General features: G+C 35.1%; 6 protein-coding genes and 1 pseudogene across 6 annotated transcripts; 3 read left to right on the plus strand and 4 right to left on the minus strand.

Annotated features, from left to right (window-relative positions):
• Nucleotides 1-12,116: 12,116 nt before the first annotated feature.
• On the plus strand, nucleotides 12,117-16,694 carry LOC133781387 (alpha-humulene synthase). Its single transcript, XM_062220359.1, has 7 exons — nucleotides 12,117-12,298; nucleotides 12,483-12,759; nucleotides 13,859-14,240; nucleotides 14,553-14,771; nucleotides 15,219-15,357; nucleotides 15,480-15,731; nucleotides 16,378-16,694. The coding sequence occupies exons 1-7, from the start codon at nucleotides 12,167-12,169 to the stop codon at nucleotides 16,666-16,668; spliced, it is 1,692 nt and encodes a 563-aa protein (XP_062076343.1). The 5' UTR covers nucleotides 12,117-12,166; the 3' UTR covers nucleotides 16,669-16,694.
• Nucleotides 16,695-18,888: 2,194 nt separating this feature from the next.
• On the minus strand, nucleotides 18,889-22,827 carry LOC133781389 (uncharacterized). The gene is made up of 2 exons (XM_062220361.1): nucleotides 22,772-22,827; nucleotides 18,889-20,183 (listed from the first exon to the last, which is right to left on the minus strand). Exon 2 carries the CDS (start codon nucleotides 20,064-20,066, stop codon nucleotides 18,957-18,959), a length of 1,110 nt encoding a protein of 369 aa, XP_062076345.1. The 5' UTR covers nucleotides 20,067-20,183; nucleotides 22,772-22,827; the 3' UTR covers nucleotides 18,889-18,956.
• Nucleotides 22,828-26,110: 3,283 nt separating this feature from the next.
• Nucleotides 26,111-27,155, minus strand: LOC133783688 (uncharacterized). Its single transcript, XM_062223339.1, has 3 exons — nucleotides 26,749-27,155; nucleotides 26,531-26,637; nucleotides 26,111-26,423 (listed from the first exon to the last, which is right to left on the minus strand). The coding sequence occupies exons 1-3, from the start codon at nucleotides 27,121-27,123 to the stop codon at nucleotides 26,156-26,158; spliced, it is 750 nt and encodes a 249-aa protein (XP_062079323.1). The 5' UTR covers nucleotides 27,124-27,155; the 3' UTR covers nucleotides 26,111-26,155.
• Nucleotides 27,156-28,978: 1,823 nt separating this feature from the next.
• Nucleotides 28,979-31,880, plus strand: LOC133781390 (alpha-humulene synthase-like). The gene is made up of 5 exons (XM_062220362.1): nucleotides 28,979-29,391; nucleotides 29,738-29,956; nucleotides 30,390-30,528; nucleotides 30,666-30,917; nucleotides 31,562-31,880. The coding sequence occupies exons 1-5, from the start codon at nucleotides 28,994-28,996 to the stop codon at nucleotides 31,850-31,852; spliced, it is 1,299 nt and encodes a 432-aa protein (XP_062076346.1). The 5' UTR covers nucleotides 28,979-28,993; the 3' UTR covers nucleotides 31,853-31,880.
• A 15,358-nt stretch (nucleotides 31,881-47,238) lies between these two features.
• Nucleotides 47,239-48,348, minus strand: LOC133783628 (uncharacterized). Its single transcript, XM_062223276.1, has one exon. It carries the CDS (start codon nucleotides 48,346-48,348, stop codon nucleotides 47,239-47,241), a length of 1,110 nt encoding a protein of 369 aa, XP_062079260.1.
• A 5,689-nt stretch (nucleotides 48,349-54,037) lies between these two features.
• On the minus strand, nucleotides 54,038-69,153 carry LOC133783629 (uncharacterized). Its single transcript, XM_062223278.1, has 17 exons — nucleotides 68,840-69,153; nucleotides 67,943-68,467; nucleotides 66,729-67,874; nucleotides 66,320-66,647; nucleotides 65,966-66,221; nucleotides 65,652-65,868; nucleotides 65,168-65,517; nucleotides 64,659-65,081; nucleotides 63,186-64,371; nucleotides 62,673-63,020; nucleotides 62,459-62,539; nucleotides 61,090-62,254; nucleotides 58,209-58,620; nucleotides 57,770-58,086; nucleotides 57,387-57,536; nucleotides 54,980-57,336; nucleotides 54,038-54,868 (listed from the first exon to the last, which is right to left on the minus strand). Exons 1-17 carry the CDS (start codon nucleotides 68,969-68,971, stop codon nucleotides 54,641-54,643), a joined length of 9,621 nt encoding a protein of 3,206 aa, XP_062079262.1. The 5' UTR covers nucleotides 68,972-69,153; the 3' UTR covers nucleotides 54,038-54,640.
• A 2,894-nt stretch (nucleotides 69,154-72,047) lies between these two features.
• Nucleotides 72,048-72,089, plus strand: part of LOC133783630 (disease resistance-like protein DSC1) — a 7,112-nt pseudogene continuing 7,070 nt past the window's right edge.

Consider the following 72,089-nt stretch of genomic DNA (forward strand, 5'->3'; position numbering starts at 1 on the left):
TTTATTTCAATTAATAAAAAATAATTATAAAATAAAACCAAATTTGTAGCAAAAGAAAGAGTAGTGGTTTAAAGAGGAGGAGCATATGATGATGCACTACAAAAAAGGAGCCTATACTGACAACATTGAAAAATGTTGTCAATATATGTGTTTTCAGAAAAGTGCCTAATGTTCGAGGTTATTTTTTTGGGTTATACCTTTACCGACAACATAACTTCTACCGTCAACATATTGATGGTAGAATGGTAGAAGTTGTCGAGATTATTAAAACACAGAGGACCCCCTTCTTCTTCTTCCCTCAAGATGTGAGAAACACCCACTCTCTCTCGCTAAAATCCCCCCATTTTTTTCCTTTGCCTTCTCTCTAAAAAATCTCTAAACTCTCACTAAAAAATCAACCCAAAATAGTAACTCACATCTCAGATTGGGGAGGATTGGTATCACATTTCAAGGTTTGTTTTAATTTTTTGTATGAATTTTAAATTTTTTTGTATCAATTTGAATTCGAAATTGAGTCGTGACTTTGTTTGTTTGTAGGTATTTTATTGTCCTTTGGTGTTTACAAAAGACAAAGGACATCTTTATTGGTAATAATTTTTTGTTTTTTTTTTTGGTTTCTCCATTTTTTGTTTACTTTTTTTCCTCCATAATTTTGGGTGTAGACGCTGTAGGTACGACTTCGACACCTCCCCGGCAGCGTCTCCAGCGTTGTCTCCGCCCCTCCATAGCTGGTGGTTCCGTGTGCTAGCTTCCACAACCCCTAGGTATATATATATATTATTATTATTTTGCTGAATATATATTTATTTTGTTAATTAAATAAAAATCAGATTTTAGTTTAGTTAGAATATGAGTGTTAATTTGAGTGTTAATATTTGAGTGATAATTTTTTAGATTTGGTTAAATAATGTGAGTGTTGATTTTTGGGAGATAAAGTAACAAGAAATGTCAATATTAGGGGTGGACGCATTAGAGGTGGATTAATCTAATAAGAGGGATATTAGCAGCGGACCCAGCAGTCTGCCGCTAATAAATTGTTATTTATTTATTTTTATTTCAAAAATCATTTGCGACACAATAGAAACTATCCACCGCTAATAAAGAAGAGGGAAAGTGCATGAATTTTCCTGGGCTTCTATTTGGATAGGTATTAGCGGCGGACCCACACATTATTAGTGGCGGACTGCCCGCGGCTAATAATGTGTAATTATGAATGCTTTTTTTTAATACCGGTGGGAACCCATTATTAGCAGCGAGAGTCCAATGCAAATAATGGGTAATTTTGACCATTTTTTTATTACGGGCGGAAAAGCATTATTAGCGGCGAACACTCGCTGCTAATAATCTCCTATATAAATGCCTACCGCGCCCCTTTCTTTTGTTTTCCCATTTCTTCGTCTCTCTATCTTCTCCAGCCGCGACCCTCCGCCCCTTACCCGAGCCCCTCCACAACCAAGACATCTCATGGGTAAATGCTTCTATTTGAGTTGAAACGGAGCCTTAAGTCCACCTTTTAAAATTTTCAACTTTTCGATGGCAAGTTTTGCAATTTTTTCACTAATATTCGTACATCTCTCAGTATTTTGGTTGTATCTCTCTCTACACCCCTTGAAATTGCTGGAAATTTTATACGTAGAAGCCTAAGACATAGGGCTACAACTTTCGTGCCCATTACCCTCGTTGTTTCCTTAATATTCATTTTCAAAATATTTTTCGAATTCATATTATAGAAATTGAATTTTTCTGAAATGGGTATCTCTATAGTAAATTGGAGATTTCACTAATTTTGTCGTAAAGTATTACACTCGTGTGCTACTCGTTCGATATTTTTCCCCACGGCATCTCATGGGTAAATGCTTCTATTTGAGTTCAAACGAATCCTTAAGTCCACATTTTAATAATGAAATTACGCAACCATTTTTTAAAAATAAAAATAAACATTAATCTTGAATATTAATTAAATAGTTTAAGTAATAAATTCTAAAGTAACTAAATAACTTTTAACCTAATATTAGAAATTTTGTGAAAATGAATAAAACATTTCAATAATCTTAGCACTACAACAATTTTCACTTTTAATGACTATCTATGATGACTTACACCAATTTGTAAGACATTAAAATTAATAAGGGATATTTAAAGTCTAAGTGTGCAAGTCATCAAAAGTTATTGTTTATGACTAAGTGTGTAAGTCATTAAAAGTAGTGGGAGACGTTATTTATAATTAATTAAAAATCGAAATAAAATAATTAAATATATATAAATCTGACAATTTTAGGCTTCTAACGTCTCCCCAGGGAAGACGTGTACACTTCCAACGTCTCCCCTGGGAAGACGTGCACACTTCCAACGTCTCCCCTGGGAAGACGTCCGATGTGGCACGTCTTCCCAGGGGAGACGTTGGAAGTGTGCACGTCTTCCCAGGGGAGACGTTGGAGGCTTCCCTTTTATATAACCTCCTCACTCTTCTTCTTCCCCGAGCACACGAACCAGAGGCGGAAAGAGGCGATTTCAAGGCGATTTTGGGCGATTTTGGCTTCCGTTTTTGGTTGATTTTCATCAACAAAAATTACTTTTAGGTATGTTTTTAAGATTTAATTACTGTATAATAGTAAGAATAATGTTTTTTATTTATTTTCTTTAAATATAGTGGGTTAATGATGGGATTTTAGGGTATTTGTGAATAGTGCGGTTTTGGGTAATTTTAGGATATTAGAAATATTTATTTAAAGTTTGAAAAATAATTTAGTGAAAATTTGACATTAAGAATTGTGATATTGATATTATACCACATTATTTACTGTTTTTTAATTTTTTTTACTATTTAATCCGAAAATTGTAGATTTTTTAATTAATTTTTTAGGTTGATTAAGTATTAATATATATATATATCTAAAATAAGGAAAATAATTTAATTTTAATTTACATACTAAATTGCATGTATAGATATAAGTAATTCAAATATTTATGTTTATGATTTTTTTAATTTATATTATTATTTAATTAAAAAATTATATATATTTGTATAAATATATTTTAAATATTTTATTAACATTGAAGTAGGTTGATTATATATATTATGTTTTTTTATTTATTTAGTAATATTATATTTATTAATTAATTTAATTTTGTAGGTTGTGGTTTTAACTAGAGAGATTTTTGCCTCAAAATTTCTATTTCAATAACACATTTGAGGTTTTTAAGTTTCTAAAATTGCAAGAATAAGTTATTGTTAATCCAATTATTTAGTGATATTTGTTTAGTAATTTCTTATTTATTAATTAATTCAATTTTGTTGGTTGTGAATTTAATAGCAAAGTGCATTGCAAAGTGAAGTAAATTTTCTAGCTAGGACTATTAATTGCAAGAGGTACGTACATTATCTTATCTCTCGTTTTAGTATTATTAAATTTTTGTTAGAGGAGTTTGAATATCTTAAATATTCATCCATAGTGAAGTAGGTTCTGAGATTAAAATTGTGTGTTGCGGTGATATTGAGAACTGTGTGTTTTAGTGAAGTAGGTTCTGGAAAATTTGTTTGTGTGCTGTGGAGCTATAAGGAAGAAACTTATTGTGTGATGTTTGAATTGTTTGACTTGTTGTTAACAGATGGTTAGATCAATATTATAGGGGAAATGCTGTCCGATTTTGTCTAGAATTATGTATTCTAATATTATATTTGAATTGTGTTGTGCTTATTTGATTGGATTTGATAAGATTGACTGATGGCTAGGTTGCTAATATAGAAGAAATGCTGCCCAATTTTTCATACACTCGACCATGTGCTTATGTAGTTTTTATTGTTTAATTTTTCATAGACATAGGAGAAGATATGGATAGAAAATGGATGTCAGCGAATAGGTTATCCGTGGAATATAAAAACGGGGTCGATTTATTCTTAAGATTTTGTTCGGAGAATGTGAAAGACCTAAAATTTACTCGTTGCCCATGTATTAAGTGTGGAAATGTAAGGAAAATGGATCTTAGTAAGATCAAACAACACTTATTTTTCAATGGAATCGACAAAAGTTACACGGTTTGGTATATGCATGGGGAGAGAATGCATGTCGCGCCAACTCCACCAAGTAGACCCAATGAAGTAAGGAGGAATATAATAGAGGAGAATTGCGATGCATTAGATGATATGATTGATGACGCACATTATGGATCCAGAGTAGACCCAGATAAGTTTGAGACACTACTTAATGATGCTGAGAAACCGATTTACCCCGGGTGTAAAAAATTTACAAAGTTATCCGCACTCCTTAGGTTGTACAATTTGAAAGCTAAACACGGTTGGAGTGATAAAGGAATGACTGATCTACTTTGTTTTTTGAATGATTTGTTGCCGGAGTGTAATGAAATGCCAACTTCATTTTATGAAGCAAAGAAAACATTATGCTCATTAGGCATGCAATATGAAAAAATTCATGCATGTCCTAATGATTGCATGTTATATCGGAATGACTTTGCAGATGAAAAAATGTGTCCTACTTGTGGTGAGTCACGATGGCAAAAGAAAAGAAATGGTGAGGATGTCAAGGAAGGAGTACCCGCCAAGGTCCTGTGGTACCTTCCTCCTATTCCTCGTTTCATCCGGTTGTTTAGAAATGTTGAACATGCTAAAGATTTATCGTGGCATGCTAATGAGAGAATAAATGATGGTAAATTAAGGCATCCAGCTGACACCCTAGCTTGGAAGAGGGTTGATTTGAAGTGGCCTTGTTTTGGAAATGAATCTCGTAATATTCGTCTGGGTCTTTCGACTGACGGGATTAATCCACACACTTCTCTTAGTAGTAAGTATAGTTGTTGGCCTGTTATGCTTGTCATTTACAATCTACCCCCATGGTTGTGCATGAAGAGAAAATTTACCTTGTTGACATTGTTGATATCAGGACCTAAACAACCTGGCAATGACATCGACGTATATTTGTCGCCTCTTATCGATGATTTGAAAACTTTGTGGGATGAAGGGGTTAAGGTTTATGATGCGTACAGGCAAGAAGAATTTAATCTTAGAGCTGTATTGTTGTGGACTATCAATGACTTTCCTGCTTATGGAAATTTATCCGGGTTTAGTGTAAAAGGATATAAGGCTTGTCCCGTTTGTGAAGAAAAAACATGTTCTGAATACTTAAAGCACTCCCGAAAAGTATGTTATATGGGTCATAGGAAGTTCTTGATTAGTACGCATAAATATCGAACTTGGAAAAAGGCATTCAACGGCAAACAAGAGTTTGAGGAGGCTCCTCAACCTTTAAATGGGAGTGAAGTACTTGAGAAGATGTCTAAAATCATGTTTAAGTTAGGTAAGCCTAAAGTTCGTACACCTACAAAGCGGAAGGGTCGTGGGAAGGCTAAGGTTGTGGAAGAGCCCAAAAGTTGTTATAAAAATAAATCTATTTTTTTCGAGCTTGAATATTGGCAATTCTTACTTGTACGCCATAATTTAGATGTTATGCACATAGAGAAAAATGTATGTGATAGTTTGATTGGAACTTTGTTGAATATTCCTGGGAAAACTAAGGACGGAACTAAGGCTAGACAAGACTTGGCTGCAATGGGTATACGTAAAGGATTAACTCCGAAAATAGATAAGAGACGAACATACTTGCCTCCTGCTGCTTACACCCTCACTAAAGATGAAAGGAAGGAAGTTTGTTCCTGTCTATTTAATGTAAAAGTTCCAGATGGCTATTCATCAAATATAAGGTCATTGGTAGACATGAAAAGTTGTACTCTGAGTGGTATGAAATCTCATGATTGTCATATTCTAATGCAACACTTGCTACCAGTGGCAATTCGTTCTGTCTTACCTCAAAAAGTTCGAGATATTATCACAAGGTTATGTTTATTTTTCAAGTCATTGTGTTGTAAGGTGATTGATCATATTAAGTTACCTAAGTTACATGATGAAATTGCAGAGGTCTTGTGTGAGCTGGAGAAATACTTCCCACCTTCCTTTTTTGATATAATGATTCATCTTACAGTTCACTTGGTTAGAGAATTGAGATATTGTGGTCCCGTTTATTTAAGATGGATGTATCCATTTGAACGATATATGAAGATTCTTAAGGGGTATGTCAGAAATAGAAGTCGCCCAGAAGGGTGCATTGTGGAATGTTATATTGCTGAAGAGGCAGTTGAATTTTGTTCTGAATACATGGCTGGTGTACAGAGGATTGGGGTAAATGAAGTTAATAATGCTGAGATTCAGAGTCGTCGGGGTAGTGTTGTTTGCGCAGTGAGTCAGGATGAACTAGATGAAGCACATCGTCTAGTATTGCAAAATATTAATGAAATCCAGCCTTATATCGAGTAAGTTTATCTTCATATATATAATGCATATGCAATGTAAATATGTGATAACTTTCACAATTAGTTCATTAACAGCATATGTAATTTTGAAGGGAACATTTTAACTGGATCAAGACAAAATTTCCATCAAAGTCAAGGAACTCCAAATGGTTACAAGACGAACATTATCGTACATTTAATAGTTGGATAGAAAATAAGGTATATTATGTTGATTTTTTGATTTTATTTTTATTATATAGTAATGTATGTTGTTTGACTAGTTTTATTTTTAATAGGTTGTCAATGAATTGAAAAACACATCAAATAATGTGTCAGACATTGTTAAGTGGATCTCTCGAGGCCCTTCTCATAGAGTCATCAAGTTTTCTTCATATGTAATCGATGGTACACAATTCAATACTAGGGAGCGTGATACCAATAGAACCACACAAAATAGTGGTGTTAGTCTTGTCACTAGAACTATGCAAATATCCAGTACGAAAGACAAAAATCCTGTTCAAAGTGATATGACTTTCTATGGAGTAATTAAAGAAATTTGGGAGTTAGATTATATCACAACTCGCATACCTGTTTTCTTTTGTGATTGGGTGAAGAGTGACAGTGGCATAATATATGAAGATTTTGGTTTCACATTGGTAAACCTAAATCGACTAGGGCACAAATCTGACAGATTTATAATGGCTGCACAAGCAAAACAAGTGTTTTATGTGAATGATCCTTCAGACAACCAATGGTCAATTGTGCTTACAACGCCAACAAAAGAATGGAATACCAAAGATGGTGATTTGCATGATATACCTATTGAAGAAGAATCAATCATATTCACTTCACCAATATGTAATGATGAAATTGATGATGATGGTGTTTGTTTACGTGATAATGGTGAAGGTTTATGGATTGATAACCTGATGTGAGGTATAATATAATTATGTTTGTCATTATTGCAAAAATGATTTTGGTTTGTTTATGATATGTTTTTGTTTGTCATTTTTTTCTATATATATAACTTATCATATTGATTTTTATGTTTCACAGATGTCAGATCCTTTTGGTGATAGTGATGAGGAGGAAAATCCTCAACAAAATCCTGATACTGAGGCAAAGATTACAGATGATAAAAATGTGCGAGGACGCACATGGATGAATAAATTGATTAAGAATAAAAGTGAAGGAAATCTTATACCTGTAAAGTTCAATGAGTATGGTCAAGTAATAGGTACCGCAAGAAGTAATCGATCTTCAGCGTTGGGTTCTATGGTGAGGACTATTGTGCCCATCACCTGTAACTCCTGGAACGAAGTTCCAGTGGAGAACAAAACTCATATATGGGATTTAATGAAGGTATGATTTAATTACTTCTATTTTACTTAAAGATTTTAAAATGTGTGATTTAATATGATTATTTCAAACTTGCAGAAAACTTTTCAGTTGGAATATAGCTCAAAAAAGCAGACAATGAAAGACGCAGCAAAGATGTTCAGACAATGGAAGACTGACACGACAAGGAAGCACATCTTTAATGCTTTAGAGAAAAGACCAGATGAGTTTCCCCCTAGGAAACCATTTGGATTTGAGGAGATCATTACAGATGAGTAATGGTTAGAATTTGTCAACTCAAGATTAACACCAGAGTAGAAAGATAAGAGGTTACAAATGCAAGAATATCGAAGAATGAACAAATACAACCACAACCTATCTAGAGGAGGTTACGTGCGTGTGGAAGAGATGCTTCAACAACAAACTGGGCAACAATTATCTGATATTGATATAGCTGATTTATGGACGATGGGTCGACCGAAGAATAAAGAAGGAGAACTTATTGGAGAGGCAGCTGAGGTTCAAAAAAACATTGTAAGTTTTTATATATATATTGAACTTATATAATCTATTTATTTTAATATAACTAACTTATATAAATTACTTTTATTATACAGGCTCATTATCGAAAACTCATTGAGGAGGGTCAATGGGAACCCCAAGGCCCTGATGATGTGTTGGCGAGGGCATTGGGCACCCCCGAGCCACGAGGGCGTGTTCGGGCTAAAGGTTTCGGTGTGTCCCCTGCATTATTTTGGGATACTCCGAAACCTACCAAAATGAAAGGGAAATCGAAAGACACGGTTTCGGCTAGCGCTATGAGAAATGAGTTTGAGGAAAGACTTCGTCAACAAGAAGAACGACATCATCAACCAGAAGCGCGTCTAGAAGAACGTTTTCGTAAACAAGAGGAAATGTTGAGAACTTTCATGGCCCAACAGAGTGGTTCAGGATCCAATATTGGAGTCCCACCAGTAGTTCCAACCCCACCGGGACCATCTTACTATGTGCCCGACCCACAAGCACCATCTTACTATGTGCCCGACCCTCCAGGGCCATCTTGCTATGTGCCCGACCCACCAGCACCATCTTACTATCAGCCTGAACCACCAGTACCATTTGTGACTGAGGTAATTTCAATTTGATAGTTGAAAATTACTATGTATGTACATGCATACACACATATATACATAATGCTACTTATTATAATGTGCAGGTACCTAGTTGTCAGTTAGCCATTGGTTCTCTATCCAATATTGTTGCATCAGGCAAGCTCATTGACAAAGAGTTGGGTAACAACTACCAAGTGGTGATTACTGACGCTATTAAGCCGGCGACACCTCTTCCTTATGCAAAACCTGATCAGCATATGTACATAGTCATTCAGGCTATTGGGCATCCTATATCATGGCCTAAGGAATTGGTCATCGTATCTGATGATATACATGAACAGGTGATGTATCATGTTTATATAATCATATTTGTTATTATATATTTCAATTTGTTTGTAAATTTTATAATTATTAATATTATTTTACAGACTTGTTCTAGAAGTAATAACATATCAGAACGACCAATTGCTCCTTCAACACAACGACCCCGAGAAAGAATACAACGTTTGAGTGATCCTCTGACACAAGACACCAGTCCTTTGGAACAGATATACAATATTATATCTCGCTGGAATGACGATGACTGTGTCAATCCAGGCATAGATGAGGATGTATTCGGTCAGGATATTTCAAGTCTTTACATATGCAAAGAGGACATACTTCAATTTATTCGAATGGAAAAGATTGGACAAGGAGTTGTCGTTTGCTACATGAGGTATCTCACAATTTTTTTACTTAACATTTCTTATTTGATTTATTTTAACAACAAATTTCCTAAATTATATTTTTGACTACTACTCTTTTTTTAATAGGTTGTTATACAATTTTTTGGTAGAACAAGGGCGCCAAAATAAGTTTTTATTTGTCAATCCTAATGTTGTAGCCACTAAAGGAAGTTCATTTGAAGAGCGTGTTCAAGGTCTGTTCAAGCGCCGTCGTCAATTAAGATCAAGTGAGCAACTTATGATTGTCCCCTGGAACCATGGGTAAGTTCAAAAATTTGTTACTGCCAAATACTTAGTCCTTATAACATTTGCGTTGGAGACTTATACCAAATATTGTTTTTCTTGTGCAGTGATCATTGGATGTTGATTATATTGGCCCCATATGCATATTACGTTTGTTGTTGTGATCCGGTGAACTCAGAACTGGAAAACCATGAAGAAATTGTGGCAGTAATAGTCAATGCTTTCAACCTTTTTCTGACCAGTCTACCAAAACCTCCCGAGATTCCAAATAATATAGAAATTGTGCAACCGAAAGTAAGTAACTACGACTTTATTTATACTTGAATTTTACTGATATTTTTTTATATTAATTACTTGATATTTTATTTAAATATTAGTGTCCGCACCAACCAGACAATGTGGCATGTGGATATTATGTGATGAGAATGTTCAAGGATTACATTGAACATTCACGACCTGGACGTTACTTGAAGAAAGAGGTATGTATATAAATTTATATAAAATTAACAATTTATTTATTATTAAATTATATATAATCAAATAATTGATTAACTAATATATTTTAATTTGTATTTTTTGTAGCTAAACACTACGCCATATACACAAGCACAGATTAATGAAATGCGACAACACTGGGCGAACCATATGCTACCGATAATTCAAAGTCATCGTCCAACATATTAGGTTTTTGTCATTTACTTTTACTTTTTCTTTCTTATTATATGTTTAGCTAGCTAGTGTAATATTTGTTAATTTTGTATGTTTAACAACAAATATTACAATTTTGTATATTTAGCTAGCAAAAACATATTAGATATACACATTTCGGTTTTATTAATGAAAATTCAAAATTTAAATTTGTATATAATTTAGATTTTTTAATTAATATATTTAATTCTATTTCAAAAAAAAATTAATATATTTAATTCTATTAATTAATATACTGAAAATAATTATTTAATTTTTAAAAAAAAAATACAAAAACATATGACGTCTCCCATGGGGAGACGTTGAAAGTCTACAAAGTCTCCCCATGGGAGACGTCATAGGGCCACTTTAGATGGCCCCTGCAACAACGTCTCCCCTGGGGGGAGACATCAAATGTCTACAATGTCTCCTCCATATAGCCATTAAATGCCTATTTTGTTGTAGTGTAGAAAACAAAATTTAAACATAATCTTAATAAGTATCAAAATTACATTAATTGTAAATGATTAACCATTTATTGTAATTAAAATTTAAATTAATATTTGAGTTAGAAAAAAAAAGTATGTCAAATTTATATAATTTTAATAATATTTACACTTAAATATATTACAATCTGACATTATAAAACAACATAATTAACTTCAAAGAGCACAAGACATTATAAAAAAAATATTTAATTTTATTAGTTTTTCTTTGGTAATAAGAAATTATTACCAAAGATAGGATAGTGTGTTATTATCACCTAGTGATGAATTTTTATTTTGTTATTGTTCATCACAAGAAGCCTTAGACCCATTCGGAGATGGTGAGTTATTGAAGACTCTTAAATTTTCCTTTCTCTGAATTGTTCAATTCAGACAGTTTGTGATTACTGTATACCTATAGTGTGATTTGCTACTCATTTATTGTTTCATTTGTAAAGATTTCAGTATGCATTTCTTTTTTGTTCTCTTAAGTGGTGAGACTGTCTTCAGAAAGTGTCGAGGCCATCAGATGGGTTACGACCGTATACTTACCACGAGGGACGGTACACATCCGCCGTCGGTATAGGCATAGCCATAAACAAACTGGCGAGGGTTTCTGCCGACGACTTAACATCGATATATACCGACAATAAGTTGTCTGTATAAACTGTATCGACAACAGATACAATATCGTCGGTAGAAAGTGGACTTCTACCAACAAAGTTCTACCAATCGACAACATTTTACTGACAACATATTGTCGGAAAATCATCTACTGACGATACTTCGTGTTCTATCTTTTTTGTAGTGATGATGAGGAGGAAAAAATTAAAAATCCATCAAGGTTTTACTAGAATTCCGTTTCTTCTTAAGCCTTAAAATATACATATATATGTATATATTTATATCTACGCATGACCTTTATTTTCGATTATAAAGAATTTGTGACTTTTTAAAGGCCACTAAATTTCCTAAATATAATAAGTTAATAATTTAATTTCAAAGTGAAAAATTAGTAGAAGTGGTCCTTTGTTAACGAGGTAGTACAACGTTGGAGGCTCTTTCTATAAAGGCATTGTTAGGCGAACCCTATGCTATTGAATCAATTCATGCTTACTTACCATGCCTACGTACTTACACATAGACTTCTTTCCTCTTCATCTTATTATTTTTTTTTTATCTTTATTGTATTTATAAATGCCATTTTCCAACATTTGGTTCATCAATAATTTTCCTTCATATATTTTCTTAAGCAAGCCAAGCAAAATCACTAATCATGTCCACTCAAATCTTAGCATCATCATCTCAAAATGAAAAAATACATAAAATTCTTCGGCCAACAAAAAAATTTCAACCATCTGTTTGGGGTGAGCGATTCTTACATTACAATATTTCAGAACAAGAATTGGTAAGTAATATCATTCTAATCGATCTATTCTATAATAGAGTACGTATATAATAAAAGTAAATGATTATATTAATTTTTTTATTTTTGAGTGAATGTGCCTGCAAAACTTAATTTGTTCACTTATATTTATTTAAATATATAATCATGAAGATATATATTGATTGTATTCTATGCAATGTCTCAGCGTTATAAACAACAGGAAGTTGAGGAGCTAAAAGCAGTGGTAAAAAAAGAAATATTTGGAGAATCTGCATATGATGTTTCTCATCAATTGAAGTTAATCAACGCCGTCGAACGTTTAGGATTGTCCTATCTTTTTGAAAGTGAAATAGAAAATGAGCTAGAAAGCATTTATAATAAAAGTGTTGATCAAAATTACATTTTGAAAGATGAGAATTTACATGATGCTTCCCTTCGGTTTAGACTTCTACGACAACATGGATTTAGGGTTTCTTCTCCAGGTAAGTATATAAAACAATCATATATATATATATTTAGGACAATTCTCCTATAGGGGTTCCACTTTAAGCCCTACCGGTGGGGGCTCTTCAGTGTTCTCGACTCGTGAACAGTTTTCGGCACGATTTTTTTTGTGTGACCATATATACTTTAGCTGTTTAGAGCATCCTGCAAATTTTCAGAAAATTCCGAATATTTTACACTACCGAAAACTAGGTTCAAACATGTTGATTTCCACGCGCATAAAAAAATTAGTCACGTGTGCAATATGTTTGAACCTAGTTTTCGGTACTCTAAATTATTCAGAATTTTCTAAAAATCGTGTTGATACTCTAAACAGCTACAATATATACTGTCATAACAAAAATCACGCCGAAAACTGTTCAAAGGTCGAGAACACTGGGAGCCCCACCGGTAGGGCTTAAAGCGGAGCCCCTATAGAAGAATTGTCCTATATATTTATATATATAGGGTGTTTCAATGGTAGGGGCTAGAAAAGAGGTGCACCGGTGCACCTCTTTTCTGTTCTCCTATCGTGAATAATTTTCGGCGCGATTTTTTTAATGACCGTATTTATTGTAGTTATATATTTATAACATCGTCCAAAATTTTCAGAAAATTTCGAATGATTTACAGTATCGAAAATTAGGTTTGAACGTGTTGTTTTCCACGCACATAAAAAAATTAGTCACGGGTACGACTTGTTTGAACCTTGTTTTCGGCATAGTAAATTATTCAGAATTTCTCGAAATTTTGTAGGATATTCTAAATAACCAGAATAAACAAGATTATAAAAAAAATAACGCCGAAAACTATTCACGATAGAGAACACAAACAAAGGCCCACCGGTACGCCTCTTTTTTAGCCCCTACAAAAAAAAAAATCCAATATATATGTGTTTTGAAAAATGCAATATATAGCATTCCAAATACTATTGACACCTTGTATGATACTCTGTGTGGAGACCATTTTGTAATATATATATAAATAAAGGTCATTTGGCACAATGAAATTTAAAATTGTTGTACTTTCATCACTTATTTTGTTCTTGATTTAATATATGAGTACTATTCTATATATGAATTATGTATACGCACGCAGATATATTTGAAAAGTTTAAAGATGAGGATGGAAACTTTAAAGAATGCTTGGTATCCGACACCATTGGTTTGCTTAGCTTATATGAGGCCTCACATTTGAGCTGTGTTGGGGAAAACATATTAGATGAAGCCCTTGCTTTCACGACCACACACCTAACTGAGTTCTTGGCAAATAAAAAAGAACATGATGATCCATTATCGAAAGAAATATCCCAAGCTTTAGAGAGGCCATTGAGAAAGAGCCTTGAGAGGCTAGCTGCTAGGCATTTCATTTCAATATATGAAAATGAGACCTCCCATAACAAAGTATTGCTACAACTTGCAAAGTTAGATTTCAATCTATTACAATCAATGCACAAAAAGGAGCTTAGTGAAATCTCCAGGTATATAAACACACACAAATATAAATATATATATTTATATATTTGGTAGGGTAGGTAACTTAATATGTGTTTTTGTAAAGTATTATTTTGGTACCCTGTGTTTACAAGATGTTTATTTAATTACTTAGTTACATATAACTGATAGTTGTTTGGTCATATTAACAAAATTTTATTTATCAAATTTGCGTCATGACAATATGTGTAATTTTAAAATACAATGTATCATATAAGCAAAAACACATGATATCAAAAGAGTAAATTTCGTATTTGGTATTTAATTTTAATGAAACATGAGCTATCATATTTAATTAGGTGGTGGAAAGAATCAGACTTTGTACACAAATTCCCTTTTGCAAGAGATAGGATTGTGGAACTATACCTCTGGATATTAGCAGTCTATTATGAACCCCAATACTCTTTGGCAAGAAATATTTTAACCAAAATTATTGCACTCACCTCAATTGCTGATGATATTTACGATGCATATGGTACATTTGAAGAACTTGAGCACCTTACTGAAGCAGTTGAAAGGTTTGATTAATTTTGATATATTTGAGGGGTTATACTTTTTTGGACTCTGTGTTTTGTCTTATTACCTGTTTGGATCCTGTATTTTGACAAATTACTTTTTAGACCATATGTTTTATAAAATTGTTAAAATAGAACCCTAAACCCGATTTTGGTCAATGATTTCTCAACTAAAATCACAAATAATTTACAAACTAACAATCAGAGCAAAAATAAAATCACTCTGCTTAAAAACTGTGTTATTATATTCAATTTTTTTTTTATCAAAATTGAGTTTAGGGTTCTATTTTAACCATTTTACAAAACATAGGATCCAAAAAGCAATTTGTCAAAACACAGAGTACAAACAGGTAATGGGATAAAACACATGGTCAAAAAAAAGTATAAACCATATATTTTATATATATTGTCTTCTCTTTATATATATACTAATTAGTACATATGTTTTAGGTGGGACATAAATATTATTGATAAACTCAATCCAGAGTATTTGCAAACATTTTATAAGGAACTTTTGAACTCTTATGAAGAATTTGAGCAAGAGCTTTCAAAGGAAGAAACTTACAGAGTTCACTATGCAAAAGAACGGGTTCGTAACTTTTGTACTAGTATATATATATATAGATTGAATATCAAATAGTTTTTATTATAAGATCTGGCTAGTTACAAACTTGACATGATAATTCTCACTATTTAAATAATTATTAACAGTTTAAAGAAATACTTCGATCTTTTCTGGAAGAAGCTTGGTGGTTGAAAGAAGGACGTGTTCCAAGTTTCGACGAGTATTTGAAATTTTCTTTGATTACTTGTGGTTACCACATGTTGATAGTGAACTCTTTAATTGGAATGAAAAGTAGCATTGTAACAAAAGAAGTTTTCGAGTGGTTCTCTATGGACCGCAAGATTATTAGGGCATCTTCAACTATTTGTAGATTCATGGATGACATAGCCGAACACAAGGTATAATATAATAAATACATACAAGCCACACTAATTAATTTAAGGTTTTGATTGGTTCATGATTGTAAAACTGCATTTTTAAAAAGTGTGTTTCTAAAATAAAAATATAGATTTGTAGTCTTAGTACATGTTTTTCAAAATGTGATATCTTGGTTTGGAATTCGTAAACTGTTTTTGAATTTTAAAGAGCTGAATATGTGATTGGTAGATAATCTGAAAATATAAAAAGTGATAGATTTGTAGGATTTTAGGATATAATAATTTGGATTTGAAGAAAACGTGAAAATAACTTTTTCTATTTTGTAGCTTAAAGTTAGAATCAGTATTTTGATTGAGAATTTGAAAACAAGCAACCAATCAAGTATTTATGTGGGCTCTACCATTTTTTAGTTTTAGAAATCATAAAATTGAATTTGGATTCACTACCACCCTTATTTTTTTAAAGTTATTTTGCATGTTTATCTAGTTTTGATAATTTTTTGCAAAATGGCATTCGACACTCCCGACAGCTGGTCGAAATTTTAGACAGAGTCCATTTTGCAAAAAATTATCAAATTTAGGCCAGCGTGTAAAACTACGCCATTTTCACCAATGTATGGTACTTGTACACATATTTGAATTGTTAACTAATTATTTGTTTACATAGTTTGAGCAAGAGAAAAATGATGAACCAACTGCAGTGGAATGCTACATGAAGCAATGTGGAGTTTCCGAAGAAGAAGCATACGATGAACTTAACAAACGAATAGCTAATGCATGGAAAGAAATAAACGAAGAGCTTTTAAAGCCAACTGGTGTAGCTTCACCTATATTAGTCCGTGCTCTTAATTTCTCCAAGTTTATGGATCTTTTCTACAAAAATGGTGATGGCTATACACAAGTTGGAAAAGTGACCAAAGATAGTATTGCTGCGTTGCTTATTGATCCAATTCCATGATAAATCTATCATACTATTCGTATCTATATATATATAGGATATATATATATAGCAAGACTCTTATGATTTAAGCTTGTTAAAATTAATAAATAAAGTTGTTTATTTCTCAACAATATTTGAAGATAAATTATGAAATCCATATTAATTTGCGCTAATACCACTATGTCACATCGATAAAAATAAGCATGGATGACATAAGGTGATGTATAGAAAGACCATTATTGTAATTAAGGGATTTTATAATTTGGTTGTGTTGGTGATTAGGATCTGCACAACACAGCCAATACAGTGCACAAAGAATAGCAATAAAGAAGAATAAGTAATAGATAATTAAACAAATCCAAAATGATAAAAAATAAAACACAAAAGAAAGAACACCTAGATTGGTTGATCCTACATCCAAAGCTAAGCAGCAATGCCTAAGTCAAATCCACTAAAACTAGATTACACATTGTATCTAGATGAGGGTGGTTGTAGAGTTTTGTGGTTTTGAATATGTAGGGAATATATATTATTGTCTATTAATCAATTTGTAATAATACTGGAATATATATTATATATGGGAGCATATCAACTTAATTAATTCAACTTTACAAAAAAAAAAAAAAAATACAAGATGCCACAAGTGTCTTGAATTAATTGATGGCTTCACTATACTTATTAGTTGGAAACTTGTAGCAACAGTTATGAATTTTATAAGTTTAGTCTATAGTTTAAGAATATTAATTATAACATAAAGTTTGATTAATATTGATGTTCGTAGAAATATATTTATTATAACCTAAAGTTTATATAGAACAATTAAGAGCATGACACTTGTCATAATCATGTTTATTTAAGGATTTAAGTTTAAATAAAAGAAAGATCTAGAAACTCTAGAACCTTCCAGAACCATTAAGAGCATGATACTTGTCATGATCATATTTATTTAAGAATTTAAGTTTTTTTAATAGGATAGTTTTACTCCTCAAACTCCATAAATAGGACTTAAAGTTCAACCATTTTCTTCATTCTTCAACTATTCGATCAGAGCCTCTAAGGTGCTAGTATTACTATAGAGAACACTTGGAAAGTGAGAAATAATGTGATTTCAGTATTAAGGTTTAGATCAATCCATAAGATCAATCAATGTATTCTTATTCCTAAGTTCAGTTCTTTATAATCCTTTAGTTTCTTTTATTCAGATCCTATAACTCTTGTGTTATGATTCTTGATTAGGTATTTAAGTTCTTGAAACTTAAGGTCCTTCTTAGTAAGTTTCTTCTTGCTAGTTTAGTTTTCATATTCATCTTTATTCTTTTAGATTTTCACCTTTTCTACTATTGGTTTATAGGAGTATTCTAATCCCGTTCTTGTTCCCAAATATCCCAGCTTTTGGTAAGGAAAATATGATAGATTTTATATGTTTATGTTTATTCTTATGTTATGATATATTTATGTTATAATAAGTATATGTATAGTATGTTTTGTAGTCCTTGGGCATATGACTTGTTTAAACAACAAGCCCCAAGAATATGTTTTTAGTCGCTTGGGCATTCGACTTGCTTAGATAAGCAAGCCCCAAGAATTTATGATTGGGCATATGACTTGCTTAGATAAGGAAGCCCCAAGAAATTATATTGGGCATATGACTTGCTTAGCTAGCAAGCTCCACAAATTTATGGGCTCATGACTTGCTTAGCTAACAAGCCCTAATAATTTATGATGGCCATTATTGTTATAGTCCTATATAATGATATATGTTGTTATAATCATATGTTTTATAGTATATGTTTATGATATAGTCTTATGTTATGATATGTGATTGTTAGTAGATTTTTCTTGCTAGGCATTAGGCTCGCTTTTTATTTTAGTGTGATGCATGAAAATGAACATGGAAGGCGGGATGATTCTTGGTAGCTTGGCTTGTGTGTTGATGATGAATGGACTGAATGGAATGCGTGTCGATCGATGACCAAGTTATTTATGTTTAGTCTTTTAAAATATATATATTTTTTATGTAATTTCCGCAATTAGTATTTAAAAGTTACGTTTTTGTTTTTATGTTTTGTAAACAATGGTTCCCATACCCTATGACATTTTATTTTATGCTTTTATATTATTTTGTATTTGATACAATATCTATTTTGTGGTTTTAATAAAATTATGATTATTTCTTATGTTTGTTACCTCCATTAGTAGATATTGTGTCTAGTAGTTTTAATGGTCCAATGTCTTACAAGTAGTTGGGTCGTTACAGTAATAATAACAAGAAAATTGGATAATTTAGTGGCGAGAGAAAGGATTTCTTAATTTCCTAGCAACGACTTTAACGACTCGATGGCTGAGATAGCTGTGAATAGGACTACCAAACCTGCAACACAAGTGGAACTGGTCGTCCAAAGATCCTTAAAGTAAACCCTTTTGAGAGTTTCCTTAGCACGGTTGTACCAACGCTCATAGAATTCGTTAAGTGGTTTGCATTCGTCATTGTAGATGAAATTTTCCACATATATATTCTTGGGAAGTTTGTTGATCATGTTCGCCACAGCCATATTACTTTCAAGACAATGAGAAATGACTTTCTTCTCAACTAATAGTTCCACGTCCTCCTCGGTATTTATGAGTTTATCCATTAGCCAAATGTAGCTACAGATGGGAGTCTTGGACTGCGGATCAGGTTGACATTGTTCCATTACCATCGCATTTAGCAAAAAACATTCTGTGTTATTCTGTATCTCCAAAACAGGAAGTTGAAGCTTGAGGGAATTCAAACATGGTATGAATTTGCACCACCGCCATCCCTGCTGCGAAACCTTAACTCTTGTTAGCGGTGTTGAGTCTTCTTTGGGTGGCGGAGGAGCAAAATCAACACCGGCTTTGTCTAGCTTTGTTGCAGTGTATCTAAGATCGTAGAAATTTGTACGATAATGACTCTTAAAATTTTCTTTTGGGAGCCAAGACCTTCTGTACAAATCAGTGAAGTGTTTTATTCCATCCAAGTGGTCTGAAGGAATTTTAAGTTGAAAGAATTTCATGGAAAGCTCCAGAAACGACCGTGAGTGGCCGGGCTTAGGGTTGGTAAAGTCGAATAGGTTCTGAAGAAAAGATAATGGAATCTGGTTCTCGAACATTACCAAGTCCTTCTTTGTCCAATATAATAATAATGGAGTTGACAATATGTAATCTTCTGGCCTTTTTCCTTCACACGTTAAGGAAAAGAGTTCAAATATGAAGCAAGCATCAGTGAGAATAATATCTTTGAACTCATTGTCCTTAAGCTCTATGGGACCAACATATTTAGACCTGATCATATTTTCAAAATGTTCTTGAATGAACTGTGAGATTTCCTCTTTCTTCTTTGTAGAACGTTCATTAAGAAAGTTTTTCAAATAATAATTCTCCTTGTGACATTGCATTTCCTTCAAGCTTTCTTGGCCATGATGAAAAGGGCCAATGGAAACTAACTGAGGAGTGTAATGTTTTTCATCATCTACATTACGGAGAATTTTTGGGACTTGACAAATGATAGGTTCCTGAAAATTTAGCTTTAAAAAAATATTATAAATTAGAGTACAAAATAATATCATTTCATTTATTTCTCTATATAAAACAATGATAAATACACCGTGTATTTTAGGGGGCATAATCTGGTAGTGCCATAAATTCAAAGAGCAAAATTGCTATTTATTTTAAATATTATTATAAAAAAAATGTCATTAAAGTTAACAAAAAAATCATTAAAATCAAGAAAATCTGTTAAATATACACTTTTTATCTAGAATAAATCTCTTCTATATAATAAGTGTGTAGATAACGGAAATTCTTGGTTTTAACGGTTTTCTATTTTTTTAATGTTAACTTTAACGGGATATTCTTATATTTAACAGAATATTCTTATATTTAACGGTAGTTTGTAAACACTTAAACTTAAATAAAATAATATAAATAATTAAAAAAAATTAAAGTATGGTATTTTTTAGATATTTTACAATAATAATTATTTAAAAATAATAAATAATAAATAATAAAACAAATTAAAATAGGATATTTTTGAGATATTTTACAATGATAATTATTTAAAAATAATAAATAATTAAACAAACTAAAATATGATATTTTTTAGATATTTTATAATGATAATTATTTAAAAATAATAAAATCATATGTTTATAACTTAAATAAAATTTAATTAAACTTAAACTCACTTATTAGAATAATATCATATTAAACATATAATATAATCTACTGTAAATTAGCAACAAATTATTTTTTTAAAACTAGTAAGAAACTTATTAAATTTAAAATTCACGTATAATATTTAATATTACATTAAGCATATAATATATAATCTTTTGTTTTCACTCCCAAATTCAAAAGTTAGAACAAACATAAACTTAAACAAAAATAAATAAATTATTTAATTAAAATAGGATATTTATTTAAAATTTATATGATATTAATATAAATTTAATAAAAATAATTAATAAATTCTCTAAATAAAACTAAACAAACGTGCATATTGCACGTTGTTTGTACCTAGTATATATATATGTATCATTATAGTAGTGACTATTTTTAATCACTATTTATAAATGCTTTTAGTATTTTCTGTACATTTATAAGTTCCAACTCTATTTGTATTTTATATGACAGTGTATAATGTACATGAGAACTTCTACACATTTTCAAGAAATTCCAAATAATTTAGGATGTCGAAATCATGATTCAAATTGCTTGTTACACACATGCTTGTTTCAGTATTTATACGTGCGTGCAATAAGTTATTTGCAATAATGATTTCAACATCCTAAATTATCTTAAATATTCTGGAAATTTGTGTGAAAAATCTTGTGTAACTACATTATACGTCGTCATAAAAAAATAATTAGTTCCAACTTAATTATTCATACTAAAAGTACCAATAGGTAAGTCATTTTCCTATATATGGTAAAAAGACCAATTTTCAATGGTAAGTTATCATGAGAGAGTTGTATTTTGTGTAGCTTACAATAAAAGGTTAAGCAGGTCATCAATAAATAAGTTTCTAATTTTAGATTTTAATTTTGGAATTAAATAAATAGATTTCTAAAAATAAAATCAATTAACTTTGAGATAATAAATTCTTACATCTTTAAAAATAAATGTTAACTTTTACCTCACACAAGGGGATGAAAGTTTTGATTCTAATTTCAAAATAATTTTAAAAAATGATTAGCTTAGTAGTTTACTAGCTCATTAAGTTTTTAGTAATCTAAACGTTCCATACCATTCATTCTTCTTTTGAAATTTTCCATTCTATTCTACTATCTAAATTTCCACCAAAAAATTAATAGACAAAATAAACAACAATCGAATCAACAGTAGTCTCGTTAAAGCATGGGCTAAAACTACCCCATAAAAAGAACTTGGTAAAAAAAAACTTAATATGAAAATCAAATTAATCACTATAACATATGTTACAATGATCTTGTGAGCAAAATATATACCTTCTATATAATAAGTGTGTAGATAATAAAGGAAATTCTTAGTTTTAAAGATTTTTTATTTTTTTAATGTTAAATGGAATATTTTTATATTTAATAGAATATTATTATATTTAACCGTATTTTGTAAATACTTAAACTTAAATAAAATAAAATAAATAATTAAAAAAATTAAATAAAATATTTTTGAGATATTTTACAATGATAATTATTTAAAAATAATAAATAATTAAACAAATTAAAATATGATATTTTTCAGATATTTTACAATGATAATTATTTTAAAATAATAAATAATTAAACAAATTAAAATATGATATTTTCAGATATTTTACAATGATAATCATTTAAAAATAATAAAATCACACATTTTATAACTTAAATAAAATTTAATTAAACTTAAACTCACTTATTAGAATAATATCATATTAAACATATAATATAATCTAGATTGAATTAGCAACAAATTGTTTTTTTTTTTTAAACTAGCAAGAAACTTAAATTTAAAATCCACGTATAATATTTAATATTACATTAAAGATATAATATATAATGTTGTCACTCCCAAATTAAAAAACTAGAACAAACATAAATTAAACATAATATTAGATAAAAATGTTCATTAAATTCAATTGTACCTGTTTATTGTCATTTTTCGATAATGGGTGGTTCGAAGGCTGCTCGATATCCAAAATTTTCTCACAAGAAGTCTGCAAAAATATTATATCATTTCTAAGAGCATGTGTTACTTCTCACATGACTATGGGGATTATATTTTTCCTAATTTGTATAGAAAAATTTATTAAGGAGAAAACTAAAGTATGAAAACACAATTGCTAATTAACTAAATATTATAAATTTGATTAAAAGTGAAACTATAACATAAACTAACTTTTATACAAAAATATAAGAAACTAAACTCATAAAACTGAAATTTTTTGCAAACCCATAAAAGCCATAGAATAACTTTTTTTGAAAAAAAAAGACCATATTTTTGTAAACTTTATTAAAAAACTCATATAAAATGTAATTTCGTCAAAATTAAATTGGATGAATTGGAATTGTACCTCATCAGGGTGAGGATAACCACCAACAAAACCACCAATGTACTCTGGCAATTGAATTTGTAGCTCCAAAATACTATTTATATATAATTTATATGCTATAAGGGGAAGAAAACAATGAGTTACATGGATTTCCCTAGCTACGATCTTAATTTATAGAAAAGCAAAAGAACTACGCAACAATTAAGGCAGTTCAAGTATCTTTTTTCAGAAAATAAAGTAAGAAAAGCCATTTGAATGAAGAGTAATCTTTCATTCATTAATTTGTTCTCTTCTACTTATTCTTTCCTTCCTTCCCTCTTTTCTTTTCTTTATTCTTTCCTTAATTCCACGTTTTCTTTCTTCTTTTCAAGATCAATCCAAAGCAAATAAAATAGTAGCTTCACACTAAAGACTAATTTTTTTTTTTTTTTTGTATGCCATTGAATGAATAATGTTCAATAGATTATTAGAATATATGGTTTGGGAGTTATGCTAGGATTTATGAAGTTGGTTCTGTAAAGACCTGAAATGTTCTTTGTCTCAGATTTGGTATTTGTTTCTATAGCAAATGATGATATTATATATATATATAGAAGACTTCTCAATGGTTACTACTCGGTACTAACAATTATGATAATGTGACAACATAGTAACTTGGTATAGCAAGTCACCAACTGGTAAAAAAAAAAGTTCTACATTAATTTCGAATTTAGTTATTATTTTTTTGTCATAATTAATGTTGTTTCCAACCAATGAGAGACACTAGCTATATTTAGAAATTTACATACATTTGAAAAATAAAAATTTTACAATATTATATTTTCATAATAGATACACGTTTTTCATTAGGTAACACTTCCCAAAATTTGAAAAAATCAAAATTAACTTTTAGACATATTAATTAACAACTATAAATATGGATCATTGATCTTAATCCAATGATTAATATTAAAGTAATCATCCATGAATAGTAACAATTAACAGTGCACCGATATATATATAAATATTGCAACATTCCTTAGAATATATCAGCTTTGGTCTGCAGGAAGTTTTCTAATCAAGTCATCGAGGTATATATTCATTGTTTACTGATTTGAAATATATCAACTTTTTCAACATCTAGATTGATTGTTTCTGATTTTATGTATTTTTTTATTAGCCATAAGTTTTTATTATTGCTGGAGTTTCCTGATAGAATGACTCTCTAATTAGTGACTTGTTAAGCTTACCCTACGAGTACATTAAAATTAAAAATATACTAAAAAGTGCCATAAAGTTTTTAATTTGTTTGACTAAATGATCCACTCGATTGTATTGTATCTTCTTTCAATGTATTTAAATTGATCTGAGCTCTCAAATAGGTTGCCATTGTTTGTGAATTTGCATGATTATACAACAAACCCAGTGAAAGGATCTTTCTTTGTAGAGACCACTTGGATCATGAAGGCCCTGCAGTTCTTGGTGAGACTTGCTCATATATCAATATGAACTTATAATCACTTGAGTTCCACTTATGTTATTTGGCCTCTGGATCTGGATTTTAAAAAACTGTTACAAATTAGAGTGCCAAACTAGCTTAACTACTATGATAGCTCTAGCATAGCCAATCAAATTAAAGTGAATCTAAGCATTGTCATTCCATAGAATTTCAAGAAGATTTGTAGAAGAAGAAACATGCAACTGATATTTATTGGTTTGGTTATTACAGATTAGATGTGTAGAAGAATGAGAGTGGGGAAGGTTTGACCTGCATTTTTCTTGATGTTTTGTTTTCCAAGACACTGTCAAATAGAACAATAGGTTTTTTCTTTGCAAATTGAAATTTCTTCCCCAATTCTCTCAAAAATAGAAATTTGAGAAGCATCTGAGAGTACTCTGTATTTAGTTCTGAATTGGCGATTGATTGTGAGTGGATGGGACTTCATGACCACGATTGATGTATGACAAAATTGAAAGTTTTCTTCGTGTATATATATATAGTACAGTTCTCCTATATGGGCTTCACTTTGAGTCCTACTGGTGTGGATTTCAGTGTTCTCGACTCGTGAATAATTTTTGGCGCGATTTTTTTTTATGACCGTGTATATTGTAGTTATTTAGAGCATCCTGCAAATTTGTAAAAAATTCCGAATAGTTTACATGTTTGAATATATATATTGATTTTGACTATTAAATGTATTACTTGTTATTGATGAGGGATCTTTAGCATTGGCAGACTACATCATGCACATCTTTTCTCTAATAAAATTTTACGAGGTGAGTTTGGTTTCCAGATTAGGAGAGCTTCCTAAGTATGAAGTGAGGTAATACTTCCAACTACTTATAAAACTTCCTTAGTATCAAGTTTCTAGGTCTTATGGTTTTCATTTGTGTTCTCTGGTGTTTGCACAAAGCTCATTTGTGTTCTTTCTAATGAAACGAGAAAACATAGCACTAATTTAAAGTCAGCTGAGGAATCTCATATTAGACTTTGTAATCACTGATGTCAGCAATATCAGTTAGATAGTATGCTAGACTTTGATGAATGTTATAGTTTTTTTGCAATGTGTAGGTATAATGAGATTGTATTTCTTTAGAGAAATAACAAAAAAAAAATTAAGCAAAAAATGAGACAATTGTAAAGTCAAATTAATATTACAAGATTAGATCCAAACGGTGGTTCCAAACCAAACTAAACTGCACGTAGATGCATGGATTGGTTTGGTTTGGTTCGAAAGTAAAGAAAAACAACAACAGACCGAACACCTCTAGCAAAGAGATTAGAACGTTGTATAAAAAAAAATGTGCACACAAAAGCTACTGATATCAATTCTTTAAGTATGTTCCACTACTTGGATTCCTCTGAGTTCTGAGTTAGCTTCAGCTGAGATTCAAAAAATCAGCAAGACCATCGAACTGTTTTCAAAAGAGAAACCTGTCCACACAATTTGTATATTACAGAGTTCATATATACTCAAGCTCAATATATATCATGAATCAGAGAATGTGACAACCTTCCTTTTCTTTTGGTTTTGCTTTACTTTCCGGAGCTGCACTAGGTTCAGGATTTGTCGACTCGTTACTGCCTTCAGAAACCTCTGGCTCACCCTTGTCTGAATTGCTAATTTTCTCAGATGTACTGGTTTTAACACCTTCATTATCACAATCTGTGGTATGCTTGTGAAAAAACTTATTCAAGACACCTTCCATTCTTAGTTTTCTTGATTGCACCTGCTTAGCAAGTTCTTTCGCTAGAGATATGTCCCTGACAAGGTAACAGAAGTAGAAAGGAATAGCTCCCCAAAATCAAATACACTAGAGAAAAGGAAACTCATCACAAACACAAAAAGTATAGTAAAAACCAAAACTAACCTGGCATCCAATGCTACAGAAAGTTGCTTCAGTTCATATACCATGTCGACCATATCTCGAGATGAGATCTTTTCCTCGAGTTGGGGAATGTATTTTTCCAATTCCACCTAAAAATGATGATTGAAGAAATTAAGGGGGAAAAAAAACCACTGCAATGCATCCTAATTTCTTTACATGCTCATATGTGAAACAAAACAAGTGTAGAACTAGTAGGTTACCTTGATTGTTTGAGCATTTGATGTAAGCTTCTCTTGATCTCTTCCATTTCCTTCAGAGTTAATGGCTTCAAATATTTCCCAAAAGCATAAATTCATTGGTGGATTTTCCCCTGCTGTGAAATTTCTTGTAGAAACTTCAACGCTTTTTAGAAACAATGTTCTTACTATGTCATTCTTGCAACAATTGGCCCCCACATCCACATGTAAAGCAACAGGAAATGAAGACTTTGAGACATGTGTCCCAACACTTGCAACGACCATAGAATTGCCAATCTGCTCAAATGCTTTGGCGAGTACATTTGGATCTAAGCTATCTAAATATGACTTGAGAGCAACACAAAATTTTAAAGGCAAGTGTTTAGTGATTCTAGTCATTCCCAGCAAATCAGAAAGTAAATCTGAACTCATCTCGAAATTCGCATGGAGCAAACAAATTATCAAAACCATTCTAGACACAAGTAATGAATATGACTCGTTATCTCTTGAGGGAGATGTGTTGATCCAATCAATCATATACTGCTCGTCGTAAAGGCATTCCTTGAAAACATTGATCACAAACTGAAGTAATTCTAGATATGAGAGTTGAAAACCAACCGAGGTATTGGAACTTGACTTGGTCATGGTATCAATCTCTTCATAGATGAGCCATTCAACAAATGCTGATTTTGTTGTAATGAAGTAGCCCTTATATGAAGATGACCAAATCACAAAACGTTCAACAAGATACAAGAAAAAACCAGGAGATATTGGGTCACATTCTCCCTTACATTTTGCATTGTATGCATCCACCAAAACTCCATAAAAGCTACAAATAATAAATGAGTTTGGAAAGTATGACCTACTTGATCTGTGCAGAAGCTCAAAGAATGCCTTCCATGGCAGGTTCTGGTTTATCCTTTTCATAATCATCTCAAATAGTTCATCATTGAGATTACTAGAGCCGAGAACGAACACTGCTATGTTTCCAATTTGCCTGTGAGTCAGATTATTCCTCGAGTTGCAGTGTTCAACAATAATTTGTTTCAGAAACTTATTACAAACATCTGTTCCTCTGAAAGAAACAAGGTTCTCTGCCAATGATTTCTGCCAATCTAAAGGGAATATCTGCCCTGAAAAATCAGTTGACAATCTTATCAATTTCTTGAGATTATCTGAATTTTGACATGTTCTATTCAGATTTTTGGACTCTAAAAGAAATTGTGCAACCTCATTGATAAGATTAAGAGTCCTCCATTTCCTAGAAAAGGAATCATATTTATCAGACACAAAGGTATGGATGGCTTCTAGAATGTGCAGAACCTTAAAACCAACAGAGAGTACTTCTGAAGACCAATAAGCCTGAGCAGCAGATACAAATTGGTCAGCATCAATATAAAGTACTAAATTTCCATTACTTCGATCATATATTTGCTCCGCATTTCTAGCCCAATGAGCATCAGAGTGGAGCAAGACATAGTTTGTGACCGAATTGTGACGCTGCTTCAAAACACCTAAATATTCCAAACAGAACTCTCCATAACTTGTGAATTCATCAACAACCCTAGTCTGTTGTAGACTTCCAAGATATTCAAAAATTCTAAGAATTTTATCCTTCCAGAAATTCCAAAAATAGACTAGTGACTCAACTGTAACATAGATTTTAGAAATCATGTGTTGTTGTGAATGCAACAGATGATCATCATGTACTTCCCAGAAATACTCTACGACCTTTGTATCAAGATGAGCATCAAGAACTCTCCAAACAGATAGGATTTCTCCTCTGACACTCTTATGTCTTTGAGAAGCAATCATTTCATATTTTCTCACTGCAAGGACACTCTTCTTATTTGCAATAATATCAGCTTCTGTGCAAACAAAATCATAGAAATCTTTTGTCTCATTCATGGCAAGTGACTTGGCTTTTGTTAGAAGAAGACTATCATTTTGTTTACCAGATGACCAGAGTGAGTTGGAAAGAACATGGGAAAGAATAAGTGTTGCTGCTTCTTTAAATTTCCCAGCTTTCTCAAAAAGATCTATTGCAGCTAGTATATCTCCTCTGAGCTTTGCAATTTCTGCAGCTTCCACAAAATTTCCTGATCTTTCTTCCAATGACATAAGCTCATCAAAACAACCCAATGACCGCAAGAACTTACGGATTGAATTCATGGAATTAAAAGCTTCAACAAATCTCATCATAGATTTTTTGTTTTCAAGCTTATTTTGTTCTTGATTTAATATATGAGTACTATTCTATATGTGAATTATGTATACGCACGCAGATATATTTGAAAAGTTTAAAGATGAGGATGGAAACTTTAAAGAATGCTTGGTATCCGACACCATTGGTTTGCTTAGCTTATATGAGGCCTCACATTTGAGCTGTGTTGGGGAAAACATATTAGATGAAGCCCTTGCTTTCACGACCACACACCTAACTGAGTTCTTGGCAAATAAAAAAGAACATGATGATCCATTATCGAAAGAAATATCCCAAGCTTTAGAGAGGCCATTGAGAAAGAGCCTTGAGAGGCTAGCTGCTAGGCATTTCATTTCAATATATGAAAATGAGACCTCCCATAACAAAGTATTGCTACAACTTGCAAAGTTAGATTTCAATCTATTACAATCCATGCACAAAAAGGAGCTTAGTGAAATCTCCAGGTATATAAACACACACAATATAAATATATATATATATATTTGGTAGGTAGGTAACCTATGTTTTTATAAAGTATTATTTTGGTACTTTGTGTTTATAATGATGTTTATTTAATTACTTAATTACATATAACTGATAGTTGTTTGGTCATATTAACGAAATTTTATTTATCAAGTTTGCGTCTAGAACAATATGTGAGATTTTAAAATACAATGTATCATATAAGCAAAAATACGAGTAAATTTTGTATTTGGTATTTAATTTTAATGAAGCACGATTGATCTACTAAAGCCTTGCTATCATATCTCTGACTTGCATATATATATATATATATATATATATAATTAGGTGGTGGAAAGAATCAGACTTTGTACACAAATTCCCTTTTGCAAGAGATAGGAATGTGGAACTATACCTTTGGATATTAGCAGTCTATTATGAACCCCAATACTCTTTGGCAAGAAATATTTTAACCAAAATTATTGCAATCACCTCAATTGCTGATGATATTTACGATGCATATGGTACATTTGAAGAACTTGAGCTCCTTACTGAAGCAGTTGAAAGGTTTGATTAATTTTGATATATTTGAGGGTTGTGCTCTATGTTTTGTCCTATTATTTGTTTAGACCCTGTATTTTGACAAATTATTTTTTGGACCATATATTTTGTAAAATTGTTAAAATAGAACCCTAAACTTTATTTTGGTCAATGATTTTTCAACTAAAATCACAAATAATTTACAAACTAACAATTCAGAGCAAAAATAAAATCATTTTGCTTAAAAACTGTGTTATTATATTTAATTTTTTTTTTATCAAAATTGAGTTTATGATTCTATTTTAATCATTTTACAAAATATAGGGTCCAAAAAGTAATTTGTCAAAACACAGGATCCTAACAGGTAAAACACATGTCCAAAAAAGTATAAACCATATACTTTATATACATTGTCTTCTCTTTATATATATATATATACTAATTAGTACATATGTTTTAGGTGGGACATAAATATTATTGATAAACTCAATCCAGAGTATTTGCAAACATTTTATAAGGAACTTTTGAACTCTTATGAAGAATTTGAGCAAGAGCTTTCAAAGGAAGAAACTTACAGAGTTCATTATGCAAAAGAACGGGTTCGTAAACGTTTATACTAGTATATATATATATATATATATATATAGATTGAATATCAAATAGTTTTTATTATATAAGATCTTGCTAGTTACAAACTTGACATGATAATTCTCACTATTTAAATAATTATTAACAGTTTAAAGAATTACTTCGATCTTATCTGGAAGAAGCTTGGTGGTTGAAAGAAGGACGTGCTCCAAGTTTCGACGAGTATTTGAAATTTTCTTTGATTACTTGTGGTTACCACATGTTGATAGTGAGCTCTTTAATTGGAATGAAAAGTAGTATTGTAACAAAAGAAGTTTTCGAGTGGCTCTCTATGGACCGCAAGATTGTTAGGGCATCCTCAACTATTTGTAGATTCATGGATGACATAGCCGAACACAAGGTATAACATAATAAATTTAGGGTTGTTGGCAAAATGACTTGATTGGTTCTTGATTGGAAAACTGCATTTTTAAAAAGTGTGTTTCTAAAATGAAAATCTAGATTTATAGTCTTAACACATGTTTTTTAAAATGCGATATCTCTTGGTTTGGAATTCGTAAAATGTTTTTGAATTTTAAAGAGCTAAATATGTGATTGGTAGAGAATCTGAAAATATAAAAAATTGATAGATTTGTAGGATTTTATGATATAATTATTTGGATTTGGAGAAAACGTGAAAATATCGTTTTCTATTTTGTAGCTTAAAGTTAGAATCAGTATTTGGATTACGAATTTGAAAACAAGCAACCAATCAAGTTTCATGTGGGCCCTACTATTTTTTAGTTTTAGAAATCATAAAATTGAATTTGGATTAATTACCAATCATACCCTTATTTTTTAATGTTATTTTGCACGTTTACTTAGTTTTGATAATTTTTTGCAAAATGACATTCGACACTCCCGACAGCTGGTCGAAATTTTAGACAGAATCTATTTTGCAAAAAATTATCAAAATTAAGCCAGCGAGTAAAATTACGCCATTTTCACCAATGTATGGTACTTGTACACATATTTGAATTGTTAACTAATTATTTGTTTACACAGTTTGAGCAAGAGAAAAATGATGAACCAACTGCAGTGGAATGCTACATGAAGCAATATGGAGTTTCCGAAGAAGAAGCATACGATGAACTTAACAAGCGAATAGCTAATGCATGGAAAGAAATAAACGAAGAGCTTTTAAAGCCAACTGGTGTAGCTTCACCTATATTAGTCCGTGCTCTTAATTTCTCCAAGTTTTTGGATCTTTTCTACAAAAATGGTGATGGCTATACACAAGTTGGAAAAGTGACCAAAGATAGTATTGCTGCGTTGCTTATTGATCCAATTCCTTGATAAATCTATCATACTATTCGTATCTATACATAGGATATATATATAGCAAGACTCTTATGATTTAAGCTTGTTAAAATTAATAAATAAAGTTGTTTATTTTTTATTATTAGACTATTGTGTCCCACATGGAATAAGTGTAAGAATATTAAACCATTAGTAATAAGAACATGTGTAACTCTACTAATCACCAATTAGTTTTTAGATGAAGCTTCAATATTCTTGTCACTCATCGATATTTTCATTGTCCTATATGTATGTTAGACTTAGATGAGATATATATGTTGGTTCTTTGCATATAATTCTTAAAGAGATATATAGTGTGAAATTAATGCTTTGCGTCAATGAAAAAATTCCTCTTTCCATTCTCAACATTTATTTTAGTATAGTAGAGATAGATGGATGAGGATATGGGGTAGCATTATTCCTAAAAAGATGTGGAAAAAGTTTATTAACTTATACCTAATTTTGAAGATAAAATATGAAATCCATATTAATTTGCACTAATACCAGGATGGATGACATAAGGTGATGTATTGAAAGACCATTATTGTAATTAAGGGATTTAATAATTTGGTTGTATCTTAGATGAGGGTGGTTGTAGAGTTTTGTGGTTTTGAATATGTAGGGAATATATATTATATATGGGAGCATATCAACTTAATTAATTCAACTTTACAAAAAAAAAAAAAAAATACAAGATGCCACAAGTGTCTTGAATTAATTGATGGCTTCACTATACTTAATTTTGCTTTAAACATACATCCTCAAACATTGATTTTTGGCAGTTTTTCTTTCTTTCTTTCCTTTAAATTATTAGACAAAAGTAATCGATTGAGTGGTCGCTCTTTTGTGGTGTTATATTTTGATTATTTTATTTTTATTCCTCCACTATTTAATAATTTGAGAAAAATTATCACTATGAATTCTATTTGAAATGGTTTTTTTTGTGCTAATTATATAACTCTCACTCCTTTCTACAAATGCATTATAACAATAAAAAAAAAAAAGTTATATTATTCATACATTTGAGTACAATACAATGTTAATCGAATGATAGAGCTATTAAGTAGAGGAAGAATAACTAATGAAAATGCAATTATTATATCTATGGGCACTTCATTAGCAAAATACACCCATAGAATGATACAAAGTACAAGCAAACAATCACTAAAGTATTGAGCAATAAAAATAAATTCATGATTGGAGGATGAATGCACGTATATAGAAGGGTAAGAGATGAAGAAGTTGTTGCAAGTAAATGGTTGAAGGGTTAAGTATTTATAGGACAAAAAAACTAGTTGTTTATGACCGTTGGTGAAGAGTGATTCGACTGTTGGAAATAGCAATCTGACCGTTGGGGATATAGCTGTTGACGCGGTTCTTCACCAACAGGTAATTAAGAAAAGAAAGAGGAAGGGATTAGTGCTTATGTTGAACCGAAATAGATTAATGATCTTGGAAATGGAATGGTGACACAAAATATGTTTTTTAAGTGGTTCAAAGGTTAAAATCATTCTACTCCACTAGTCAATATTATTGCTATATACTGGGTATTTCTTACAATAGAGAATCCAACCCTTTGTAACTCCCAGGGTCTCCATATTTATAGGAGAAGGCACCTGGGAGTTGGTAAGAAGGTCATCCCATGACCTTCTTACCTATCATGTCAACTCTGTGACATTCATGATTAATTCCTGAACCTGACACATAAGTGTGGTCAAATCAATAGGTAAGGGGATAATGGGTCGCACGGCCCAACCCAGTCGTGGGTGTCTGAATACGCACGTTCCTGCTGTGTGTCCGAGAAGTTAGGGATATATCAGACACGTGATGTCTGATATATGCACGTTTACCTTGCGTGGTTGAATTTATAAAATGTCACAGCCTCCAACTCTAGCTCGTACCACGAGCTGGATGCTTCCCTCGACCTCCGGCCTTCAGAGTCCAGACCCAGTCCTTAAGTAATCTTGGCAAACCCTTAGGTTACCTCGAGCAAAGGAGGTAGGATCTTTCGACGGCAGCTTCGGTCTTGGGATGTCCACGTGGTAGTCATGATTAGGCCGCATCTTAGCTCGCTAATCAGCCCGTGGGAAAGTCAGGGCGTACATCTGCCCCCCAAGCCCCTGCTCGTGGTACACGACGTCGTATAAGGCCACAGTAGGGGCTTTTAGGCTTCCCCATGAACTCTTCATATTCCACATTTTACGCAGGCGCCGAATACGTGGAACATCGTGGTTGGTGACGGTACGTCTTCCGAGAATCGCATTTAATGGCCTAGCCTATACTCAGCCGTCGTTTTGTATTGCGAGTGGAGGGCCTTGGATCCCACATCAGGGCAATCCAACGACCCTCTTCACGTATATAAAAGGGGTGGCCACCTTACGCATGGGCCACCCTTTCATTTGAAATTTTTTTCATAAATTTTCCTCTTCTTCTCTCTTCATTTCAAAAGAAAACCGTCTTCTTTCCGACCGCCACTCCCAGCGTTCAAGAAACTCAGGCGCAAGGATTCCTTCGAAGCTTTGGAACCAACCATTCCGACGAAGCCCCAACCCAGGCGATCCCTTCATCCTCTTCTCAACCAAACACTCTGTAAGTCTCCTGACTGTGCATGTTTTGAAATTATTTTTCACTGTAGCTTAGGTAAATATTTACTGTAGCCACATGCAAGGGTTTGCTGGTTTTTTTGTGGGCATGAAGGGTGAAAGCCTTTTAGGTTAGGGTTTCTTTGCAGTAGAAAACCATTTAGGAGCATGGTTTATAGGATGTATTTTCTGGGGAAAATTTCTTGGTTGGATTTTTGGTATGCTGGTTTAAAGTATTCAGTATTTTGGGTGCAAAACCGGGTAACTTAGGGGACACGCTTCACAGGCGATTTTGCCTTCCTTGCCTACTGAAACTTTCCTTCCAAGGCAAACTCTATCCTGACCCTCCTGACACACGAATTCCGAGTAATCAAGGATTTGTTGGGAGCACAGGAGCGTGTTCATAGAACCGTGTGGTCTCACTCTCCACGGGCTGGGCTTACCTCAGCTCGTGCAAAGAAACATATATTCTCTTCCATTTTAGGTCGCCCTTTTCTAAAATTTCTTCTTTTTGTTCGCTAGGCGACCAAATGGGACCCAAGAAGAATGCTCCCAAGAAGCATGTAGGAAGCTCGTCCTCCCGACAAGACAAAGGAAAGGAGGTGATGGTCGAATCCCCGATCCCCAACTTCGGGCCAGTAGTGGAACAGGAGCTCGAGGTGGCTCCCGATGCATTCTTTGAGGCGGAAAGGATTGTCTTAAAGATTACTGACCAGGCAAGGGTAAACAGAATATTCATCTCCCATAACATCGAGCTGGGGAGAGGATCCGTGATTGCCCGACCTCCCGCAGAAGGCAAGCGGAGCTGCGCGCCGCTTGACGAGGCGTTCTCGGCCTGGAGCGACGAGCATTTCAAGGCTAGGGCCTTCCTCCCGTTGGACCAATACTTCGCTGATTTCCTCAACTTCGTGAGGTTGGCCCCATTCCAGCTCCCCCCCAACTCTTATCGTTTGTTGGCGAGGTTAAGATATTTATTCTTGAAACAGGAGTGGGAGCCCACTCCTGCAGACATTTTGTATTTTTTCTGCCTCAAGGCCAGCCTGGACCAGCGGGGGCGAGGCGACGGGTTTTATTACTTAACCCGGTTCCCCAACACGGCTGCGGTCATCGAGCTGCCCAGCCACCCCAACGACTTCAAAGATCAATTCCTTATGTCGACGGGGTTCCAAAACTGCGAGCTCCACTACTTCAATCGTCCTCGTAAGTGCCTTTCAACCTTAGCTCGTAAGTTAAGTATCGTTTAGCTTCCCTTTTATCCGTTTCTGACTTAGGATAATCCTGCAGCTATCTTCGCGAGGACAGAGAAATCTGTGACCCTCGGGGCCCAGTACGAGACACTGGCGGGCTTGCCCCCCAGTGAAAAAGACTATCGTCAGCTCGTGACAGACGAGATGATGGTGGCTTTTAAGTTGATCTCCCCAGGCCAGACTCTGAACTTGAGGAGGTCCCGGGCGCTTCCCCCAGCTCGCGACAAGAGGCCTATCATCATGGAGGAGGTCGCGGGGGACGAAGATGAGGAGGATGAGGAGGACGAAGTTCCCCTCGTGAGGAACAGGAAGCGGGCGTTGGAGGTCGCCCAGAGAACGGACGAGGAGAGGATCCGGTCCGAAGCAGCCGCGGGCTCTTCTGGCCAAGGTAACCCTTACATGTTTAGGAATTTAGATAGGGCCACTGCCGACCCCCGGCTAGCTAGGTTCAATCCCAGACAGCTCATCCAACGTCACCAAAGTGATCCGGACCTGAATACAACCTTGCTCCACTGTGTCGACCAACTCGTGCTGGATTACCAAGATAGTCGCCCTAGGGGTACCGTAGTCGTAGATAACACCTTAGCCTTTAGGTCGATCCTATTCGAGGAGTATGGGACCAACCTTCGGTCATGGCCATCACTCCGGAGGGGTGTCGTAGCTCCGGGACTTAGGCAGTATGTAGAAGAATCTAGCCCGGAACCCGTGTCGGATCCAGAACTTACGCCAGCTCGGGAAATAATCGACTTAGATTCTCCCGCGGGAGCTCCGGGGCCGATGGTCGTAACCATAGGTTCTTCTTCTAGCTCGGGGGGTAGGATCCCTTTTAGTATATATATACTTGAATTTATCTTTTTCCCCCTCTGTTTTTGTTTTTGAATGGCTGCTAACTTGTGCACTAACCATATCTATGTTTTGACAGAAGAGATGTCTCAGCCCGGCGGGAGTCTGCGAGCTGCGTTCTCCGGGGGGAATCCCTCAGCCGGGGCCTCTGGGCCCAAAATGAAGAAGCTCTGGACTTCAAAGAAAACCGCCGGGACCCCAACCAAGTCTCCTGCAAAGGAGAAAGAGCAGCCCCCTGTCGCCCAGGTCGTGGGAATTGTTCCTCCTGTTGCAGGGGGGAGCGACATGCCCCCACCCCCTCCGCGAGCTCCGGCCTTCGTCCGGGACACAGGGGCGGAGATCGGGACTTCGGAAATTTCAACCTCCGAGGTGCGCATCCCGGTTGATCCCCAGGACCTGGAGAAGATTCCAGAGGCCTTCCGGGGGACGGTGTATGAGTCGGCGAACTACGCTATCAGCCACATTTACAAATTCAACGAGAAGGAGCTCAGGGCCATTGAAACCAGGAGCCCGATGGGCGTGCTGGAGTCTTCATTGGGCATGGCCCTAACGGTAAGCCGAACCCACCCTTTTATGGTTTTTGATTATCATGCCTTGCCCTATTTTTCCTTTCTCCCTTCTCTTTTTTTCTAAGGCATGTGCCTCTCCGTTTTCGCAGAGCGCCGTTGCCCTTCATCGGAGCATAACGAGGACCAAGGCCCAACTCGAGGAGATGAGGAGCGAGCACCAGGCGGTTGTGGCCAACCACCAGACCTCCTTGCAGACGGCTAAGGACACCCTGGCGGCCGCGCGGGCCGAGCTGGAAGAGGCCCGTACCAAACTACAAGAGCTCGAGACCACCAAAGCCGCCCTCGCCACTTCACGAGCAGACCTAGACACTCTGAAGGTCGAGGCCAAGGCCGCCCTGGAGGCCGAGCAGGCAACTTTAGGCATCGCCATGGAGGACATGTTCTACCATTGCTGGGCCTATAATCAGGACGCCGACTTCTCCTTCTTGGCAGCGGACGTCTGGGAGCCCTTGCTGGAGAAGTTCAAAGCTCACCTCGAGAAAGAAGCACCTTCCGAGGCCGGGGAAGTCTCTGGCGCAGCTGAGCAAGGCGAGACGGCGACCTCCAAGGGGCCAACTGGTGGATCCTAGGGCCTTTCCATTTTGCTCCCACTCTTTCATTCTTATTATATTTTTTTTGTTGTAACTTTTTGCCCGAGGTGTTTCCACCTCAAGACAATCCAATTATAAATTTTATTTTTAATTGACTTATTTCCTTGTCTTTGTGCACTTTAGTTACTATTTTGAAAAAAAAAACTTAGTTCGCGTTAATTTTTATCAATATCTCGTGCTCTTTAGGAAGAACAACGATCAATCGATTTAAACTAACTTCCAAGTTTTGTGGCCCGGTTATATCCAGGAACTTAATTTGAAAACTTAGTACGTGTTAATTTTTATCAATATCTCGTGCTCTTTAAGAAGAACAACGATCAATAGATTTAAATTAACTTCTAAGTTTTATGACCTGGTTATATCCAGGAACTTAATTTGAAAACTTAGTTCGTGTTAATTTTTATAACTATCTCGTGCTCTTTAGGAAGAACAACGATCAATAGATTTAAATTAACTTCTAAGTTTTATGACCTGGTTATTTCCAGGATAGGACTTAGTTCGCGTTAATCCTTATCAATATCTCGCGTTTTTTAAGAAAAACAACGATCAATCGATATGAATCAACTTCTAAGTCATTAAGGCGACCTGGTTATATCCAGGTACCATATGCCCCCCAAGTAACTGGGAAATGGTCTTTCGTGATTACTTTAGATTACACTTGAAAACATTTACAAATATAAGCGAAAAGTTAATTCTCATTGCTTAATACATAAAAAATGGCCTTTTAGGCCTTACAAGTGAATCATTGATAATATTTCTTCAAATGGATGGCGTTCCAAGTCCGTGGGACTGCCCCTCCATCAAGACGAGCTAACTTGTAAGTTCCCTCCTTAATGACCTCGATGATTTGATATGGCCCTTCCCAGTTTGGTCCCAAGACTCCATCTTTGGGATCCTTTCCAGCCAAGAAAACTCTCCTGAGGACCAGGTCGCCAAAGCTAAAGGCGCGCTTTTTGACTTTTGAGTTGAAATAGCGAGTGATTTTCTGCTGATAATGGGCGAGCTGGAGTTGCGAATCTTCTCGTCTTTCATCAACCAAGTCAAGGGAAGCGCACAGTAGCTCGTGGTTGCGGTCCTGGTCATACGACTGGACCCTATGCGAAAGCACCATAATCTCCACAGGGAGGACTGCCTCACTCCCAAAGGTCAGGGAAAAAGGAGTATGACCCGTAGGAGTTCGATGCAAGGTCCGGTATGCCCATAGAACCTGGGGGAGCTATTTTGGCCAGACTCCCTTCGCCTCGTCTAGTCTCTTCTTGAGGCTTGCCTTTAACATCTTGTTGACAGCCTCGACCTGGCCATTCGCCTGAGGATAGGCCACGGAGGAGAAACTTTTCACAATTTCGTACCTTTCACAAAACTCGGTGAACAGGTCGCTGTCGAACTGAGTCCCATTGTCGGAAATGATCTTCTTGGGCAGCCCGAACTGGCAGATAATGCTCTTAACCACGAAATCGAGGACTTTTTTGGAAGTTATCGTTGCCAAAGGTTCTGCCTCAGCCCACTTCGTAAAGTAGTCGATGGCCACTACGGCGTAACGGACCCCGCCCTTTCCAGTAGGGAAGGCGCCAACCAAGTCGATCCCCCAAACTGCAAACGGGCATGGGGACGAGATCATCTTCAGCTCGACTGGTGGAGCTCGGGCAACTGTGGCAAATCGGTGGCACTTATCACACTTCTTCACGTATGAGATCGAGTCCTTGGAAAGAGTGGGCCAGTAATATCCTTGCCTCAGGATCTTTAAGGTCAATCTTTGCCCCCCAACATGATCTCCGCAAAAACCCTCATGCACCTCTTGCAGGATGGCCTTTGCTTCGTCTGGAAGAATGCATCGTAGGAGAGGTAGGGAGTGCCCACGTCGGTATAACACCCCATCTACTAAGTATACCTGGGAGCCTGATACAGAACTCGCCGCGCATCATTACGCCCTTTAGGTAGCTTTCCCTCGATGAGATACTCGAGGATGGGAGTCATCCAGGTCGGCCTGGCGTTGATCATCTCGACCTCCGTCCTGACTTCTTCTATACCTGGTTTCTCAAAGAATTCTAATGGCACTAACCCCAAGGTCTCCGTCTCCCCAGAGGTGTCGAGCTTGGCAAAAGCGTTTGCGTTAGCGTTTTGCTCCCGAGGTATCTGCTCGATCGAGCCTCGCCCAAACGCGGAAAGCTCAACTTTTACCTTTGCTAGGTAGGCGGCCATCTTGGGTCCTCGCGCCTGATATTCGTCCAGAACCTGGTTTACCACGAGCTGGGAGTCACTGAAGCACTGGACGGAGCTCGCCTTCACTCCTGGGCTATCCTTAGCCCGGCCAGCAAACCTTCTTACTTGGCCTCGTTGTTGGAGGCCTTGAATCCGAATCTCAGCGCCGAGTGGAATCTATGTCCCTCAGGGGATATCAAAATGATTCCAGCTCCAGAGCCGTTCTCATTGGATGAACCATCCACGAAGATCCTCCACGACGCCTGGGACGAGGCGACCTGGGGTGAGTCTTCTGCAGGATCCTCCCGGAATCCTGTGCACTCTGCTACAAAATCGGCCAGGGCCTGACTTTTTATAGCAGTTCGCAGAGTGTACAAAATTTCGAACTGACTGAGTTCGATTGCCCACTTTAACAAGCGTCCTGATGCTTCAGGCTTTTGCAAAACCTGCCTTAAAGGCTGATCGGTCATGACGTGTATTGAGTGAGACTGGAAGTACGGCCTGAGCTTTCGTGAGGCTGTTATAAGGCAGAACGCCAATTTCTCCATCAACGGGTACCGGGACTCAACTCCGAGAAGTCTCTTGCTGATGTAGTAGACTGGCTTCTGAACCTGGTCTTCTTCCCGGACTAATACGGCACTAGTTGCATCCTCTGTGATAGCAAGATAGAGAAAAAAAGGCTCTCTTGCTTTTGGTTTGGATAATACGGGTGGCTCGGCCAGATGTGCCTTCAGGTCGAGGAAAGCGCTTTCGCACTCTTCTGTCCATTCGAACTTCTTATTCCCTCGAAGTAGGTTGTATAATGGCAAGCACTTATCGGTGGACTTCGAAATAAACCGGTTGAGGGCTGCCACCCTTCCTGTCAGGCCTTGGACATCTTTGCGCGACCTGGGTGAGGGAAGCTCGAGCAATGATCTGATCTTGTCGGGGTTTGCCTCGATTCCTCGGGTATTGACGATGAAACCCAGGAATTTTCCCGATGCGACTCCGAAAGTGCACTTCTGTGGATTAAGCCTCATGCCATAGTCCCGTAGTATCTTGAAACATTCTCCCAGGTCAGAAACATGGTTATCGGCAGTCTTTGACTTGACTAGCATGTCATCAACGTACACTTCCATATTTTTTCCGATCTGCTCTGCGAATATTCTGTTTACTAACCTCTGGTAGGTAGCACCGGCGTTGTTCAGCCCGAAGGGCATGACCTTGTAACAATAAACGTTAGTCGGGGTCATGAAGCTGGTGTGCTCCTGGTCCGCCGGATTCATGGCGATCTGATTGTAGCCTGAGTACGCGTCCATAAAGGACATGAGCTCGTGCCCCGCCGTGGAATCCACCAATTGGTCAATCCTTGGAAATGGGAAACAATCCTTGGGGCAGGCTTTATTCAGGTCGGAGAAGTCGATGCAGGTCCGCCACTTCCCGTTGGGCTTTGGGACCAGCATGGGGTTGGCGACCCAAATCAGAAACTTGGCTTCACGGATAAAGCCGCATTTCTTGAGCCGGGCTAGTTCTTCCTCTAAGGCTTCAGCCCGGGTTGTTCCTAGGCGTCTCTGCTTCTGGGACTTTGCAGGAACGCTTTTATCCAGATGAAGTGTGTGCATGATGACACTCGGGCTGATTCCCACCATGTCCTCGTGTAACCACACAAACACATCCAGGTTATCCCACAGAAATCTGATCAGCTCTGCTTTCCTCTCGCTACAGAGGTTTTTTCTGAGCTTGACCATCTGTGACGGGTTCTGCGTATCGATGCTTACTTCTTCGAGCTCCTCAATAGCCTGGAGATCAGATCTGTCCTCGCCTATTCGGGGGTCGATATCCTCACTTAAGACGATATTTTCCCCTTTGGCGCTTTGAGGTTTTTCAATCTCAGGATTAGCTAAGGGTTCCTGAGATTCCTCTTCACCACCTTGGATGGCCATTGCCAGCTGCCCGGGTTTAGATTTTCCCTTCATGGAAATGATGTAGCATTCCCTGGCAGCGAGCTGATTGCCATGGACAATGCATATTCCCGTGGAAGTAGGGAACTTCATCATGAGGTGGTGGATGGAAGTGACGGCCTCAAAAGTTATGAGCGTAGGTCATTCCGAAATTGCGTTGTATGCAGCGGAGCAGTCAATGACCACGAACTCGAGGAGTTTGGAGACTGTCCGGGGTCCTTCTCCTAGGGTGATCACCAGCTCGATAGTCCCTATAGCCGCTGATCCTTCTCCCGAAAAACCATACAGCATCATGGAGGTCGCCTTCAGCTCGGCGACAGTCAAACCCATCTTCTCTAATGTGGGCTAGAATAGGAGGTTCACCGAGCTCGCATTGTCGATCAGCACCCTCCTAACCCTCCGATTAGCGAGCTGAACTGCTACGACCAGAGGATCATTGTGAGGGAGCTGGACATGGTTGGCATCTTCTTCAGTGAAAATAATTGGTTGCTTCTCCAATCGCTGGTGCTTTGGCTGAAGCTGCTCCGGGACGAACTCTACTCCGTTGTGCACCTTGAGTTCGTTTACGTACCTCTTCTAGGCGCCCCTGCTCGTGCCAGCCATATGTGGACCTCCAGAGATGGTGGATATCTCCCCTCCTATCACGGGAGGAGGGACGTCCTGATCTACCCGAGACCCGGGCTGACTGACTAGGACTTCTGGAGCAGGTCGACTTGCTGGAACCCTGTTCCGCGCGTACTGAGCCAAGGGGCCGGCTCGGATGAGAGTCTTGATCTTATCTTTTAAATGCCTACAATCGTCGGTATTGTGGCCAACATCGTTGTGAAAATGGCAAAACTTGGAGGTGGATCTCTTCCCTTTTTGGTGCTTCAATGGCTCTGGCCTCTTCCAGGGGAGGCGAGTAGAGTTAGCTAGGAAGATATTCTCCCTAGACTGGGTGAGCTCTGTATAAGTCCCGTAGACGGGCTTGAACTTGTCTACGAACTTATTCTTCTTTGGGCCGTGCTGGCTGCCCTCGCCATTCCCCTTTCTTTTGCCTCCACCGAGCTGGTTGTTCTGTGTGATGTTTTGGGTCACTGCCACGACCTCCGTCCCCACTCCAGCGGGCTGATCAGGGACCTGGCTGGTCCCTTCAGCTGAGGCTTCAACCTCCTCCAACTTGATCCATTCCTGGGCCCTGTTAAGGAATTCGTTAACCGAGCTAACTCCCTTCCTTTGTATATCCTTCCAGAGCTCTCCTCCGACGAGGATTCCAGTTCTCATGGCCATGAGTTTGGAGATGTCATCCACATCTCTGGCCCGAGCAGCGATGTTTGCGAACCTGCTCAGGTAAGACTTCAGGGTTTCGCCGGGCTGTTGCCTCACGTTAGCCAGAGAGTCGGCCTGAACGCGGGCAGCCTGGGAGGCTCGGAATGCCCTTTTGAAATCAGCCGAGAAAGTTTTCCAGGAGCTGATTGACTGTCTTTTGCCTTGCTTGAACCACTGCCTAGCTGGTCCAGTCAGTGTGGAAGGAAAGATCAAACACCTCAGCTCGGGCCCAATGTTGTGGGCCATCATCAGGGTGTTGAACATCCCCAGATGATCTGACGGATCTCCGTCTCCATTGAACTTGGACAGGTGTGGCAAACGGAAACCAGGTGGGTACGCCGTTGCTGTTATGCTGGGGGCGAAGAACTCCATCTCGTCCCCCGAATCGTACTCATCTTTCTCTTTCTTCGACAGGAACTTCCTCATCAGCTCCTCCATCTAGGCCAGGCGCTCGAGGGTTTGGTCCTGATTTCCTTGGTTATTCCGGGGCTGTTCAACAACTCCGGATCCATTGTATATATTTGGTGGGTTATTGCCCCTCCTATCTTGAGATAGGTTATTTTGGGCATTCCCTCCGTTATGTACTTCGGACAGGGCTCCCCCTGAGCGAGCATGGCTATCACCTCCCACTGGCTCCCCTCTATGAAAGTTAAGGCGATCTCGCAGGTCGCCCCCCTGGGTGGTTTGTGAACTTTGTGCCGAACTTAGACGCTGACGCAGGTGTCCGCCAGAAAGGTCCCTCCGGCGACTGCCGGTCCAGTAGCTCCTGTTAGATAGGCTCGGAGTCCGCCTTTAGTGGTGAGGTTTCGGGCTTTCCCTCGGCGTCCTACTACGTCGGGAAGGTCCGGCTAATGGCGGGTTTCTCCTGCTACTTCCGTAGGCTGGAATATCTCGGACGGGCCGAGGAGGAGAGGGATATCTGATTGGAGACGGAGGATGCCTGACCGGAGAGGCGATCCTGGTTCTGTCAGGACGGATTAAGTTAGGCGGGGGCCTTTCGGCCCTGCCAACCTGGGGGTCCCGCGCCTAGCGATCTGGACGAGGCGCAGGACGGCTGTTGGGGACAGGCTGATGCTGCGAGCCCTCCCCGGATCTCCTTCTGGAATTTCCTCGAGCTCTCCTGGGCGCGCTCGAGGCTGGTTGGGAGCTAGGAGTTGAAGTTCTGACCGAACGGTTGTACTGCTGTTGTTCGGCTCTAGGCATTCCTTCGAAGTTTGCCTCTCGATGGTGCGATGAAGGGATGGAGTTGGCTGTCGGAAGTCTGTCCGAGCGGCTATGCCTGGACCGATTACCACGGCGGGACTTAGGAGCCTCGCCTTGCCTCTCTCTGACGTTAGCGTCGGTTGTGAGAGGGGGTAGTCGGGCCAACACATCCTTGATTTGCTGGTTAGCTATTGCTAGCTGGCTCCTCAGCTGAGCATTCTCCATCTCCACCGCAGTGTAATAACATGGGTTTGGATTAGGTGGCCGGGGTGCCGAACTTCCAGTGTCGTCTTGGCCCGCCAGCTGTTTTCCTGGCCGATGTTGGACTTCAGGAATTTGTTCACCAGGGATGGCAATATGATGAGCCCCCTGCCCATCATGCTGTTCCGTCTCGTTACCGTGCCTTGATCGAGTTGTCACCATAGTTGGATGTTTGCGACAACACTAATCTGACTTGCTCTCAATGAAAGCACCAAACTGTTGACGCGGTTCTTCGCCAATAGGTAATTAAGAAAAGAAAGAGGAAGGGATTAGTGCTTATGTTGAACCGAAATAGATGAATGATCTTGGAAATGGAATGGTGACACAAAATACGTTTTTTAAGTGGTTCAAAGGTTAAAATCCTTCTACTCCACTAGTCAATATTATATTGCTATATACTGGGTATTCTTTTACAGGGTATTTTTTACAATAGAGAATCCAACCCTTTGTAACTCCCAGGGTCTCCATATTTATAGGAGAAGGCACCTGGGAGTTGGTAAGAAGGTCATCCCGTGACCTTCTTACCTATCATGTCAACTCTGTGACATTCATGATTAATTCCTGAACCTGACACATAAGTATGGTCAAATCAATAGGTAAGGGGATAATGGGCCGCACAGCCCAACCCAGTCGTGGGTGTCTGAATACGCATGTTCCTGCTGTGTGTCCAAGAAGTTAGGGATATATCAGACACGTGATGTCTGATATATGCACATTTACCTTGCGTGGTTGACTTTATAAAAGGTCACAGCCTCCAACTCTAGCTCGTACCACGAGCTGGATGCTTCCCTCGACCTCCGGCCTTCAGAGTCCAGACCCAGTCCTTAAGTAATCTTGGCAAACCCTTAGGTTACCTCGAGCTAAGGAGGTAGGATCTTTCGACGGCAGCTCCGGTCTTGGGATGTCCACGTGGTAGTCATGATTAGGCCGCATCTTAGCTCGCTAATCAGCCCGTGAGAAAGTCAGGGCGTACATCTGCCCCCCAAGCCCCTGCTCGTGGTACACGACGTCGTATAAGGCCACAGTAGGGGCTTTTAGGCTTCCCCATGAAATCTTCATATTCCACATTTTATGCAAGCGCCGAGTACGTGGAACATCGTGGTTGGTGACGGTACGTCTTCCGAGAACCACATTTAATGGCCTAGCCTATACTCAGCCGTCGTTTCGTATTTCGAGTGGAGGGCCTTGGATCCCACATCAGGGCAATCCAACGGCAATCCAACGACCCTCTTCACGTATATAAAAGGGGTGGCCACCTTACGCATGGGCCACCCTTTCATTTGAAATTTTTTTCATAAATTTTCCTCTTCTTCTCTCTTCATTTCAAAAGAAAACCGTCTTCTTTCCGACCGCCACTCCCAGCGTTCAAGAAACTCAGGCGCAAGGATTCCTTTGAAGCTTTGGAACCAACCATTCCGACGAAGCCCCAACCCAGGCGATCCCTTCATCCTCTTCTCAGCCAAACACTCTGTAAGTCTCCTGACTGTGCATGTTTTGAAATTATTTTTCACTATAGCTTAGGTAAATATTTACTGTAGCCACATGCAAGGGTTTGCTAGTTTTTTTGTGGGCATGAAGGGTGAAAGCCTTTTAGGTTAGGGTATCTTTGTAGTATAAACCATTTAGGAGCATGGTTTATAGGATGTATTTTCTGGGGAAAATTTCTGGGTAGGATTTTTGGTATGCTGGTTTAAAGTATTCAGTATTTTGGGTGCAAAACCGGGTAGCTTAGGAGACACGCTTCACAGGCGGTTTTGCCTTCCTTGCCTACTGAAACTTTCCTTCCAAGGAAAACTCTATCCTGACCCTCCTGACACACGAATTCCGAGTAATCGGGGATCTGTTGGGAGCACAGGCGCGTGTTCATAGAACCGCGTGGTCTCACTCTCCACGGGCTAGGCTTACCTCAGCTCGTGCAAAGAAACATATATTCTCTGACACATAAGTGTGGTCAAATCAATTGGTAAGGGGATAATGGGCCGCACGGCCTAACCCTGTCGTGGGTGTCTAAATACGCACGTTCCTGCTGCGTGTCCGAGAAGTTAGGGATATATCAGCCAAGTGATTTCTGATATATGCACGTTTACCTTGCGTGGTTGACTTTATAAAAGGTCACAGCCTCCAACTCTAGCTCGTACCACGAGCTGGATGCTTCCCTTGACCTGCGGCCTTCAGAGTCCAAACCCAGTCCTTAAGTAATCTTGGCGAACCCTTAGGTTACCTCGAGCTAAGGAGGTAGGATCTTTCGACAGCAGCTCCGGTCTTGGGATGTCCACGTGGTAGTCATGATTAGGCCGCATCTTAGCTCGCTAATCAGCCCGTGGGAAAGTCAGGGCGTACAGCTGTTGTAAAAAATATTTTATTATAGGATTTTAACAATTCTAAGTTGTTGAAATAACTAACATATGAGAATAATTAATTTATGAATGTTCGAGAAATGTTTTCAGAAAGGTTTGTGAGCCAAAAATGTTGAACTAAGTGAAATAAGAAATTGGGAAGTTTTCATTTTTTTGGTTATTATTCTCCATTAGTAGTAGTTGTGTCTAGTAGTTTTAATGGTCCAATGCCTTAGAAGTAGTTGGGTCGTTACAGTAATAATAACAAGAAAATTGGATAATTTAGTGGCGAGAGAAAGGATTTCTTAATTTCCTAACATCGACTTTAACGACTCGATGGCTGAGATAGCTGTGAAAAGGACTACCAAACCTGCAACACAAGTGGAACTGGCCGTCCAAAGATCCTTAAAGTAAACCCTTTTGAGAGTTTCCTTAGCGCGGTTGTACCAACGCTCATAGAATTCGTTAAGTGGTTTGCATTCATCATTGTAGATGAAATTTTCCACATATATATTCTTGGGAAGTTTGTTGATCATGTTCACCACAGCCATATTACTTTCAAGACAATGAGAAATGACTTTCTTCTCAACTAATAGTTCCACGTCCTCCTCGGTATTTATGAGTTTATCCATTAGCCAAATGTAGCTACAGATGGGAGTCTTGGACTGCAAATCAGGTTGACATTGTTCCATTATCATCACATTTAGCAAAAAGCATTCTGTGTTATTCTGTATCTCCAAAACAGGAAGTTGAAGCTTGAGGGAATTCAAACATGGTATGAATTTGCACCACCGCCATCCCTGCTGCGAAACCCTAACTCTTGTTAGCGGTGTTGAGTCTTCTTTGGGTGGCGGAGGAGCAAAATCAACACCGGCTTTGTCTAGCTTTGTTGCAGTGTATCTAAGATCGTAGAAATTTGTACGATAATGACTCTTAAAATTTTCTTTTGGGAGCCAAGACCTTCTGTACAAATCAGTGAAGTGTTTTATTCCATCCAAGTGGTCTGAAGGAATTTTAAGTTGAAAGAATTTCATGGAAAGCTCCAGAAACGACCATGGGTGGCTGGACTTAGGGTTGGTAAAGTCGTATAGGTTCTGAAGAAAAGATAATGGAATCTGGTTCTCAAACATTACCAAGTCCTTCTTTGTCCAATATAATAATAATGGAGTTGAAAATATGTAATCTCCTGGCCTTTTTCCTTCACACGTTAAGGAAAAGAGTTCAAATAAGAAGCAAGCATCAGTGAGAATAATATCTTTGAACTCATTGTCATCAAGCTCTATGGGACCAACATATTTAGACCTGATCATATTTTCAAAATGTTCTTGAATGAACTGTGAGATTTCCTCTTTCTTCTTTGTAGAACGTTTATTAAGAAAGTTTTTCAAATAATAATTCTCCTTGTGACATTGCATTTCCTTCAAGCTTTCTTGCCATGATGAAAAGGGCCAATGGAAACTAACTGAGGAGTGTAATGTTTTTCATCATCTACATTACGGAGAATTTTTGGGACTTTACAAATGATAGGTTCCTGAAAATTTAGCTTTAAAAAAAAATTATAAATTAGAGTACAAAATAATATCATTTCATTTATTTCTCTATATAAAACAATGACAAATAGGTTCCGTGTATTTTATGGGACACAATTTGGTAGTGTCATAAATTCAAGGAGCAAAATTGCTATTTATTTTAAATATTATTATAAAAAAATATCATTAAAGTTAACAAAAAAATCATTAAAATCAAGAAAATTTGTTAAATATACGCTTTTTATTATATAGAATAGATATATATATATATCACTATATAGTAGTGACTATTTTTAATCACTGTCTATAAATGCTTTTAGTATTTTCTGTACATTTATAAGTTCCAACTCTATTTGTATTTTGTACATGAGAACTTCTACACATTTTCAAGAAATTCCAAATAATTTAGGATGTCGAAATCATAATTTAAATTACTTGTTACACACGTGCTTGTATTTCGATATTTATACATGCATGCAATAAGTTATTTTCCATAATGATTTCAACATCCTAAATTATCTTAAATATTCTGGAAATTTGTGTGAAAAATCTTGTATAACTACATTATACGTTGTCATGAAAAAATAATTAGTTCCAACTTAATTATTCATACTAAAAGTACCAATAGTTAGTCATTTTCCTACATATTGTAAAAAGACCAATTTTCAATGGTAAGTTATCATGAGAGAGTTGTATTTTGTGTAGCTTACAATAAAAGGTTAAGCAGGTCATCAATAAATAAATTTCTAATATTAGATTTTAATTTTGGAATTAAATATATAGATTTCTAAAAATAAAATCAATTAACTTTGAGATAATAAATTCTTACATCTTTAAAAATAAATATTAACTTTTACCTCACACAAGGGGATGAAAGTTTTGATTCTAATTTCAAAATAATTTTAAAAAATGATTAGCTTAGTATCAGTTTACTAGCTCATTAAGTTTTTAGTAATCTAAACGTTCCATACCATTCATTCTTCTTTTGAAATTTTCCATTCTATTCTACTATCTAAATTTCCACCAAAAAATTAATAGACAAAATAAACAACAATCGAATCAACAGTAGTCTCGTTAAAGCATGGGCTAAAACTACCCCATAAAAAGAACTTGGTAAAAAAAAAAAAACTTAATATGAAAATCAAATTAATCACTATAACATATGTTACAATGATCTTGTGAGCAAAATATATATCTTCTATATAATAAGCGTGTAGATAGTATTGGAAATTCTTAGTTTTAGAGGTTTTTTTATTTTTTTTAATGTTAACTTTAATGGAATATTATTATATTTAATAGAATATTATTCTATTTAACTGTAGTTTGTAAACACTTAAACTTAAATAAAATAAAATAAATAATTAAAAAAATTAAATAAGATAATTTACAATAATAATTATTTAAAAATAATAAATAATTAAACAAATTAAAATATGATATTTTTCACATATTTTACAATGATAATTATTTAAAAATAATAAAATCATACGTTTTATAACTTAAATTCACTTATTAGAATAATATCATATTAAATATATAATATAATCTATATTAGATTAGCAATAATTTTTTTTTTTAAAACTAGGAAGAAACTTAAATTTAAAATTCTCGTATAATATTTAATATTACATTAAAGATATAATATATAATCTCTTGTTGTCACTCTCAAATTCAAAAACTAGAACAAGTATAAACTTAAACATGAACAAGTATAAACTTAAACATAATATTAGATAAAAATATTCATTAAATTCAATTGTACCTGTTTATTGTCATTTTTCGATAATGGGTGGTCTGAAGGCTGCTCGATATCCAAAATTTTCTCAGGAAAAGTCTGCAAAAATATTATATCATTTCTATGAGCATGACTAATTAGTTTTGAAATAGAATTTCATACTTTTTCCTATTCCATACATTATTCTTTCAAAACATTCCATTAAATGACTAAGTCAGGATTTACAGCTAAGGGGGTCAATTCTTTTTTCAATAAAAAATATATAACGTCATCTAATATGATGTACAAAAGTAAAACATAAAACTAATATATCCTTGTAAATAACATTGTTATTTGAATGGAAAAAATTATGATAATTATGTTATATTCATATAAATATTTTTTCAAAATATATATTTATATATGAAATTTTTTTGGTAGTGATTACAAATTTTTTTATAGAAAGTTTTCTTTTGAAAAATATTTATAAAAAGTACATATTTTAAGGTAAAAGAAATAGTAAAGTATTTATTATAATAAGCCAGGAATCTCGGGATATTGAGGTTCTTAGGCACAAACTAGTGTGCCAAATGATAAAAAAACTATGAAATATTTTTTTCTCTATTTTTAACTGTCATAACATTACAAGATATATAATTGCTTGAATTTCTGAATTTGAATTCGTGAAATAGAAAAATAATTGAAAATAAAATTTATATTTTTAAGATAAAAAATGATTGAGTAAATAATAATTTAAAAATTAACAACTAGAAATATAACTATTATTATGATAATATATTTATATATATTTCACACTAAAAGTATACAGACTAAATATAATATCTTTCGTTAATTAAACTTTACGACAGTAGAAATTTAAAGGGAATTTTTCATAAATATGATTTTTATATTATTACTAAGCAAAATTATGGGATTATATTTTTTTTAATTTGTATAAAAAAATTTATTATGGAGAAAACTAAAGTATGAAAACACAACTGCTAACTAACTAAATATTAGAAATTTAATTAAAAGTAAAACGATGACATAAACTAACTTTTATACAAAAATATGAAAAACTAAACTCATACAAATGAAAATTTTTGCAAACCCATAAAAGCCATAGAATAACTTTTTTTGAAAAAAAAATACCATATTTTTGCAAACTTTATTAAAAAAACCCATATAAAATATAATTTCTTCAAAATTAAATTGGATGAATTGGAATTGTACCTCATCATGGTGAGGATAACCACCATAACGACCCATAGTGTACTCTGGCAATTGAATTTGTAGCTCCAAATTACTATTTATATATAATTTATATGCTATAAGGGGAAGAAAACAATGAGTTACATGGATTTCCCTAGCTACGATCTTAATTTATAGAAAAGCAAAAGAACTACGCAACAATTAAGGCAGTTCAAGTATCTTTTTTCAGAAAATAAAGTAAGAAAAGCCATTTGAATGAAGAGTAATCTTTCATTCATTAATTTGTTCTCTTCTACTTATTCTTTCCTTCCCTCTTTTCTTTTCTTTATTCTTTCCTTAATTCCACGTTTTCTTTCTTCTTCTTCTTCTTCTTTTCAAGATCAATCCAAAGCAAATAAAATAGCAGCTTCACACTAAAGACTAATTTTTTTTTTTTTTGTATGTCATTGAATACATAATGTTCAATATATTATTAGAGTTCAATAATATATGGTTTGGGAGTTATGCTAGGATTTATGAAGTTGGTTCTGTAAAGACCTGAAGTGTTCTTTGTCTCAGATTTGGTATTTGTTTCTATAGCAAATGATGATATTATATATATATATATATGGAAGACTTCTCAATAGTTACTATTCATAGATGGGTACTAAGAATTATGATAATGTGACAACATAGTAAATTGGTATAGCAAGTCACCAACAGATAAAAAAAAATCTCTACATTAATTTCGAATTTAGTTATTATTTTTTTGTCATAATTAATGTTGTTTCCAACCAATGAGAGACACTAGCTATATTTAGAAATTGACATACATTTGAAAAATAAAAATTTTACAATATTATATTTTCATAATAGATACACGTTTTTCATTAGGTAACACTTCCCAAAATTTGAAAAAATCAAAATTAACTTTTAGACATATTAATTAACAACTATAAATATGGATCATTGATCTTAATCCAATGGTTAATATTAAAGTAATCATCCATAGATAGTAACCATTAACAGTGCACCCATATATATATATTGCAACATTCCTTAGAATATATCAGCTTTGGTCTGCAGGAAGTTTTCCAATCAAGCCAACGAGGTATATATTCATTGTTTACTGATTTGAAATATATCAACTTTTTCAACATCTAGATTGATTGTTTCTGATTTTATGTATTTTTTTATTAGCCATAAGTTTTTATTATTGCTGGAGTTTCCTGATAGAATGACTCTCTAATTAGTGACTTGTTAAGCTTACCCTACGAGTACATTAAAATTAAAAATATACTAAAAAGTGCCATAAAGTTTTTAATTTGTTTGACTAAATGATCCACTCGATTGTATTGTATCTTCTTTCAATGTATTTAAATTGATCTGAGCTCTCAAATAGGTTGCCATTGTTTGTGAATTTGCATGATTATACAACAAACCCAGTGAAAGGATCTTTCTTTGTAGAGACCACTTGGATCATGAAGGCCCTGCAGTTCTTGGTGAGACTTGCTCATATATCAATATGAACTTATAATCACTTGAGTTCCACTTATGTTATTTGGCCTCTGGATCTGGATTTTAAAAAACTGTTACAAATTAGAGTGTCAAACTAGCTTAACTACTATGATAGCTCTAGCATAGCCAATCAAATTAAAGTGAATCTAACCATTGTCATTCCATAGAATTTCAAGAAGATTTGTAGAAGAAGAAACATGCAATTGATATTTATTGGTTTGGTTATTACAGATTAGATGTGTAGAAAAATGAGAGTGGGGAAGGTTTGACCTGCGTTTTTCTTGATGTTTTGTTTTCCAAGACACTGTCAAATAGAACAATAGGTTTTTTCTTTGCAAATTGAAATTTCTTCCCCAATTCTCTCAAAAATAGAAATTTGAGAAGCATCTGAGAGTACTCTGTATTTAGTTCTGAATTGGTGATTGATTGTGAGTGGATGAGACTTCATGACCATGATTGATGTATGACAAAATTGGAAGTTTTCTTCGTGTGTATATATATATAGTACAATTCTCCTATATATGATTCACTTTAAGCCCTACTAGTGGGGCTCTCAGTGATCTCGACTTGTGAATAATTTTTTGCGCAATTTTTTTATGACCGTGTATATTGTAGTTATTTAGAGCATCCTGCAAATTTTCAGAAAATTCCGAATTGTGTACATGTTTGAATATATTGATTTTGACTATTAAATGTATTACTTGTTATTGATGAGGGATCTTTAGCATTGGCAGACTACATCATGCACATCTGTTTTCTAATAAAATTTTATGAGGTGTGTTTGGTTTCCAGATTAGGAGAGCTTCCTAAGTACGAAGTGAGGTAATACTTCCAACTACTTATAAAACTTCCTTAGTATCAAGTTTCTTGGTCTTATGGTTTTCGTTTGTGTTCTCTGGTGTTTGCACAAAGCTCTTTTTGATATAAGGATGAGTTGGTCACTTTCTTTCTAATGAAACAAGAAAACATATCATCTAGCACTAATTTAAAGTCAGCTGAGGAATCTCATATTAGACTTTGTAATCACTGATGTCAGTAACATCAGTTAGATAGTGTGCTAGACTTAGATGAATGTTATAGTATGAGATTATATTTCTTTGGAGAAATAACAAAAAAAAAATTAAGCAAAAAATGAGACAATTGTAAAGTCAAATTAATATTACAAGATTAGGTCCAAACGGTGGTTCCAAACCAAACTAAACTGCACGTAGATGCATGGATTGGTTTGGTTTGGTTCGAAAGTAAAGAAAAACAACAACAGACCGAACACCTCTAGCAAAGAGATTAGAACGTTGTATAAAAAAAAATGTGCACACAAAAGCTTCTGATATCAATTCTTTAAGTATGTTCCACTACTTGGATTCCTCTGAGTTCTGAGTTAGCTTCAGCTGAGATTCAAAAAATCAGCAAGACCCTCGAACTGTTTTCAAAAGAGAAACTTGTCCACACAATTTGTATATTACAGAGTTCATATATACTCAAGCTCAACATATATCATGCATCAGAGAATGTGACAACCTTCCTTTTCTTTTGGTTTTGCTTTACTTTCCGGAGCTGCACTAGGTTCAGAATTTTTCGACTCGTTACTGCCTTCAGAAACCTTGGGCTCACCCTTGTCTGAATTGCTAATTTTCTCAGATGTACTGGTTTTAACACCTTCATGATCACAATCTGTGGTATGCTTGTGAAAAAACTTATTCAAGACACCTTCCATTCTTAGTTTTCTTGATTGCACCTGCTTAGCAAGTTCTTTCGCTAGAGATATGTCCCTGACAAGGTAACAGAAGTAGAAAGGAATAGCTCCCCAAAATAAAATACACTAGAGAAAAGGAAACTCATCACAAACACAAAAAGTATAGTAAAAACCAAAACTAACTTGGCATCCAATGCTACAGAAAGTTGCTTCAGTTCATTTACCATGTCGACCATATCTCGAGATGAGATCTTTTCCTCGAGTTGGGGAATGTATTTTTCCAATTCCACCTAAAAATGATGATTGAAGAAAATAAAGGGGAAAAAAAACCACTGCAATGCATCCTAATTTCTTTACATGCTCATATGTGAAACAAAACAAGTGTAGAACCAGTATGTTACCTTGATTGTTTGAGCATTTGATGTAAGCTTATCTTGATCTCTTCCATTTCCTTCAGAGTTAATGGCTTCAAATATTTCCCAAAAGCATAAATTCATTGGTGGATTTTCCCCTGCTATGAAATTTCCAATAGAATTTCCAATCTGCTCAAATGCTTTGGCGAGTACATTTAGATCTAAGCTATCTAAATATGACATGAGAGCAACACAAAATTTTACAGGCAAGTGTTTAGTGATTCTAGTCATTCCCAGCAAATCAGAAAGTAAATCTGAACTCATCCCGAAATTCGCATGAAGCAAACAAATTATCAAAACCATTCTAGACACAAGTAATGAATAGGACTTGTTATCTCTTGAGGGAGATGTGTCGATCCAATCAATCATATACTGCTCGTCGTAAAGGCATTCCTTGAAAACATTGATCACAAACTGAAGTAGTTCTAGATATGAGAGTTGAAAACCAACTGAGGTATTGGAACTTGACTTGGTCATGGTATCAATCTCTTCATAGATGAGCCATTCAACAAAGGCTGATTTTGTTGTAATGAAGTAGCCCTTATATGAAGATGACCAAATCACAAAACGTTCAACAAGATACAAGAAAAAACCAGGAGATATTGGGTCACATTCTCTCTTACATTTTGCATTGTATGCATCCACCAAAACTCCATAAAAGCTACAAATCATAGATGAGTTTGGAAAGTATGATCTTCTTGATCTGTGCAGAAGCTCAAAGAATGCCTTCCATGGCAGGTTCTGGTTCATCCTTTTCATAATCATCTCAAATAGTTCATCATTGAGCCTGCTAGAGCCAAGAATGAACACTGCTATGTTTCCAATTTGCCTGTGAGTCAGACTATTCCTCGAGTTGCAGTGTTCAACAATCATTTGTTTCAGAAACTTATTACAAACATCCGTTCCTCTGAAAGAAACAAGGTTCTCTGCCATTGATTTCTGCCAATCTAAAGGGAATATGTGTCCTGAAAAATCAGTTGACAATCTTATCAATTTCTTGAGATCATCTGAATTTTGACATGTTCTATTCAGATTTTTGGACTCTAAAAGAAATTGTGCAACCTCATTGATAAGATTAAGAGTCCTCCATTTCCTAGAAAAGGAATCATATTTATCAGACACAAAGGTATGGATGGCTTCTAGAATGTGCAGAACCTTAAAACCAACAGAGAGTACTTCTGAAGACCAATAAGCCTGAGCAGCAGATACAAATTGGTCAACATCAATATAAAGTACTAAATTTCCATTACTTCGATCATATATTTGCTCCACATTTCTAGCCCAATGAGCATCAGAGTGGAGCAAGACATAGTTTGTGACCGAATTGTGACGCTGCTTCAAAACACCTAAATATTCCAAACATAACTCTCCATAACTTGTGAATTCATCAACAACCCTAGTCTGTAGACTTCCAAGATATTCAAAAATTCTAAGAATTTTATCCTTCCAGAAATTCCAAAAATAGACTAGTGACTCAACTGTAACATAGATTTTAGAAATCATGTGATGTTGTGAATGCAACAGATGATCATCATGTACTTCCCAGATATACTCTATGACCTTTGTATCAAGATGAGCATCAAGAACTCTCCAAACAGATAGGATTTCTCCTCTGACACTCTTATGTCTTTGAGAAGCAATCATTTCATATTTTCTCACTGCAAGGACACTCTTCTTATTTGCAATAATATCAGCTTCTGTGCAAACAAAATCATAGAAATCTTTTGTCTCATTCATGGCAAGTGACTTGGCTTTTGTTAGAAGAAGACTATCATTTTGTTTACCAGATGACCAGAGTGAGTTGGAAAGAACATGGGAAAGAATAAGTGTTGCTGCTTCTTTAAATTTCCCAGCTTTCTCAAAAAGATCTATTGCAGCTAGTATATCTCCTCTGAGCTTTGCAATTTCTGCAGCTTCCACAAAATTTCCTGATCTTTCTTCCAATGACATAAGCTCATCAAAACAACCCAATGACCGCAAGAACTTACGGATTGAATTCATGGAATTAAAAGCTTCAACAAATCTCATCATAGATTTTTTGTTTTCAAGCTTATAATAGTACAGAGCACAACTCTCCAAGAATTCTTGTTTAGTTTTTTCTATTTCTGTGCCTCTACCAGTCACACCAAAGCCTTGTTTGACTTGCTGTTTCCAGGATTGTATGTATTCCAAACTCTTTTCAAATAAGAGTCCTTTGGCACAGACTTTCAGACACTCTGAGAACAAATTTCCCTTGGCATAGGCATCAGCAGCTTGCTGGTAATGACCTGCCAGGGAGAAGCATTCCCCAGCTCTCTGCAACCCAAACTCGCCAAACTTGTCCAAATAAATTATGCCTGCACCAACCAATAATAGGAAATTCATTTAGATAAAATTACTAAATCTCATGGGAATTAAGCAAGAGCATGGGAATCAAACTTTCCCACCGTTTGGAATATCTCAGCAGCTTCTCGAAAGAGAGATTTAGCTACTTCAGGATTGGAAGCACGCATACGGTCAGCTGTAGTGTGAAGATCAGAGAAGAGAATGAGAAATTGTATAAATTCTGTTATTGAAGAATGTTACTGCTCAAGGAGCGAAAGGTACAAGACAGACTATATATACAAAGTATCTGTACAGTGTAAACCAAAAGGACACGTGTACCCTATACACTACCATTTACATATTAATTAAGTAAAGTTAAGTAAAAATATAATGATACTTAATTTGGCTTAACAGCCCCCCTCAAGCTCAGCGGTCTAGGCAGGACGGTGAGCTTGGATCGAAGAGAAACAAAACGAGGAGTAGCAAGGGGCTTAGTGAGAGCATCAGCTAGCTGCTCAGCAGAAGGCGTGTAGCGAATAATGAGGGACTTATCAGCAACCTTTTCACGCACAAAGTGGTAATCGAGCTCGACATGTTTGGTTCGTGAATGAAAAACAGGATTCAAGCTGAGGTAAATGGCACCAATATTGTCACAAAGGAGGGTGGGGGAAGAAGGAAGCGTGTAACGCAAATCAGAAAACAAAGATCGAAGCCACAGGAGTTCAGCCGTACCATTTACAAGGCTACTATACTCAGACTCAGTACTAGAACGAGAAACAACACGCTGCTTGCTGGAGGACCAGGAAACAAGATTCAAACCATGGAAGATGCAGAACGCACTAGTACTCGAGCGATCATCCGGACAGAGGCCCAGTCAGCATCAGTGTAACAAAGCTCAGAGGAATCAGCAGACAGTTGATAGGACAAACCATAGTCAACAGTGCCAGACAGATAACGGAGAATACGCTTGACAGCGAGCCAGTGGGAATCCGTAGGAGAGTGCATAAACTGACAAGCCTTGTTAACACTAAAAGCAATATCAGGTCTGGTTGAGATGCAATATTGGAGTGCTCCGACAATAGAACGATACTCAGAACCATCAGGAAGAGGTACCCCAGAGTGGAGAGAAAGAACGTGAGCAGTTGACATGGGGGTAGCAGCTGGTTTCGAGTCGGAGAAGGCAGCCCGGGCAAGAAGATCCAAAATATATTTGGACTGACTGAGATGAAGACCAGTAGGATCACGATAGACTTCAATGCCCAAGAAATAGTGTAAGTCGCCCAAATCTTTGATAGCAAACTCAGAAGCTAAACCAGCAATGAAATCTGAAATATGAGAAGCATACCAGGACTACTAATTAATTTTTTTTTTCTATTTTTACAAATTATAATAATAATAATAATAATAATAACATATGTTCAAGCAAAAAGGAGAAAAAAAGAACAAAATAACATGACAATATGCACTTATTGTTGTTTTTTTTTTTTCTATACTCACTTTTTTTTATTAAATAAACTATCTTAAATTTGTTTCAAAAAATTTCACAATCTAAACATAATTAGTTTCCCTATTAAAAATATCAAGTTGCGATGAAAGTTAGTTAGTTATTTGACTAAATACTTTTTTTTTTGACAAAAATTAGTAAGCAGTTCAAAAAATTTGGTGTGACCGCTAATAATGGCAATGGAGGAACACAGACGTGATATAATTAGTTAGTTTCAATTTTAATTTAAAAAATAATTACAAAATTTTTTTTAAAATAAAAAATAATTCAAAATTTATTAATAAAATCTAAAAATATTTCAAACATTAAAAAAAAAATTAAAAATTTAAATTAGTTTTAATTGAATTTGTATATTTTTCTAGCACTTAGTTTAATTAATATTAAATAACTAAGAAAATGGTGATAAAGAAAATATGGGTGCTAATAATCTGATTGATCAAGTTTAAATCCTCTTTATTCAATATTAACAAAAATACTATATTTTACTTAATACTAAACCATCTATTATTATATTTTATAAATTAATTTAAATTATCACTTAAATTTTGTTTTTAACCAAAACAGTCCTAAAATAGCAGGAAAGAAAGCAATTAAAAAATAAAGTAAGAATAAACATATATCTTAATAATAGATGTCAAGATTTACATACCAAGGATACTAACTAAAAGACTCAAAACTCAAATATTGTGCACTAAACAAATACAAAATAAATTATTCAGAAAAATATGTTCAGATAAAGAAAATATTAAATACAAAAAATATATCCACACATGTCGAGGGTGTGCCAAGGTCGTGTGTGTGTCGAGATCGTGGGTGTGTCGCTGTCCTTATAAAGAAAAAAATTAAGACCAAAAGATACACGAAAAAAAAATTCAAACCAAAATAATATAAAACTAAGTATAAAAAAATGCAATATGTTGGTTAGGCATTACATTGCAAATAAGTATAAAATACACCATTATTCACCATTGAAGATGATTAAAACAGAGAGCACAAAAGTAGCTAGTATAAAACAAGTGTTTCTATATCACTTACAACAACGACCTACACAAGTTTATTTATTTTAATCAATTTATTAATCTAACTTTTGCAAGTGCTTAAAATGCATGCACTTGTTTGGTTTAAATTAAAATAATAAATCCATCCTAATTTTTCTATAATATTAATAAATTTCACATAAAATTTATAAACACAAAATAATTAACAAACTATATTAATAATTTCTACATACTATAGAAAGAGATTATAAGTGTGATACAAATTTTGCTTAACATTTAATCAACAATAATAAATGTGGAGAACAAAACACACATGATATATATATATATGGGTGCACTCTTAACGGTTACTACCCATAAATGGTTACTTTAATGTTAATCATTGGATTAAAATCAATGGTCCATATTTATAGTTGTTAATTAATATCTCTAAAAGTAAATTTTGATTTTTTTCAAATTTTTGGAAAGATTACCTGATGAAAAATGTGTATTTATTATGAAAATATAATATTGTAAGCTTTTCATTTTTTAAATGCATGCCAATTTCTAAATATAGCTATTGTTTCTCATTGGTTCGAAACACCATTAATTATAGCAAAAAAAAATTAATTAAATTCGAAATTAATGTAGAAAAAAAATATTTACTTGTTGGTGACTTGCTATACCAAGTCACTATGTTGTCAAATCATCATAATTGTTAGTACCCATTTATGGGTAGTAACAGTCTTCCATATATATATATATATATATATATATAAGAATAAAGCAGATTACATATGTATAGTGGGTCTGCTCGGTGTGAAGGAGGTGACACAGAAAGACACCATCATGAAAAATACACAAAAATACACTTGGTTATATCAGAAAGTACAATTAGAAAATTTTGCTCCACAAAGCAAATCATATCATTCTTGAAGCATAAACATAAACAAAAGAAAAAAAATGGAAAAATAGATAATTCAAACACTAAAACTTACGCCTGAGAGGTATGGGTCAGTGGCGAAGGAGGCCAATCGGCGTAGGTCACTAGTTGTCGTTTACTGAGAGAAGTATAAAAACATTAGAGCACAATATGAATATAGATACATTGTTATATATATATATATATATATGCGAGAAAGTGGTTCACCTGGGTTTAAGCGTAGAGAAGAGGCAATTGGGTTCGCGTGTTTATGGCGAACCAGCGTGAGGGACTGGAGAGGCTCCGTGTTAGGGAGAGAGCAGTTCGAGATGGAGTCGGCGTTAGGACTGGAGAGGCTAATATATTTTTTAATATTTTTTTAAATACTTACTATTATTAGCGGCGGACTCCCATGTCCGTCGCAAATAGCCTTTATTCTTGTAGTGAGGCGACTTAGATGAAACCAGGGCAGATGGGGTGGGAGGCTGTGGTAATGTATAGTACTCAGAGGAGGGAAGAAATGTATTGAGATTAGTTGGGGAAGGAGATGGTTGGTAAGAAAAATTGGCTCGGTGGTAGCACACCAGAGCAGTATGGCCAAAGTTGCCACAAATCTGACATTGGGGTTGAGTAGACGATGGGTGAGAGGGACGCCAGGCATCAGGAGGGCCAGGAGGTTTGCCCAAGACACCCGCAGCTAGGGCAGGGGAGCGAGGAACAAAAGGAGAAGAGGGCGGTGTAGAAGCAGGGGGTTTGGGGGAATAAAATGGGCGTTTAGGACGATTGGTATGGGTGAGATGTGCGTGAGTCAGATCCAACTGATCAAGGGCATTTTGAGATTGGAGCATGGCATCAAAACTAATGAGAAGACTATGAATAGTTGCAAGAGAGGGTTTATCAGTACGCATTTTAAAGGAAGTAACAAATGGGTTATAATCCCTACCAAGACCACCAAGAAGGGCAATAATATGGTCGTTACGGGATACTGGCTCACCAATCGCAGCAAGGCGATTGCAGATGGTCTTCAATTTCTGAATGTAAGCAGTAATCGATAGGTTGTTCTTCTTGAGGCTTTGCAAAGCAGTGCGAAGATCGCCGAGGTGAGCCATGGTGACCGCCTCGAAATATTCAGCCAAGGAAACCCAGATTTCGGCAGCAGTAGTGTAAGAGACAATGTGAGCAAGCATATCATCAGTGAGGGATGCATAAAGCCAAGACATGAGGAGGCGATTGCATCGTTGCCAGGTATTGTAAAGAGGGTTAGGGAAAGTATTGAGGGGTGGGTCAAGAAAACGAACAGGCTCCGAGATAGAACCATCAAGATAGTCTTCCAAACCTTGAGCCATAACCACATTGAGTATTTGATTTTTCCAAATCATGTAATTCTCAGAATCAAGTTTGACAGTAAAAGACGGGTTGAGAGAAGGAAAACTGAGCTGTGGAGAAAAAGAAGAGGTAGGGTCTTCAGTGGGAGCAGTAATGGGGGAAGAGATTGGGGTTTGTTGGCTAACTGAAGAAGGAGAGTTGTCTGTCGCCATTGAAGGAGCAGCTGAGCTCTGATACCAAGAAGAGAATGAGAAATTGTATAAATTCTGTTATTGAAGAATGTTACAAAGGTACAAGACAGACTATATATACAAAGTATCTGTACAGTGTAAACCAAAAGGACACGTGTACCCTATACACTACCATTTACATATTAATTAAGTAAAGTTAAGTATAAATATAATGATACTTAATTTGGCTTAACAATCAGCAACTTTGGACTTCCTTTTCCAAAGTGTGTCATGTGCTTTTTCAAAGCAAAGTGTAGCCATTTCATAGATGTGTGCATGGTATATCTGTATATGTATGAAAAAGATGATGAATGACAGTAAGAAGAATAACACTCAAAGATGATCACATTCACATCATCAAACATAAGCTACATTTTCACTATTCCTGCAAAAATGAGCGACAGAGAAACAAACAAACCTTTAGACCCCTCGATTTCCACTCTTGTGGACTGCTTGGGACTGGCATTGACAGAGCAAGTGAATCGTCCAGCTGCTGAACTTGCACAAGGCTCTTCTTCATCCAATAGTCAAACATAGGTTTGGAAAATTCTGTGTCATCACAAATCCACAGCCTATTCTTTGTGCAAGAAATGGCAGCATGTAATTGTTTCAGCTCAGCCAACAAAATCCTGTGTTTGCTCTCGTTGAAAAGAGGAAAATGCAGTGATGTGGAGTCTAACAGATCTTGCTCATTCATGTATTTATATATAAGACTCCACTGCAGTCTAAGAGGGGACGATCCAAAAAAGTTGTACAACAGTACATCCTACAACGGGTCATAATGTTATTTCACCAGAATAACATACAGAGACTATAGTAATTCACAAGAAATTTCTGCCAGGCAATTTAGAAAAAAAAAACCAGAAAAAATAGTGCTAGAAAATCAATACTTTCATAGATAATACAAGGACATATTAGATATAGCAGTTACCTGAAACTCTAAGTCCTTGCATTCAAGTATTGTTATGATAAGAGCTTGCTTTCCAACAATGTCCTGTATACTTTGTCGAGCGGTTTCATCTCTGACCAAAATTGCCTGCTCCGCACCAAAACCATTGACATTTTTGCTTAAGCTCTCACCTTTCCCAAAAAGTTTTATGATTGCATTTTCACTCTTCTCAGATTGAAGTAAAATTGGAGCCTCACCAGGGACCATATAGGTGTCATGATCAATAATATCAATAGATAGAGGGAAGAAATGATACATCAGTTCAATAACGCTTTCTGATAGTTTTAGAATACCACCATGGCTACGAAAGTTTCGAGTCAAACTAAACATGTTGGTGATATGTCCTCCTTTTCCTTTCATGTTCATCATGGGCTGCTTCAAAAAAAACTTGTTACAAATAACAGATCGCATATCTTGAATCCTGCAACCGATTCCCCCAGCAGCTGGTTTTGCAACATCTCCAGAGAAAACAAAACCCTCCTCCAAGTTACTGCATACATGCTTGAACAAAGCAACTTGACTCATTGTGAGGTCTTGCACCTCATCAATATAGACAAAATTCATTTTTTCACCACCATATCCTTGTTGTCTGAGTCGAAAATGAAGATCATTTACAAAATCAGCCAAATCAAATTCACCACTTTCCAACTTCAGTTTTTCATAAATCTGAAATATATCATATACCATCTCTCTTTCCTTCGTCCTTAAACTAGAGCCACATCCATTTGACAACATAACATAGTTCTTCCTTGTGAGTTTACCATCATTTGTTTCCAAGGCTTGCAGGCTGCCTTTGATATGAGAAACTATCTGAGTAAAGACACAAGAAGGATCAAGCTTTTTCGTTAATTGGGAATCAAAAGAAGGCCAATACTGTGAACAAAATCTCTTATAATCCACTTCCTTGGTCCTTAACAAGGAATGAAATATATTTGAACTTGACTTGGGTATTTGACTTTGAGAAACTTTATCTATATCAAGGAATCTTTGGAAATAAGATTTTCTCAGTGTTCCATCAAGCATCATCAAGAACTTATGGAATGTTATGACAAGAGGATATGAATTAAGGGGAATGCCATGAAAGGAGTCTGGGATGTTATTTAATCCTGAGTCTTCATTATCAATATTCTCCTCATCAATCAGACCACTTTCAGCTGAAGGACTACCACTGCAAGAAAATTTGTGGAAACATTATATTTACAGCAAAGTATAACACATACAAGTAAAGATTACTTTAATTTCTATGTGCTTTTAAATTATTTATCTATCAAATTTGATTGGTTTAATATTCATATTTACATGCAAAATACTCAAACTCTCTATATCATAATGTTAGTATTTATTAGATCAAGATCCTAGAAATATTACTTTCGAACCCCCCTAAAAATTTGTTTTGGTGTTGATATTTTTCATACAAAATGTGTAAAATATTGTCATATGAATGTTTTTACACACCTTCTCAAGTAGGAAATGCATTGCTTGACAGTATCACAAAGCTTAGGAGTTGCTGTCACAAAAAGCTGGCGTAAAACAACATTCTTTTTATCAACATTTCGAATCCTATTTCTTTGCGCTCCATAAAGTCCTTCCATTTTCAGGCGATGCATATATTCTTTTTGGAACAACTTCATTGATAAAACAGTAGTTTTTCCAGTACCTGACCGTCCCAATACAAATGTACTTGTAGGGAAAAGGATGATCTCTCTTTCTTGGTCTGGTACTTCAAAAGGGAGATCCAGTTCTCTACCATCGCGGTCAGATAGCATGTGATTCACTACACAATTTGATAGGGAGTAGAATTTCATTGGCATCATATGGAGATCCTCAAACCAACCAATGTTCGAAGAGAGCGGCCAGCTCTTTGGTATATCCAATTTTCTAGAGACAAAAACCAGAAAAATCAAACCAAATCAAAGAATAGAAAAGTATTACTACTTAAACACAAACTAGAGGAGTTAGCATACCCTTCCAAGCACCTTTCATTGCAATTGTTGATGAATTCTTCTGTGTACTTGTCAAAAACAATATCAAGCTGGTTTTTTAACGTTGGAATTTCTTGATAAGGCAACAAGTCCCAGATCTTCAAAACTTGTATGTATTCTGAATGCTCTTTTGCTATGCCAACAGTGCTGACCACATAAAAACCTTCAACCTTATGACTCATAATTTGCAAAGAATTTGCACAGAGTGATACACTAGACCCTTTTGGTCTCCAGCCATCAGAAAGCTTAAGTAAAAGTTTAATAACTGGTTTCTTTGCTTCAACTACTTCAAGGTTTTTGAATGTCTTTAGAAATTTTTCACTGAAAAAAACCTACAATATTTGGAGATGTACAAAAGAAGCCCATTTAGTATGGATGTAGAAGCCAAATAGAGTAAATACTATGTTAAACTATATTGACTCAAAAAGAGACAGAGTAGCAGCAAATGCATGTGAAAACGCAGTACCTTCCACTTTGAACGCTTGAAAAGTATACCATCATTATGGATCATATCATCAAATTGACCGGACTCTTTCTTGACCTCTGTTATAGCCTTGGCCAAATCATCATCTCTGTCAGCATTAAAGAAGCATTTTCTATTTTTTGCATCAATGACAATAGGTGTCCAAACAGTAAGACTCTTAACTAGAGTTCTTTCCTCACCCAAAATCCAGAGGCAGTGCCTGAAAACATGAAAAGGATCGATAGTTATTTGCTGCTATGAAGTTATAATAATCTTACTGAAAAATTGAAGAATTTACATCACATAGTCATACATACCTAGCCCTTGTTAGAGCAACATTAATTCTCTGTGGTTTGGATATGAAATCCAATGAATGAGAACCACTGCAGCGTACAGTAGACATTATTATTATGTCCTCTTCCCCACCCTGAAAGCCATCAATTGTCTTCACCTTTACTTGAAAGCCATTCTTTTCATTGTACCTAAACCCAAGTTGGGTTTGAATTTCAACCACTTGAGCAGCATATGGAGACACAATACCGATACTGAGCTCATATTTGGACTTAAACCAGGCTGAAAAACATACAAAGCAAAGAAAAATGAGTTCTCCAAACAGCAAGTGAATATCAAATTCATTACATATTTTTCTTATCACCTTGAAATTTATATACCTTGGTACAATTTTTGTAGTATTCTCATGATAACAGCTACCTCAACCAAATTTTTTCGACTGCGTCCATCGCCATCCTTCTGCTCTCTTCCACCAATTATATTTATAAAAGAATATGAACCAAACATTGGACCTGGAAGATAACTCCTTTCATAGCTTTTCATCTTAACACTAGCAGCATCCAATAGCTGGCTACGATAGAACAGTGAATTTGGGAACATGCTTATTGATGGATGCATTCTGTATTGCATATTAAGGAGTTGCTTTGGATGATTTTGTGAACTCAGCCTTTCAAACAAACTTCTTCCGAAGCCAGCTTTCTCAGAAACCTATACAACAAACATACAAAAGGTAAAAACTTAGCTAGGATTTGTGTAATTTAGTAATAAGAACAATAAATAAGTTCTTACTTTGCTTTTGACAGTTGCTGGTAATTGCCATTCATCACCAACAAGAATAGCATGCTTTACACCAGGAAGTTGAAGAGGTATGGTTGATTCACACTCCTTCAGTTGTGCAGCTTCATCAATGATCAAAATCCCTGGCTTAATTCTCAAACTATGCAGCTTATAAGAACTTGATACAGTACAAAGAATTAGTGAAGCATTTTCCAAACAGAATCTCTTTATTGTTTTTTCATCCTTAATCCAAGAAAAGTCGAGCCTGTTAAGGGAATCGCGAAGAGTTCTCATACTTGAAACACATTCCTTTCTCTTCATACTGAGCCTCAATGATATATCATCAGCATCATTTACTTCTGCACAAGAAAATAGCTTTTCCACTACTTCAGAAACCACTCTCTCTTTGCATAGCAATGACTGAAAAGAAACAAGCGAGCCAACAAGGGAGACCATATGCTGAAATAGTTTCCCTGAAATGTAGTTTTTCGCTGTATGTGTACAGATGATAGAGAAGTACTCTTTGAGTTCTGAAAAAGTCATGTTAAATGTTTCTCTCACATACTGAAGAAATGCTGGAACTTTTTTCTTGCCAACTTCACAACCATTTCTGTCTTTGGTTGACTCACTTTCCAAAATGTTATTGTACTGAGAAACAGAATTTTCAAGAAGATCTATCATGGAAGTCAAGCTATATCTCCAACCAAATGATCTGAAGCACTTTTCAAGCTTTTCAACTCGGTCATCCATGTATATAACTTTCAGATCTGAACCAATGTTCAGTCTCTCCTTAGTGCCAAAAAGAAGAATATTTCCCAATGAACAGAACGGGCCATCACCACATGTATCCAATACCATCTTCAGAACACGAGATGCTACTTCAGTAATTGCAACATTCGTGGGAGCACACACAAGAGTTTTATAGTTCATTCTCAATAGGGTGACAAGAAGAGTACTGGTAGTTTTCGTTTTCCCTGTCCCCGGGGGACCCCATATAAGTTCCAAAGAAGATCTTCTCCTGCAATCGATCATATGAAGACAAGAGAGAGCTGCTTTGGTCTGGGACATATTCAGCTCAAAAGGTAACTTCTTAACCAATTTTTCATCCCATATTCCATTACTTAATCTGAAACAGCCATCGCAGTACTCTCTCTTAGCCTGTTATCACAAAGAAATTTCAGTATATATTCCACATTAGTATGTGAAGAAAAAAGAAAAAAACTCACCTCAGAATCAATGCATAGAACTTTATCTAGAAACTCCACATTGCACGACATGTGCAGTGCTTCCCATATTCTTTTGAGAGGGGTCAAATTTGCCAAGAAAACGATGAACAGTGGCTTCTTATGAATATCATGTCTAAGCTCTGCTGATGACTTCACTGTGAATGTCGTACTATCATCCCCAATGAGATCAATGAGTGATAGAAAAGACCAAGATCTTCCTACCCTTTGGAGATCATAAACAGTTTCTGGTTTGCCATTTGCTAAGACAAAATAATCTCCAGGCAAAGTCCTGTAAGGCTCCTTGCCACCTTTGCTGTGTTTGTTTCTCCAGTCATTAACTCCAAGTTTATACTTGTTCTTCCCATATGGTTTAGCTTCTTCGAAAGCTGTTACCTCAGCGAAAGGCGCTCCATATAGGATTTCCATGGTTGAGTGCAGTTCGGCTCGTGTTTCTTCCAATAAAGGGTTCACATAAGACCCCAAATAATGCTTGACTGATTGAAATGAGTCGGGAATCCTTTCAATCTACAAAAAATAAAATCAAAATGAATGAATTAATGGATGTTTTTATGAATGAAAAAGCTTCTTGGAAGTGTACAAAATGATTGGAGCAGCCACACTACTCTTCAGAAGCCAAATAATGGTGCAGTGAAGCACCCAAAACTCTGCAAATAGAGTTGAGAAAATCATTTTTTTCAATTGCAGTCAAACTGTACACATTCAACTTTTTGCTTAAAATGGACAATGGGACAGTGGGAAAAAGCTTTAGAATGAACTCTGATCAAACTCTGTATTTTCCCAAAAACCTAAAACAAATAAGACAAAGAGCTCATACATAGATCACCAAACGTATAACTATGATCAGGCAAATAATATATGAAACCAAAACAAACAAACCTTGTTGATGAAAAGATTTTCATTGAAAACATCTTCAAGAGACCAAGAGAACAGAGTGTCTATATAACGATCAGCAGCAGATAATAATTTCTTATTATTATTCTGAGATTGTGAAGCTTCACCTTTCATCATCACAAGTATAGGTATAAGATAACTCACTCACTCACTCAATATATACAAATATTACAGATGAGAGTAAACTAGATAGAATTGGTTTTGTGCAGAAAAGAAAAAGAGAAAGCAGTGAGTAGTGTATTGTATTGTATTTCCAAGAACTTTATAACTTTGCATATAGCTTTGGTTTTTTTTTACCATGAATGCGTAGCCACTAAGCTACGTAGTGTAACATCACATCGATAATATCCATTCCTTAGACTCTGAGCTACTTTACTATAAGCTGATACCTTAACTCTGAAGTACTCTCTTCTCTTCTTTACTACAATTACTAAAGCAAAAAAGAAAAAGAAAAAAACTTAATGATATTCTACTGCTGACTTTGTTGTCTTTTTTAAGTCATATTTGATAATATTAAAAAATTAAGCTATTACTTAAGGCAATCACATTTCAAATAGTAAAATAATATACCTTTATTATTCAAACGTTAAAATAATAATCATGCATAACGTTATTAATCTTCAAGAACTTATATTTTAGACCCTGTATTTTAATAAATTATTTTTTGGATCCTATATTTTTTAAAATGGTTAAAATATAACCCTAAAATTATTTTTGATGAAGAAAAAATTGAATATAATAACATAATTTTTAAGCAGAATAATTTTATTTTTGTTCTGAATTGTTAGTTTGGTAAATTATTTATGATTTTAGTTGAGAAAACATTTACCAAAATTGAGTTTAGGGTTCTATTTTAACAATTTTACAAAACATAGAATCCAAAAAGTAATTTGTCAAAACACAGGGTCCAAATAGGTAATGAAACAAAACACAAGATCAAAAAAAATATAAACTCATTTTTTTTAAGTCATATTTGATAATAGTAAAAAAGTAAGCTATTACTTAAGGCATTCACATTTCAAAAAGTAAAATAATATACCTTTATTATTCAAACGTTAAAATAATAATCATGCATAAAGTTATTAATCTTCAACAACATATAAAGTACTGTATTCTTTGTTTGTACTAGTGTGGGTCAGCAGCAGGAGAGGTTATTGGTCCTAACTTCCACTACAAATAAAGGTATTTACTTTTTAGTCACAACTTATATTTTAGGTAACTAAATATCATTTTTAGTCCCAACAAAAAATTATTTGTGGCTAAAATGTCATATTTAATCACAACCTATTATTTTTAGTGATAAAATAATAAGTGACTAAAAATAATATACCTTTATTATTCAAACCTTAAAATAATAAGCATGCATAAAGTTATTAATCTTCTACAACATATAAAGTAGGATTTATACATTTTTAGACCCTGTGTTTTGTCTCTTTACTTGTTTGAACCCTGTGTTTTGACAAATTATTTTTTAGACCCTATATTTTGTAAAATAGTTAAAATAGAACCCTAAAGTCAATTTTGATGAAGAAAAAATTGAATATAACAATATAGTTTTTAAGCAGAATAATTTTATTTTGTTCTGAATTGTTAGTTTGGTAAATTATTTGTGATTTTAGTTGATAAAACATTAACCAAAATCGGGTTTATGGTTCTATTTTAACCATTTTATAAAACATAAGCTTCAAAAAATAATTTTTCAAAACACATGGTTCAAATAGATAATGAGACAAAATACAGAGTCTAAAAAAGTATAAACCATTTTTTTTTTAAGTATAAACCATTTTTTTAAGTCTTATTTGATAATAGTAAAAAATTAAGCTATTATTTAAGGCATTCACATTTCAAATAGTAAAATAATATACCTTTATTATTCAAACGTTAAAATAATAATCATGCATAAAGTTATTAATCTTCAACAACATATAAAGTATTGTATTCTTTGTACTAGTGTGGGTCAGCAGCAGCGGACGTTATTGGTCCTAACTTTCCACTACAAATAAATGTATCTACTTTTTAGTCACAGTTTATATTTTGTATAATTAAATATCACTCTTAGTCACAACAAAAATTTATTTGTAATATTTAAATATCACAAGTTGTCACTAATGTAATTTTAGTCATAACTTATTATTTTAGTAATAAAATAATAAGCGACTAAAAATATATTTAGTCACAGATTTTTAGTAAGACATTGTAGTACATTCTGTTTTTTTTATTAAGTTTGCGAGTGTTACTAAACATTTTGTAGTGTCGTATATTTGATATATTTTATTTTAAATCATAATAATTGACATCCTATGATAAATTGTACTATTTAATATAAGTGAATATACTATTTTGGTTTCTTAAGTAAATATAAAATACCAAATATGTCTCCTAATTTTCATAAATACCAAAATGGTACATTATGTTTTGTGATTTAAACCAAAATACTACCCTAAATCGATTTTAGACAAATTTATTTTCTAAAAAACTTTTTTACTCTCACTTATATATTTTTTCTATGATTAAAATTATATTTGTAATTCTTTCAATAAACTAATAATGCTTAAATTTTATTTTAAAAATCATATAAACTTAAAGAAATTAAAAAAATAAAAACAAAATAAATAAAATCAAGTATTACATTGAATTATTATTTAATATTTGATTTTAACTTAAATAAACTTATACTATTATTATTTATTCAATTATATTAATGTATTTAAGTTTTATTATTATTTATATTTTATTTAAGTTTATTTAAATAATTATAAATAACTTTAGTTATAAACATAATATATAAGTAAGGGTAAAAGTGTGTTTGAAAAAAAAAAACTTTTACTAAAAATAGGTCTAAGGTACTATTTTGGTATGGATATCAAAACAGATGGTATCATTTTGGTATTTTGCATGAAGCATATTCTCTTAATATAATGTGGTGTTGGACATCATAAGTTGTTATATAGCAATGCTCAATTTTGTTAGACCTAATTATCAATTGATAATTTTAGCTTAGCCAAGTATGTGAAAATAAAGAATTTATATTCAATGAGTAGTAGTTGGTCTCTATATAGCCTGATTAAATGAGTGGTGTAGCTTCTTCCTCATCATCCACAAAATTTCCAAGAAATTTCTCACAAGATTACAAAGCTTGGAAGATACGTAGTACTTGCGCTTTCATTCAAGATCCCTTAATATTTAAGGTACGCACTCCACATTTTGAAGTGCTGTGTTGTGAGAGTTTATCTTC

This window comes from Humulus lupulus, chromosome 6, assembly GCF_963169125.1.
Source record: "Humulus lupulus chromosome 6, drHumLupu1.1, whole genome shotgun sequence".
NCBI classification, from domain to species: Eukaryota; Viridiplantae; Streptophyta; class Magnoliopsida; order Rosales; family Cannabaceae; genus Humulus; species Humulus lupulus.

Coding starts and splice junctions, on each gene's coding strand:
- LOC133783629 (XM_062223278.1), bottom strand. CDS start 68,971: ATGATGAAAGGTGAAGCTTCACAATCTCAGAATAATAATAAGAAATTA. Junction 57,337..57,386: donor TGATTCCCATGCTCTTGCTT/AATTCCCATGAG, acceptor TCCTATTATTGG/TTGGTGCAGGCATAATTTAT. Junction 54,869..54,979: donor CAAATGCTCAAACAATCAAG/GTAACATACTGG, acceptor CATCATTTTTAG/GTGGAATTGGAAAAATACAT.
- LOC133783688 (XM_062223339.1), bottom strand. CDS start 27,123: ATGACTAGAATCACTAAACACTTGCCTTTAAAATTTTGTGTTGCTCTC. Junction 26,638..26,748: donor CAAATGCTCAAACAATCAAG/GTAACCTACTAG, acceptor CATCATTTTTAG/GTGGAATTGGAAAAATACAT. Junction 26,424..26,530: donor TCTGTAGCATTGGATGCCAG/GTTAGTTTTGGT, acceptor TTACCTTGTCAG/GGACATATCTCTAGCGAAAG.
- LOC133781389 (XM_062220361.1), bottom strand. CDS start 20,066: ATGCAATGTCACAAGGAGAATTATTATTTGAAAAACTTTCTTAATGAA.
- LOC133781390 (XM_062220362.1), top strand. CDS start 28,994: ATGTATACGCACGCAGATATATTTGAAAAGTTTAAAGATGAGGATGGA. Junction 29,392..29,737: donor GAGCTTAGTGAAATCTCCAG/GTATATAAACAC, acceptor ATATATAATTAG/GTGGTGGAAAGAATCAGACT. Junction 29,957..30,389: donor CTTACTGAAGCAGTTGAAAG/GTTTGATTAATT, acceptor CATATGTTTTAG/GTGGGACATAAATATTATTG.
- LOC133781387 (XM_062220359.1), top strand. CDS start 12,167: ATGTCCACTCAAATCTTAGCATCATCATCTCAAAATGAAAAAATACAT. Junction 14,241..14,552: donor GAGCTTAGTGAAATCTCCAG/GTATATAAACAC, acceptor ATATTTAATTAG/GTGGTGGAAAGAATCAGACT. Junction 14,772..15,218: donor CTTACTGAAGCAGTTGAAAG/GTTTGATTAATT, acceptor CATATGTTTTAG/GTGGGACATAAATATTATTG.
- LOC133783628 (XM_062223276.1), bottom strand. CDS start 48,348: ATGCAATGTCACAAGGAGAATTATTATTTGAAAAACTTTCTTAATAAA.